We start from the raw sequence: 72,089 nt of genomic DNA, 5'->3' as shown, positions 1-72,089 counted from the left end.
TTATCAGACGGTGTAAACAAATGAGACTGTAATAATTCAAAATGTGTTATACATGCAATATTAGCCTTCTAATTTCACTTTCTTTGTCGTCAAAATCTAGTCACTAAACGAAAAATGTAGTTTTAATAGGTTATATGAAAACTTTATAAATGTACAATGTATTACTTTTTTTGTTAAACTAACTACATGTATTACTACTGTCTGAATATGGTACTGTACAAACATCATGTATAATTAAAATAAATCTTATATGAATGTAAAATTATTTCACTTTACTTACGTGTATATGTGTTGTTGCTCTTAATAATGTATAATAAAGTTTTAAAATGCATAATGAATTGGTTTACACTGTAACTTAAATTGATTTCAGCAATATTATTTGAACACTGTGCATTTCTACCTGCTGTTACAAAGGTATTTTGTTTAAGTAAAACATATATTTGTTTAGCATTTTGTAAGAAATTATTCTGGAATTTCATTACAGAAATTAGAAAAAGTTTGATTGATTTCAGTACTCATCTGGCAAACCTAAGGGCACCCAATATTATGAACGACAAATAAATGAATTTTCCAAAGCTTTATATAAATGGAAAGTATTCTTTGCTGATATTTCTTCCATAACAATATTTTACCATTGCCTTCTATTATGAAATTATAGAGCAAAACTTTGTCATCTAAAACCTCTTAGGTAGCATTTTATTGACACAAGTTGGGTTAAGAATTTTGAAACACAGGGCCGGGACTGTCCATCTGATTACTTCCAAAACACCAATGAACTAATAGTACTAAACATGCAGACTCTTTCTGGTAAATATAGAAATAATGTCATACCTTTGTATGCTTAGACAAAACTACTGAGAAATGACTTTAGTGCATGCGACGCAGAGGTTTTAGTAAATTGTTGAGAAATAACTGGCAATACAAAAAGCCACAAAGACGGTAGGATAATTAGCAACAGAGATAATGTCATTTCTTTATATGTTCAGACAAAATTATTAAGAAGCCATTGCAGTGCATGCGACGCAGAGGTCACAGAAAATTGTTCAGAAATAACTGGCAACACAGAAAGCCACAAAGAAGGCATGATTATTATCAACACAGAAGTCTTTGAAGCAGTGTGGAACATATTAGCATTATAGATATTCGCTTATAAATGATCAAGGAATCAAACAAAGAAAGCCGCTATTCTACAAAGTAAATCGTCGAGAAATCATTTGCTTAATTAATAATCGACAAAGTATAAAATGCATACAAACGCAAAGCCGTAAGGAGTTAATGCAAACTAGCTCTACTTTCAACCTAAATATTTGTAATATTGCCAACTTCTGTGTATTCAATTCTTATTGAATGATGTCTTTTTTTGACATCATCATACAATGTCAGTCATATTTGTGTACGCAATGCCTCCATCAATATCCAGCAATAAACATTATACATTAAATTTAACAACATCAAGTGGACGTGCATATATTGTTCAGAATTGTTTTTATGTCGTGCCCTGTCTTCACATTTTACAAACATTATTCTGTCTAACGGAGACCTAAAGCATGCATGATAGGTTCGATGTTTGCCTTAAAGGATATCTATGAGCCGCTCATGTCACCAGTGATTAAAGTCTTCTTAATTGTCCTAGATTAGGAAACAGCAAATGACCTGTGTTTTGCCGCATTTATTTCCATTGGTATGGAAGCTATGGAAGATATTTGCCAATTTTAAGGTTTTTTTTTGTGCTATCAGAGCGTCATATTGTTGTAATACTAGATTTCAGATAGCATGTAAATATGCTAACAACTAATTATAACTGAATTACTTAATGTGTCTGCCATTTGATATATAACATGATAATTATGTAGGCACATTAATATTCTCCAACGATCAAGTTTATGGAATATATGGAAATGTCAGACTTGGTGTTAATGTTAAAGTCATTAGCCTTATTACTCGGGACTGACATTTTATAATTGAAAATTTAGACAGAATTATTATTTTAGTATCAGAAATGAGTTAGCTTAGGACTTTGTCAAAAGTCAGACATGACAGAACTGATATTTCAGATTTTGTATCAAAAGGGTAATATATTTCATAGAAGAACATTTCATGACTGGCCTTCACACAAGTTACTCTTCACAAGTATATTTCGTTCACAAAAATAAATACTGCAAAAGCTCGTTTTGTCTTCTTGAATAAATTTCTTACTACTTGAAGGATAATGGCTTGTCTGTCTTCTACAATTGATGTAAAAAGACTAACAGGACCAGTTATTACGTTTACAATAACGAGTGAAATATCGGGCATTATTTTAAGAACATAGCCCAAACAAACATTACGTGAGTTTTTAAGTACGTGAAACCATGTACAAATTTTCAACACTTGTTCATGCTTCCCGAAGGAAGTGGAAAGCATATAATCGCCGCTTCGTCCGTACATATATTCGTGCTCTCGTCAGTCCGGCAGTTCTTTTCTGTTTTTTTACAGCAACCACAGGTGGATTTTAGCTAAACTTCGAGGAAGCTAAATTTTAAAACGAAATGCGTATATTGTCTTTATGTTCCTGTCGAATGTTTTTTTTTCACTGAGATGCTGCCCTTTGATTACTCAATATTTGTACACTATAGCTCCATTTCTTGCTTTGAGTATTTCTCAGCAACTATCCCGTTCAGTAGGATTTCATAAGAAGCCTCATTCCTAGAGGAAATACGCATATTGTCTTCATGATCCAGATAAGTTTTCAACGGGTATTGCCGTTAGATTATTAAGTAATAATATACTATAGCGCATTTTTGTTCGGAGTATTCCTCAGCAACCACTGGCTGGAAATCAGCAAACCTCCATAGGAAACTTCGGTCTCAAGGAGAAATGCGTCTGTTTGTTTCATGTTTGGTCTAGTCAGATGATATTTTTTCAATGTGTTATTACCCTTTACATTTGCAAAGTATAGTGCTATACTTCTCTTGAGTATCCCGCTACCAAAACTTCATAGGAAGTAAATGGAGGCGCGCATATGTCTTCATATGTTTGTTGGGTGATTTGTTACTAAATTTTTCCTTTTGATGATATTCCATTTGTATATTATATCATCACTTCTTGTCCGGAGTGTTCTTCAGCAACAGCTGGCTTGAATTCAGTGAAACTTCATAGAAAGCATCATTTCATTCCTTGTACGGAGTATTCCTTTGCACCACTAGTTAGTATTCAGCGATACTTCGTAGGTAACTTCAACCTTAAGACAAAACATTATAAAAAATTTTCACTGAGTTTTTACCCTTTGATCATTCAATATTGGTACACAATAGCAGTCTCCTTTTCCAGAGAATCCCTCAGCAAACCTTTGCTGATCTGATAATCAAATAACTTCATAAAAATTGTAAGTCCTAAGAGAAAATGGGAATATCTTAAGACAAGGTATTTGTGCTTTCGATGAATCCCGCTTTTAATAAAGCATCTTAAGTATAAGTTTTGACTTAAGTTGAAGATTTTACTTAATAAGTTTGTGGTGATTTCAGCTTAAGTCTAAGTAAAAAACTTAAGTCCTATTCATAAAACAGCTTAAACTTAAGATACGTAAGAAATGAATTAAGTCAGAAAACAAAAGTGTTTTCGTGAGTACGATTAAAGCGTTGTTTCTCAGATAAAAGCACTTTAAACATAATTGTGCATGTTGTATCTGTCTGAAATTAATGGTTTTTTTTGTTTTTTTTTTTAATGTTTTCGTCCACAATAAAAGCCAAAAATTACTAATTAAGTTGTTTTATGAATAACAAATATACGTAAGTAAAAAAAAATTCTTACCTAAGTAATACTTAAGTAAAAAATCAATTTCTTATACTTAAACTTAAGATGCTCTATAAATACGGCCCCAGTTCTACTGATATTTTCTTGGTTTTGGCCAATATCTTAACTTTGCTAAATTTAAGAATTTTACTCGCATCAGTCAAATATTAGCATATTATAAACATTTGCAAGAACAGAGGGGATATATCAGCATTTTACACGAGACAATAATACATATTTTCTTCGACATGGCCTAACAACGCGTCATTTTATTTTTGTTAACATATCCCTTCTCCTCCTGTTGTTTCCACTGGTAAATAAATCTACACGTTTATTTTTACTTTTATGACATTTTTTTTTAAAAAGTGTCAGTTAAAGGTATATTATATCCAAATTTCATGTTTAAAAAATGAGCAAGTTTTTCAAATAGTTTAACAACTTTGTTAACAACTTTACGTGTATTAACAGTATCATACATTATGATTAAGATAGAACATACTGTATGCATGTTCTATATATAAACACAGTATTAAAGCGATCTACGACTTAAAATAACTTTTTACTGAACAATCAACTACTACTGTATACATGTCGTATATATAAACACAGTATTAAAGTGAACTACCACTTAAAATAACTTTTCTTGAACAATCAACTACTACTGTTTACATGTCGTATATATAAACACAGTATTAAAGTGAACTACCACTTAAAATAACTTTTCTTGAACAATCAACGACTACTGTATACATGTCGTATAATATAAACACAGTATTAAAGTGAACTATCACTTAAAATAACTTTTTCTTGAACAACCAACTACTACTGTATACATGTCGTATATATAAACACAGTATTAAAGTGAATTACCACTTCAAATAATTTTTCTTGAACAATCAACTACTACTGTATACATGCTGTATATATAAACACAGTATTAAAGTGAACTAACCACTTAAAAGTAACTTTTCTTTAACAAAAAACTACTGCATGATATTTAATTATGAATGTAGCACTATACGAAAACATAATTGATATACAGCACAACCTCGACAGAGTGCCTTCTCTTAAGCAAAATCCTCTCTATAACATAATAATCGAAAATTCCCTAAGCTGATATATACTCACATTTACCTCTCCGGAACAACAACGCCTACATAACAGTCAATATTTGTATCTACCAAAGGGTGTTGCTCTACACAGGTTGCAATTTATTTTGTGAAGTTTTATATATTTGAGATAAAATAATTTAATGAAAGATTGCCATTGGATGTCTTTAAAAAGAAGAAAATCTTGTAAGACTATAGCTTGTTTTTCTGACTTTATTCTGCAAATACCACCACACAAAAATAAAAAGTACGTTTAGCACTTTTTAAAGATATTAACATAATTACAAGCATTGCTGTGGAGCATTTATGAAGTTAATTCCGTATCAGACATGTATTGTCACTTTAAATGCCACAACCTTTCTATTTCACACAGTTCAGAGTAAATGTCATGAAGCATAATTTCAAATATCAAATACTGTCTTCCCGAAATGATACGTTAACTTCAAGTAATCAGTTGCATACCTCAGAACTAAAGTTATCATGGGAACAATGTTACACAAACGCTTAGGTATTGAGAAATGTAGCTGGCATTTAATTGTATTATATTTCTCTTTATTGCTCAATAAATAAAAATACTTACAGATTGAGGAATGTAGACATTGAGAATTATATTTAACCTTTATCTCACATTACTTTAATGTGCTTTCAATAAATAAAAATGCTCATAGGTGTTTTAGTTTATTCATCGAAAATTGTAACTAGCTTTTACATACACGTAAACTGAGGCTTATCTAATCTACGCATTTACATGTTTCTTAATATGAAAATAAAGATGTATTATTCCGAGTTTTCAGAAAGCAAGAACCAGGCTATATTTATGTTTTAATAGTATGGTCATTAGTTTGTTTGAATCTGTCATTCCAGTAGATGAAATGCAAGGGACATTATCTTTCCTAATACACTAACACCTCTTTAGAGCTACTAGCGGTGTCAATAAAATCTATAGGTGATCTTTTGGAAGCGTTAAACGCAGACATATTTTGATTGAGGTTGTGAAACTTGCAACACCCCTGATACCCCCTCCCCCGCTACACACACATATTGGCACTGTCAGTGAATTCGATTACAAAATGTATTACATCTCTTCGAGGATCCTTCACGACAAGACAAAATAAGAAGAAGTTACCAACCAGGTATTATTTAACATGTATAGTTGACAAATTGCAAGATGGAAATAATACTTATAGTTTACATTATGTAAAACAGATAAAATGTATTACTATATTTTTTACAGAAAATAATTAACACACAGAGGATATTGCTACATTTTGCGGACAAATATCACGATTTGCGGCAGTTCCTACTAAGTAAGAGCTAACTACCGGCTAATGACCCATACTGACATGAAGCGTTATCGAGATCTACATGTACATCTCATTTTTGAAACCTTGATATAGAAAGTTGCCCCGACTTGTAAAGCCGTGAAAGTTAACAAGAACATTACTATTAGAATTGTAAAAATAATTCGGATATTTTGAGAGTATGATAACTCCTGTGGAGAATTACAAGAACAATACTTTATAGAGATAATGTATAATATTAAGCACTTTCAGTGAAATGTCTCAGTGTTTAAGAGGTATCCAAGTAAGAAGCCAAGAGCGAATACGAGGGTAATCAATAATTCTTCTGATGCACAAACTAGAATTAAAGGTCCAATACTAAGGAAAGTGAACATTTTAATTTCTTTTAAAAAGCATAGAAACTATTTCATTATATTGGAAAATGAAAGCTGGTATGTAGAAATTCGAAATAAATCGCAGTATATGTACAATTATTTTTCTATGAAGTATGAAGAAAGTTAAAAAGACCTGGGGGTCATTCTGTCGATTCATTAAAATTTCAACATAATACACATACATTTCTTTGAGTTCCAAAGACCTTCTGTAAATTTTGACCTGCCAATCTTCATTATTTAGTGTCTTGCAGAAGTCTATGCACTGGCTATGAAAAAAATTGCCAACTCACTTTCCCTTAGTAATGGACCTTTAAAATCCAAATACTCACCTATTGCAAGCCTTGTTAGAAAACTAGAAACACGGTAATTCGTTTAAGGAAATTTCGTGTGTTTCATTGACTGAGTCTTTCATATGTAGATACCACTCAGAGTAGCTGTTGATCGTAAACTTCCAGTTGTTACTAATCCCTGAATGTTTCCATGTCTATATCTCAAAACAGTTTGCCTTAGTTCCAACAGCTTTCTCCTGTGTGAAGCGAGGAACATCTTTGAAGAATGACGAACTTCACAAACAGATGTATATCCAGACGGAGAACAAGCATTAAAAAAGCAGCTGTGACATCTACTTTCGTACTTTTAACATATTTTATATGTTTACTGCCTATGTTATGGCTTCTTGTACCGATTCTTGTCTCTATAGGTTCTCATACGCATTCACTTGAAAGGTTAGTGACTTCTTTATATATTGTAAATACTATCCTATCATATACACACTTAGAATACCCGAAATAAGAACAAAATACTGGACAATGTACAGAAAAATGTGCCAAAGGGGTCACAGTGGAACTGCTGTATTTAACCTTGCTGAATAGACTTAAAAATTATTGAAGGTGAGGCAAAAATCAATTCATGACTGGCTCAAAATTATTTGTGAATGATTCTTTTGTATCTGTAGCATAAAGACGTAAACTGGATAAATTACGGGAGAAAAGTGCAATCGGAAAAGACTAGTATATAACTATAATTGCTAAATATTTACAAGTGCTGTCGGTGTATGTTATAAAGTGTTTTACCATAATCAATATGATTGTAATATTTCTAAAACGAGTCACAGTTTCATACAATATAAGCCTTCTCATTTTAGCAAATTTTATTATATTACTTGAAATTTTTCTTATGTTTTTTTAACACTTACCAGAGCTTTTTATGCAAACGTATGTTTGAATTATAGTGAGTAATTAGTACTTATTTAAAGAAGGCGGTGTCATAAAAACAGGGACGGCTTGGTTACCGTGCATCTTAGTTTTTAAACGACTAAATCTCAGAACATTTGATTCCTAAATGTTTTTACAAAAATATCTTTTTAGTGCAAGTTTATGTTAATGAGCAATGTTCAGGAATCGCAAAAAATATTTCAAGGGTATCTGATTAATTTCTGTGTAGTGAAATCTATGGTCACTGAGTATCAGGGACCACAGTTGAATTCATACGCAATAACTTTACATAATAGGACAGTGACAACGGTTTATCAGCATTAATCATCACGAAAATAACGTCGGGAAAACATTTTAATTACCCCTAAACCACAAATGTTGCTTAATAAGTACAAATTTTCTCAGAATAATTCTGCCACTGTAAATGTTATTTCATTCCAAGGAGATTTCATTTAATATATATATCGGACAAATTAAAACAATAAGGCGCTAATTGCAGCACTAGGAGGCAATCTTGATAAATAACAAAACAATAATGTCATACCTTTGTGGGGTCACACTAAATTGTTTAGCAACATATTTGTATTACAGACATCTCTGATAAATGATCGCAAACTCATTACTCGATGAGCAAGGACAGGCGCATATTGTTGTGCGTTTTATGATTATTTGGTTTTAAAGGACTAACCGGCGCATTTTTTTTCTCATACATCCAGTAAAAGCAAGTAATCTGATAATGGCCAGTAGTACAAACTTATAGACATAACATTTTTACAAGATATTCTTATAAATAATCCAGATTATTGTGCAGATTGTAGTACACCGTTGCAACGTTTTTGGAAAACACATATGCAGAAAATTAACATCCTTCTAGCATTTTTTTCCAGATGAAATATTTAACTTTTATTTTGTTTTTCAGTTTCATAAACACATTTTGGCCAGACCTGGTGGAAATGAACAAGTTGCAAAATTGCACCCACACTCTTGGCGAGAAGCTTTAAGTGGTGCCCCGTCTTCACATTTTATAATATAATTCTGTCAAGTAGAGGCAATCAGAATCTTTTTGCACGTCTTAACGGATATTTATTAGTCCTTCGTATCAACTATTATGAATAGCATATTGATTGTCCAAAGTTAATTTAGAAATCATACATGTATTACACTTTCATGAGTCTCAAATTTCTTTGAAAATGAAACATCACAATATAGAATCTTTATTGGTTAAAACTTCGTTCGGCCTACAGAATGTAACGGTAAATATGCGACAGATAAAACACGTATATGCATTGGGGAAATGTATTTTTTAAACACTTAGAATATGTGTGCCTTCAATTTGTTTTCTTTTTTTGTTGGGCTTAACGTTGCACCGACACAAGTGGAGGCCCTATGGCTACTTTCCAGCTTTAATGGTGGAGGAAGAACCTGGTGCCCCTCCGTGCATTATGTCATCATAGTGAGGTTCGAACCCACATCGGTGAGAGGCAAATGATTCTCACATGTAGTCAGCGACCTTAACCACACGGCCATGGATACCCCCTTTCATTTATTTACAATTAAGTATATGAACTGACATATTTTTGCAATGATTTAATAAATATTCTGGATGAATACTAATTCATGCATATCTAAGATCGATGTCAATTAATGATGTATTCTTTAATATCTCCAACTGATTTTGAACGTTTTTGGAGTGGCTTGTACCAGTTCTCAGTAATATCATCAGCATTATATATTGTCTAAAGATATGAATGACAAATAAGCGTTCAGCTGCATGGTCTATGGCTTTGCAAGTAAATTTGGTTATACTTCTGATTTTGATGAAGGTCAGTATGCAATTTTATAGCTCTTCATGTTGAAAATAAAGTGTTTTACGTTAAACTATCAGTGATAGATGAATGCATGCGTTAAAATTGTTGTTTTAGGTGGTATTTTCAGATCAAGTGCAAATGAATTAGTTTTTGATGAATTAGAATGCTCGTAGGTACGTAGCATAATCTGTGCTTAGACCGTGTATTTTTATTCACAGGAGATAACTCCTCAGGCTATTAGAATTTTGTTCTAAAAACACAGATTTTGTTATAAACTATCATGTTTATGAAATGCTGACCTTCTTGTGGTTGTTTATATTTATGTTCCACGTGATATGTATCAGTCAACAGTTAGCCAGAAACAGTTTGTTCTATGGCGAAACGATTTCATGGTTTTAATTGTTGAAAGAGAATTATTTGAGAGTCTGGAGGAATCAATATTGTAAGTGCTTTTAAACAGTTATATTTGATTTTGTTTCTGTACTGTATCGTTTTTGTTATGAATGTCAAAATACTACGGAGTATCTTGTAATGTTTTCAGTTGAAATGATAACATTTTTTTTTTGCCATCACTGGGGATAAAAAGAACAAAAGCCCGTTTAATATTATTTTTCAAATTTGTCTACCATGTAGTAGCCATATATAAGGAGAAGAATTTATAAATACTAGCTGATTCAAGAACATGGCATGGACATGGTTACATACACAGCTTCAGGCACATTGGCACCTCCAAAGATTCTTATTAACATTTATTTTCCCTAGAACAGCGGGTCAGTGGAACTTATTGCCTGCTATCACACATACAGCAGGCACAATTTACTCTTTCAAGCTTTTGTCACTGTGCACGTGCCTACTCTAACATGTCCTCAGTCTTTAAACAGCCACGGGTGTATACAATTTTATTGATATTAAATCTGAAACGTTTTATTGTTTTGGCACATGAAAAAACATGATATATGTAAAACCAACATTTGTTTTTTATTCAACGCCTACACATAGTCTTCAGAGTTATGAAGGAGTGAGGTAATTAGAAGAAGAAGAAAATTTATGATGAAGCTGCATCCCAGGATTTGTACATTAGTACCAGTTGTGGTATGGAGTGGTATTTTTGTTTGGTCATCAATGTAATGGTTTATGTTTATTGGATGAAGACTTTTATTGTTTCTGCTCAAGGGAAGGAACACGTCAAACTTGACTGAGCATGTAATGGATACCAGGATATCGTCAAAGGAATCCGATTTCCTGTAGGGCGCCGCCTCTATACATTTAGCCTTTAGCGCAATATGTGTTTACGCATAATCAATCTTTTTTCAGTCTTTAGTGCAATACAACTACGTAACATATCAGAACAATGAGACACAATAATAAAGTTTAAGTCATGTAACTCCTCAATTGAATATATCATAGTAAAAATCGAGATTAATGAAATGAATATCCATCATTTAAAAAAGACTCCCGCCAAAACAATTTTACCTAATGAAATTGTCCCTAGTCAAGTGATTTTTAAGCTTCTAACATTTCAAATTTGCAAGTGCTTTCTTTGGCGTACTTTTTTACTCTTTCTGGTGTTTTTTTTTTCGAATCGTTAATGGAAAGAATAAAATTTCATTGTGTTAAGTGTGCAGGTACTCGCTGGTGTAGTAGCGTGATGATAATATCCAGAAGTGAAATACAGACTGCAAGACAAATGCTTCCAAATAGCATAATATGTACTGCAGTTGCTTATAGTAAAAACAAATAAATAAAAAAAAATAATAAAAAATAAAAAACAACTTCGGGTTATGATAAAACTGTAAATACTTAGATTAGTTCTTAAATAGTAATGTTTGCACCTAAAATGTCGGAACATATTTTTTCATTGCATTATTAAGCATTTGTAATATTATGCTTAAACAATTTCCCTTAAAAAAAATATTTTTTTTATGCGCTAGAAGGTACCTTATGGTAAGCTAAATCTTGTACGATTTAGTTAACGTGATACTAAAACTGTGTGAGGCTCTTTCAGTTGCTGTTTAAAATTGGAAAGAAATGCAACGAAAGTACGCAGTTAAATTGACACGTGACCTGGATTGAGTACGGTGAATTGTAAATGTAGAGATCTGTGAATTCATTACATTTGTGGTTTATATGCTAGAAGAAGTAGTTGTCGTTTAAGCATAAGAAAAAAAGGTCTATTATTGTTTAGGCTCCGTATGCTGTGTTTTAAGGGCAACATTGTATTTGACCTATTAATGCTGGTACCCGGTAGTGACGATAATATCTGGACGAAAAGGCGTTTATGCATATTAGTGAACGATATAGATTAATGATATGTTTCAACATATGTGTTTTATTTCACACCTATATATTTTTAACGAATTGCAAGCTTTTCTTTCTATCATGTGACAATACAATAGAAACCAGTATTGTACTGTGTGTCACATTTTCTTAAGTATGTATAGAAACATTCGAAATCTACATTCCACAAATTCCATATTTTTTTCATATCTGACTCTAGTCCCAAAAGATCCATATTTTTTTCATAATGGACAGGATAACTCTTCCGATTCTTTAGAAGGAAATTTGGAATTACTTCCCTTGTATATCGCGGATATAAAAATGCGATAACTTTCTTATTCTTGGACGAAACATGTTAGTGTAAGGACTCAATTTCTTAGTTAGAGTGGAACCAGCGTTCATTTATGTAACTGCGTCTGTTTTTCGCTTCAAAAGGAAAAGTGTAATCCCCGGAAAACCCGACAATTTACGACTAATGACCGGAAATCACTTAAGAGGTCATAAAGCAGTCATTTCAATAGTATCTTGACTTGCCCAGCAAACTGTGCTATTGGTACACCAGAAACCTATGCCAGGAACTGCGTGAGGGAAATTTGTAAACTTGTCTTCTTCAAGAAATATCTGTCTCCGGTAATAAAATTGACCGTTTCCGGTTCAGCTTTTATGACTAAGATAATAATAAGTTTATACCATTGTAATGGTATCTTGACTAGTTTGCAAACACTTATGTTTTCAATGGAATGAAGTAAATTCTTTGACCCTTATCAAAAGGAAGGAAGGATTATAACTTTATAGCCTTATAAGAACAATAATCAACGTTAATAATAAAATATACATGAAGGTTATTCATCATGTTACTTTTGGTTTCAGACCGTAGATTAATGAAATGTGTAAGTAGTTTCAACTGCATAACAGTATTAATATGTAAAACAACATCCACTGTTATAGGTTACAAATAACTTGTTCTTATAAATCTTGTATTAGGTCAATTACCACTGTTACACTAAAAACACTGTTACATGGCGATTCCTCAATTCCAAGCGAACTTAATAACTCCATATTTCTCCATGTACATAAATATATACAAAAGACAAAGTGATTCGATATGTAATACCTTTATCAATTTATTTCCTTAACACTAATAGCTGTAATAATAATTTTGTATTCCAGGTTATATGTCAGTTTAGCCCTTCTTCATAGCTTAAACGAAAGTTCTAAAACTCCATGTGTCTTAGGCTGCATTTCTGACTTATCAACCCCATTTCCTCTATTTTTCCTTCCTTCCTATCCCTATCTTCTTAGATATAATTGCAGGATAAATTATTTACAATTTAGATTTAATTTCATATAAACATTTCTATTTTCTTATCCAAAAATCTTTTTTTGTCAATCTATTTTGAAATTACATTCAACGCATTTTGTCAGATACCATAGATAAACGAAGAAATACAGGCAGAACATTTATGTTGGATTGTTTATATTGTTACCATTGAAGTTGTATTATGTATACGGAGAGAGTTTCTGAAAAAGTTTATAGCTTTCTACTCAATTCTCTGTTTTACATTTAACAATTTATGCAACAATTGTAATTATGTCAATAGATACTGTTTAAACAAAATCTTGTAAACTAAGGTCTCATTTGAAAAACAGATATCAATAAAGTGCAAGGATTTATCAATGTGTTCGAAGAGTTGGTTTTTTGAAGGTATACTAAATAAATATTGTGCAGACACTGTATGGCATACAAAACAGTAAATAAAAAACTGAAAAAACAGAATGACAGAACACTAAAAATGTTTCTATATATAGGCATTCTTTATTTACTCTTTTTGATATCTGTTGGCATATACAAGCACTTAGTTTGTTATTGTACACACGTTTTTGAAATGCTAATATTCATACTTCCGTAATGGATTTATCAGTGAGACTTTTTCACCACAGCTTCAAGAAAGAATGCATGCATATATCTAGCTACGCTTCTCCCGTCCTAGCAATGCTTTCTCTAATCCCATCATCGGTGATTCAAACGCCAAGGAAATTACAAAAGCAACAGCATAGGTAAGACAAATGTTTCCAAGGAAGAGATAAGACTACAAAAATCAAAAAAGATGAAATGTAAGTTTAATTCATTAATAAACAATAGTAATGCGTTTAAAGAAGAGTGTGTTACAATTTTGTTCGCAAATATTTAAAACTCACAGACACAAAAGTTACAGGTGTAATCTTTACTATGTATGCTATAAAATAAATAAAATCATTCACTAAAGATGAACAAAGGTAAGTAATGAAATCTACTTGGAGAGCCGAACACCATTTGTTACGAATATAACACAGCATCTATTTGTTGTTCCGTTAAATTTGTCGACCCAAATTTAGATTTTTCTGCAGTAGATTTTAGAGCGTTTCGTTCTTATGAGAAGCTTCACATACCATCATATCAAGTAGATTCCATCATTTTACGTATGCGAACAATTTAATAATCAGTTATATTTCACCTATAGTAAATGTTTCCGTAAATTTCTGTTTTAACAAAGAATGAATTCAAAGTAGCACTAGAAATAAATATCAAACTTACGATCTCAAGGTCGTACCACCTCATCAAAGTACGCCGACTGAAGTAGTACAAGTACATTATCACAGGATGTACCAGATAGGCGCAATAAGTAAGTCGGCTTAGTGGAATTATTGCACGCCACGAAAGTAGTGCGTTCACAGGGCCTGTATCAAATAGAATTGAAAGAAATACAATCAAGACAAGTCGAAAGATTTCCTGCGGCCAGAAGTTATACAGACCAGATATTGTTAACAGTAACCTATGGGCGAATAACGTACTCGAGTTTTTTTATTATACCATTACACTTTAATGTATGAAATATTACTCCATTCAACATGATTTACAAGTAGATCTATGAACTACGTATTTCTTAAATTGAAAGTTATTGTTTTGAGCTAAAATAACTATATTTCCCTTTCATGTATAACATAACTTTTAGCTTAACTGGTCACATTCCTTGGCTATTGAAATGCTTACTAGAGCTTTCACAAGTGCAATTCATTCACCTGGACTTATTTGACAACACAGGACCATAATCCCGGAAATTGAAGAGCAATTCATACAAAAAACCTTATGCACAATAAGGTATTAATATTGATCATTGCTGAATGTTTGAATAAAATATATGAAATAATGAATGAGGAATTCAGGTCACAAACATTTCTCTATATATCATATAGAGTGCCAGCTATTTGCTAAAACGGAGTTCCATAAATGCGATAAGCCAATCGCATAGCGATAAAAAGTCACGTGAAATCATCCATTCCCCATGTGCTACACTACTTGTTGTATTCCAATATACTTCAGGCCGCAGGTAATAACGTTTTTCTTCGTGATAGATTGAATTTAAAAACTAACCAAGTTGCTTTTACATATTTAGACTTTTAAAAGAAGGTAGAAAATCAAGCATAACAATTTCAAATACAATTCATCAATGTATTTTTCTTTATCATTACTGCAAATTGTAACGACTGTTAATAATTTAAAGATATTCTAATACTTAAATAGAATGGTATTCTAAATGATTTAACAGTTCAGTTTAGTTTTGAAAAAAAAAACGGAAGCACGTTTTACCAATATCAGCTAGTATAGGAATCAATGACCTCAAATTTGCTTTGGTTTAAACAGGTTAAAAGTAACAACAAACAGAAAACACAAATGACTAAATATATCTTACGCACTAAATGTAACATAATATCAAACGCCTTAATATGAATGCATGTTTAAAGATTATCTAAGATTGAAACATTATACATGTATTATCTGCTTAAATTCCGCATTATATATTACAATGATAATTGGGTGGATCTGGTCACACTTTCATATAAATAATCACATTTGCACTACTTTTCACACCATGTCTCTGATATTGGTATTGTCAGTCTAAAATGGAAAATGATATCATGTTAACATTTGTACATGAGTTAATTGTTGCTTTAAAGATAATAAAATAACAAGGAACGAAAATTTGTTAAAATAGTTACCGCCATATCCGGTAGCACAAGCAAATATGACCCAAGCGACCGCCATACCCCAGGCTGTTCTTCCAGTGGCATTGTAAAGAGCAGCAGCGTCTACACCAAGCTTCTCCGTTCCCTCTGAGTCGTAGAGACCGTACAAAACCAAGAGAGCGAACGCTGTTGCAATGGCCCAGCCTAGCATGTTAACAAACTGAAGTTAAAGATCATCGTTAGTTAAAAATTTACAAAATATTACTTAATCAATTGGGTTTCTTTTTGTGCATTTATCAGAGGAAAAATGTACTAATGAGTATTATTTCACTGGATAAATATCATTGGTTGACTCAATTCTATATCAACTTATTTTTGCAGATTCTGAGGACATTTGTATTATTTTGCGTGTAAAGAGGACTGGTTTCAAACGTACCGGAATCAACGACGCCTCAAACGGGTTAGAAACTAACGATTTCCGTTTTTGAAATATATGGCTTTCTCTTTCTTTATGTAATTTGAAAACAATGCATACCTATACAATTCCAAATATATTGGTATTTCAAGCAGACGTTTGAGCTAGTGCAAAAAAAAGATTATAGGTAAATCCGACCCGTTGATTATGATATATGTTCTCATGTTTTTACCTTGGACATCTTCACTTTACAATCTGTTTTGTACAGAATATAGCCGGTGAATAAACCAACAACGTATGGTGCAATCCGACACCATGGTTTAACATAGATTAATGTAAATGCCTCATTTGACGAATCCCTGGAATGATAGCAAATATAACAAAATACAAAGGGAATAACTGATGAAGTGTGAGAAAGTGACGTGTTTTTGTAGAAGTTCCATTAAAATACAAAACACATTTGTTATAATTCTCAATTCATGATAATTTTGTATTTGTCAACAGAGTCTATAGGGTAATTTCGTTCATCCTTGCATTCCGAAATCTTTATAACACCTGACGGTGGATCGTAATATATAAAAACTGTAGCTTTACTCATTCGTATTGCAATTTATTTTTATACTTACCCTAAAATCATGTTAGAACCAAGCTTATGTTGTTTTGAAATAACTCCCGTTGCAATGAAATTACTAAGAACGAATGCTAGACATGTTATAGTTCCCCATAGCGGTGAGCTGCAAGTAGGATATAATGTATGTGTCAAAATACAATTTGAAGTAAGGTAACAGCCATATTGATTTTTAGTCTAATTCTGATGACATTAAATGAACGAACCTGTGGCAAATAGTTTCGATTATTGATAGCAAAGCCATAACGTATGTGTGTTATTTACTTAATATAGCTTGGAAAGTGTTCAGAGATAAATATTCAGTGTTTCCAAGTCTTTACAATAGCCTAAGGTACATGTGATCAATATAAATCGGTCACACAATTTTGAGAACGACGAAATGTTATAAGTAGTTAGGTAATGTTAAAATATATTTAGTATATAAGATGAACAGATCAGATCAAGGGTAATAAAAGAACTCGGTATATTTACTAGTAAAGAGGTATAAGCATCAATGGACTGATAACATAGAACTGCATGTCATTTGATAAATACCAACTCCATGCCATACACTGAAACAAATATATGATAATGTTATATATTTCTCCGTTACAGCAACATTAGAAGCATCATTACAATGTTTTAGCTCCTAACATCTAGAGGAACAAAGGTTCTACAGAACTAACTAATCAAAGCAATTAGTTGCATGCCTTTGTGACATAACAGAATGTTGCCCGGTAGGATGTACAGATGTAGTGGTCTTAGGAACATGCAAGGGAAGAGATTAATTGTTGTTCAGTATATCGTGTAACACAAAACGTTTATACTAAAAGTATGAAGCACACCATGTACATAGGCAAGGGATAACGAGAGTGTCAGAGAGAAGTTGGGACACAAGTGACAGAAGCGATTTTGGAGATGGCTACGTTTACACCTTCAAATGTTATCATTTTATGGCTGATCTGGCTAAGCGTGGTTTAATTGAAAGTCCCGAATGAAATTAGCTTCCTTAACCCTAAAAAAGAAAAATAATTATAGGTGATATCGATGATATTGGAATATTTACCATTTTTTCAGGTTCGATGATATTATTAACGTATAAGATATTTTTCCACCACGTGTCTTTGCATTCATCCTGTTCAAACCCAGTCGACTGAGGCCAAAGAGGTCCAGTTGTCCAGTATTTCATCGTAGGCACATAGAACATGAGGAAGAGCATATAAGGAGGAGTCAGTCTGGAACAAATCTTTTATATTTCACTGTCTTTAAGGTAAGTTATTGGATTGAACACTGTCTACTAGTTCCCTTTGCGTCTTCGACTTTTTATATTTGTATTGCTCAACAATAGCATAAATAATAAAAGATATTTCATCAAGATTTTAGTATTTTTAATTGTTTAAAGGTGGTCACATGTCGACCACCTATATTTATTAGGAGGGTCAGAAAATTATCCTATCGAATTTAATTATATATAATTTATTATATAATCGACTTATCATAGTGATGCCGTATGTTTCTGTAGAAGTTAATTAACTGATAGAATAACTTATAGTATTAGGTTACGACTTAAAATGCTAAATTGTTGCTAGAAATAGATGAACCACTGCATGACCAGCAATAAAGATAGAAACTTGCTATATATGTAATACTACAAGGTATCCTAGCGAGATTCCTTGAATATTTAAAGAAATGCATCCCGTGAGACCAAACTCACTTAAACACATGTGCATACTCTTAATACATGCACCTCTGTATAGTTATACGTTATGACTAGTATTGGGACACAATGTAAATAGAATAGTGTAAAAATAATACCTCCAAAATCTGTGAAAGTAAAACATTCCCCAGCTGAATCTTTTAGCACCATTTTTCTTCTTCATTTCACGTAGAGATAGGTATGCTACCAATAATCCGCTGAACACAGAAAAAGTATATTTAAATTCATTTGCTATATCTTTCTTCTTTTGCATTAGTTTCGTGTAATTAGCTTTCTTCATCTATTTTGTTATTAAAAAGGTCATTGTAATCGGCTGCATTTAAAGTTAGATTTTAATTTCAATCTTCCTTTATCTAAATTGTACACAACACATCACTTTGCTAATATATATATATATATATATATATATATATATATATATATATATATATATATATTAGGATTTGCTAGACTAAATTTGTTATATTTATTTATTACACGCACATTCTATTTGCTTTTATGTTACTGTGTTTTAAAAATCAAGAAAAAAAAATCAAGACTTAATACATATAAAAAAATCAAGACATATTACATAGACAATTCAGACTCTTGGGCCCCTCTATGCCTCACTGTGTTTTTAAGGTATGTCGACGAGAATGCACGCATACATAAAATAAAATTACGAGCATCCGAGGCATCCTTTTCGCCTACTGGCACTATGATTTCGACAGCTTCTAATTAATTGATGAAAGTTGTTACTAACTTGTGGTGAACACGTAGATTAAGGTACAGAATCTAAATGTATTTTACTGTGATACGCATAAGCTGAAATACTGTTAAGAACGTGTGAAGTTAATTTACATATAATATAGCAATACCTTAAAACAAAGAATGTATCCACAGCAACTGTCGCATTTGATATTACTTGAAAGGAAAACCTCTTTAGAATTTGAGGCAGAAATGTTGAAATATTGTCTGCAAATTGAGATAAAAAAGGCACGAAATTTTAACCGTAACATGTATCCATTATGCTATATAACTACATAACTTTTATGTAGAACAAAATATGTAGGACTGCTTCGAGAAGCAATCATGACTAATCCAATTTATGAGATTGTCTTAAAACCCAAATTTGATAATGATGTTTAATCAAGCTTGTGAATAATATCAGCTTACATTCTAATAAGGTTGTACTTAAGCCCAGATGAAAAATGTGAGATAATACAAATGGTCATCTGTCATTAAATATTTTCTTTAGACATTTACTTCAAATGTTTAAACTCCTGAACAAATGTATCTAACTATAATTTTATGTTTGTGTTTTACTCATGCCATATCTTAAAAATGCATGTCTGTTAACCGCCCTCGAATTAAATTTTTAAAGTTTCTATGCATTTGATCTGCAGAATAATAAACTGATGTCTTCAAATTATGTCACCGAAGGGCTAAATAATTTCTGTATTACACATCTATCATTTTTGCGGTTAAAGGAAGTTCTGCACGTTTGATAAACCGGAAGTAATGGTGTAACGTTTTGTAAAATAAATCCAAGACTAAAAAGAATAGTTTTACTATTTTAATGACAACCCGTGAATGAATCTGTTAAACGGAAACGTTTCTATTTTTCTAAAGATGGAATATATTAAAACATTTGACATTCTATTCATTAATTAATAATTCTAGAAAATGTCTTAATATCAGCGATTGATGTACGAATGTCTTTAATCATGGTTAGATACCTCAAAAACAAGCACAATCACCTATATATTTCATTTCACCATTTTATAGGCTACACGTTCATTTACGAATGTGAGAAGTTTCATTTAAATCTACATTAAAGAAAAATTACTATGCGTGAAAATATTATCAAAATTATATCTAGGCGTCCATTATAAAGACTTGTGTGCAATCAATTTTTTTTAGATATTTTAGCAAAACAATCAAGCACAATATCCTGTATTCGAATTTTCAAGTATTTTCCACAGAGTAACGAAAAGTAAGGGTTTAATCAAATTTTACATTGCATAAAATATTTGATCCCAACGTGCAGAACTAACTTAAGCATATCGCAGAAAATCTTTAGGTACAAATGCTGTTTTCAACACACTGTAAATCACTTGAGAGTTTTCTGAATTTAAAGTTTGTAAGTAAATTGTAAATTGTTAATGTAGACGTTAGTAAATAGGTTGAAAAGTTAAAGGTACCAGTGGCATTTAATCCAAAGGCGTAAGTATGTCCCAAGACTACCCATGTCATACTGATGAATCTTATTCCATTAACGCTCGTGAGAATCCCTGACGCTTGGTTTGTGTTGAAAATCTTCGAGGCGTTAGTATATGCCGAAAATGAGAGAAGCAATCTTCCTGGTAAACCTGTAAGCACCACACAAATATATCAGTCAGTGTCATAAGTATATTTATTGCAAAGTGTAAGAAAAATGCGAGATATTTTATATATTTTCCATGAAAATGAAAATATCAGCTGAACATTTATTTTATTGAACAATGAAATATTTATATACAGTTACTAATCATTTTAAAGGTAATTTTTGATTTTTGCTAGAGTAGAACATATTTTTTAATTTTGAAAATAAGTTTAATTTTGAAAACGTTGAGTGTAAAAGCACATTAAAAATATTATATAGAAGAAGTAATACCAGGTTTGTATGTCATGTCAGGTTCCCGTTCGTCATGAATTTTCGTTTCAACAGCGTGGTCGTACGAATCGCGGTTTAGTGGACTTTTTTCTGATATAATACCACTGTTTGAAATGTGGCCATTAGATTGATGAACGTGGCCATTTTCTTGTTTGGAAGAAAACGTTCCATACATATGATTACTTGGCTGTGGAAATAAAGAAACAAAAACGTTGTTGGTTACATTTAACACAGGTATATAAGACTTTGTAACTTTAAGTTTCAATTTCAAACTAATGAATATAAGTTTTAGAGCGTAGACTTAAAGCTGAATGTAGATTTCAAGCTGAATTGTGTTTTACTTGAAAGTTATAAAATGTTTTTTGTTTTGTTTTTTGTTTTGTTCAGTCAAATTACGACCAAAGCAGTATAGGATTTAAAGGTGTGGGTGTCATTTGAAATTTATCTTTTCACATAATATTATTATAATGACAAGAATAAAATGTTCTTGCCAAAAAGATTCATCGATACGATGAATTAGTGAATCGTTGTTGTTGACAGGGAAAAATAGTTTTGCGCCAACGGACGTTCTTAAAACTATTTATAGATGATTCATCGACACGGTGAATTAGTGAATCATTGTTGTTGACAGGAAAAAATATTCTAGCTTAAAAGCACGTTATTAAAACTAGTTATAGATGATTCATCGACGTGATGAATTAGTGAATCATTGTTGTTGACAGGGGTACGATATTCTTGCCAAAAAGCACGTTCTAAGAAATATTTATAGATGATTCATCGTCGTGATAAATTAGAGAATCGTTTCTGTTGACAGGGAAAAATATTTTTTTTTCTTAAAAGGACGTTCTTAAAACTATTTATAGATGATTCATCGAAGTGATGAATTAGTGAATCATTGTTGTTGACAGGAAAAAATATTCTTGCTTAAAAGCACGTTCTAAGAACTATTTATAGATGATTCATCGACGACGTGATGAATTAGTGAATCATTGTTGTTGACAGGGGTACAATATTCTTGCCAAAAAGCACGTTCTAAGAAATATTTATAGATGATTCATCGACGTGATAAATTAGAGAATCACTGTTTTACTTATTTTGTGTAAAATGCGTTACCTCCACTTTGTTCATCTGTGACACGTATGGTAACAAGACTTGAATAGTGACGTCATAGGCTGTCGCAATGACTATTATTACAAGAAATATTGAACACACTACACTGAAAATATATAAAATATAGTCTAATCTAATGAACTTATTTAGCTGCAAGAGATATTAAACTGCAAGTAATATTTTATCATCTCAAGTGATTAGAATGCGTTATGCAAGACAATTCAATGTAACAACATTTGTTGTTTGCATTATTCATTTAAATAATTTGACTAAAGATGCAATAGCTCTGGGCAATTAACGGTCATAACCTGTTTACTGTAAAAGTAGAAATTTTCGCGAGGATTTAATGTTCGCTATATTCTCGGGGCCTTACATCTCGCGAAAATTAATTCTCGCGTGCACTTTCACCATTAGTATAATTCTTATTCAAGTATGTTACCATTTTTACAATTTTGCGAAAATTAAACCTCGCGAACATACTCATAATTTCTGATTTGCAAAATTTTGATCCAGCGAAAATACAGTATTAGAAAGCGTTTCGATAAATAATATAAATTTCATTCGGGGTCTGCTTTCTGGATTGTTGGCCAGTACTTCGGTTCCAAAACGCATGATGGTTGTATGGACCAGTTTCTTTCCTAATTTAAAGATAAGTAGTTTGGACAATTGATATTACGTGTACACTTGAATAATGACTTGCATAATAACATGTTTACGAATCGGATAGAAATATCCGTCCCGAGGGCACCTGCGCATTTGACGGTAATAAGGCTGATATTTTTTCTTGCATATTGTATACATGTTAGCATTTTATTCTGGCATATTATTTTTCTTGCATACCTTATTTTACAAATAACGGTAAAAATACTTTCTTTGTAGCACTCTTTCTTATAGTAGAGCGCGGGAAATTAACTTCCGTAAGCAGAAGTGACGTCATAATGTTTTGCGTTACGCACAATAACAAAATTCCACTTTATTAGTTTTATCATCTGTAGCGTAACGTTATGTTCCTACGGTAAACTAACGTATTTTGAATCGAGAAATATACTATAAGGAACGGAGAGAAACTATCAAGGTACCTGCTTTTTTCGTATTTTACATAAACAATATATTATCAGTGCATGAACCATTAGTTGTCATTAACAGCACGAGAGTCATCTGGAATGGGGGTGCCAGATGGGTTTTGCCGGCATGGGTAAAATCACCGGAAATGCCAGTCCGGTGTGCAAGAATGTTTTCTCCTTCCCGGACTTCAACTCTCCTAACATTTGAACATTGTTTAGAATGATAAAATTTCTGAATTACATGACTGCAATAGCCTTGTCACTGTATTCCAAGTCCTTTTCCTGACACACTGCATACGCATATGGAACGAAGCTGGTATTAAGCGGAAGGGAGCGTACCACTGAAATTTAATTTAGATAAGCTACATATCTATGGACAAAAATTTACAAAGTCACAGCGTTAAAAATGCTTGAACATCAACATCATAAAATATATATGGTAGATACTATGTCATGTAAGGGGCATGCTTCTAGATCCAAATCAAACGCCAAAAGTTTTTAATAAAGATAGCAATTAATTAAAGATATAGAAAATGAAAACCAAGTGTTTCTAAATTGTTTACTTAATGTGTTCGGTACAAAGCAGAAGTTTTCTGCATTTATTTCTGGAAACGTGTACATCAGACAAGTATGCCCACGGACAGAATGTTGAGCCCGCCAGCTGTCAAATGTGGCCTTGACTTTAGACCTAGGGACCTGGTTCTTGCGCCTGACACTCCGTCTCATTATAGTGAAACTTCATGCCAAGTCACATCAAAATCCCACCATGCATGAAGGAGAAATGCTCTGGACAAACTTCAATTTGACTTTTGACCTCCACCTTTGACTTTGACCATTGAGATAGGAACATGGGGTTTGCGCATGACACTCCTTCTCATTAAGGTAAACATTCTTGCAAAATATGAACAAGATTGGTTTATGCATATCAAAGTTATGGTCCGTAAATAATCGGACGGACGCACACACGCTCGGACCGGACGCATGCATGGACAAAACACAAACACCGACCCATCAAAAGTGACGACTAGGTGGAGCTCACCGCAAGCGGGCTCGACAATAAAATATTCACGTTATCATTTAAAAACTCATTGCAGTTATTTACTAAAAAAATGCCCTTTTTTTCAAATTACGAAGCATTTCCCATAAATTCGGAGGCATGCAGGTGTATTGTTATGTAATGTAACCTTTGTAAATGCTTAGCTATCCTTTCGACAAGGTGACATATGCAGTTTGGTTCCATTTTAGGTATTTTACTTAATTACTAGAACACATGTAAAATTTACTAAAGCAATAAATTAATTATGTTAACGTAAGTTATTTTGCATTATTTTATATCAAATTGTTTCTACCCATATCAGTAAAACTTTTACATGTTAGAGCTAATGCTCCGGCCTCCAGCGAAGAACAAGTATCAGGAAAACACATTCCTATTGCAAGAGCCAATCCTGTTGGTTGCAGTAACGTTGGTTGCTGTAAAACAATTCAGTACGTGAAAACATGCTATATGCACATAAAAACAGTCTTGCTAAATTGAACGATAAGTTTACTAAACACATTGTGCAATCATGTTAATGGTATTTCGTTTACATAAAACATAATTAGTGAAATGGGATTTTTGCTTTTTAAACCCACAACACAAAGAATATTGGTGCTTTGTACAAGTTAAGAATGCTATAGAATATTCTGAGCGGAACTGGTTTTCTGGAACGAGTCCTTGAAATAAAGCTTTAAAAAAAGCTTTCCACATAAACAGGTTTAAGAAAATAGACAAGAAATATCACGTGCACTGTACCTGTAATGTAGACAAATGTACATTCTGCATTATGTTAACTTAAATGATACCTGATCCCCTCCAATAGGGAAGTATGTGAGACAGTATTTTCCATTATATGGGTTACTAGGACCAGTTTTATTGACAGGATCGTCGTAGACAATGGCCTCTACTGCAGTGCATTCTTCGTAGTTACCTATCCATCTAATGTGGAAGTCAAGTAAATCACTCGAGGGTTTACCAATAGAGTCAACCACTGTATAAAACATAAACATAAATATCCTGATAAAAATAGTCAAAATGGCACAATACAGACTGAATTATTACTTATAATGCTTGTTTCAGTGATTATACTAGTGCGTTGTATGTTTTCAAAAGATGTGCAACAATCCACATTACTCTCATACACATACGTTTCCCCATCCAAATCACCCCCTCCCCAACCTCGCCCAAACAAATCACTATAATATTCTTATGCCTTAGTATTCAAGTGCATATATATATATTTAAAGAATCGGCTACTGCATCTTGAACTGGGAAATACAATTTGTAGGAAGATCCTTTGGAAGAATAAAATGCAACAAAGCAAAACAATAGCAAATACCCTATGATCGAGTAAGTTCATTGGAGGTCATGAAATGCGCCTCAAAGCTCACGTCTCTAAACAGAATTCTAAATAAATTAGAATTAATTCCAAATGAACAAATAATGTTAGAAAAAGTTAATCCAAGTACGGACTTTTTATAACCGCCATAGGGAACTTACAGGCTGCGGTTGTGATAGTAAATGAAAACTGCCCAGGTAATACACGCTTGATATAAAAGAATATAATATAGTTTGCAGATGAAAACTTTTAAAACAGTGTTTTGTTTGATCAAACGATTGTACATGTTTCTATAGATTACTGAGGTAAATGGTATGGATTAAGCATAGAATGGTCATTGTACCATCATTTAAAGATAAGTTGTTATCTGTTGTTGACTAAAATCTTAAACTTATCGTTAAAGTACCTTTATACATGCATGTGCACTTACATTTGTCTGTATTTAGATAAATTATAAACAATTCTCTATCTAAATCAGCTTAAAGTTAAGTTAAACAATCTGTACTGTTTCTTTTGCTTAACGTCTATTTCAGCAGTTCAATAGTATTTATTTATGCTCGTAAACAATTTATTAAGTGGTCAAATCACTCAGGCTGGATATCCCAGTGGGAGCTGGCTACATGTGATAAATGGAAACTTTTATAAGCAGGTTCATGTATGTGTCTTATCAGCAGCTCAAATCTTATGCAAGCAACACGCTATTGGTATATTATTCCAGACATATTAGAATTACCATGGATTTTTAAAGATGTACATTTGTACTATGGTCAACTTTTACTAAAATATCTATCTTAAGATATGATTTAAATCCAGGAAATCCCCATCAGATATATTTAACTTGGCTAGATATATCAAGCTGATTGTGTATACGATGTAGATCACGATAATAACAACTGTTTGTTAAAATCCAGTTGGCAGTTCTTGTACGTTTATTAGTGTGTAATATTTTAGACCTAACACCCATAGTACTGTAAATATACATAATCAAGCGTTTCAATATTTCTCACCATTAAATATTTCATACACCTTCCTACGAATGAATAAAACCTGCTCATTTAATAAAACTGTAATATTAAAGAAATTGGACATTGATCTATGAAACACCGATCCATAAAAAGGAGCTAACGTGACTTAACGTTATTGTCTTCTGACCGTTAAACTGCGAGTCGTCAGCTATTATACTCTTTTTATCCTGTCATACTACTTTCCTAAGGGTATTGTCCCTTTATTCTTTTTACATAAACCTGCTCATTTAATAAAACTGTAATATTAAAGAAATTGGACACTGTTCTATGATACACCGATCCATAAAAAGGAGCTAACGTGACTTAACGTTATTGTCTTCTGACCGTTAAACAGCGAGTCGTCAGCTATTATACTCTTTTTATCCTCCCATACTACTTTCCTAAGGGTATTGTCCCTTTATTCTTTTTACATAACATTGGCCTTTCTCCTTGGGTGTATTTATCACAAACACAAAATATTATCACTTATAGTTAATGCTGGTTTTCAGCCTACCACCAAAACAATATGCCTGCTGAACATTTAGATGTAACAATTTATTATAATTTGACATTATTGGCGTAACACTTACATTTCACGTTAACATTGTTTCGTTTTAAGAATATGTAATTTGAAAAGTAAGTAAGTAAGTGCCAAGTATTCTTTTATCAAATGCAAACTAGGACACAAGAAACAAATGGGTAGGATGATGTCACATGATGTTGCCATAGGGACTAGCATTTACTTATTATATTTCAAATGAAACTGCAATTTTCACATACTAACTTAAGATTCCTTCATCTACATTATATATAAGTTTCATCTATTTGTGATGATATGTGAAGAAATGAAAATACTTTGCCTGGTACCTATAGAACAACCCAATATAATAAGACTTTAATGTTAGTATTTACAATTAACCCTTACCCTGCTAAATTTCTATAATGGACTGGTCCATCTTCTAATTTGGGCAGTACCATTTATCATTTGAAGGGGTATTTACTGAAAATTTACTGACTGGATAGCGAACAGTGCAGACCATGATCAGACTGCACGGATGTGCAGGCTGATCTTGGTCTGCACTGGTCGCAAAGGCAGAATCACTTGCCACCAGCAGGCTAAGGGTTAAGAAGTATGGGCATAAAATATATCTTTAAAAACAGGCTCATACTTACTGCGAAGCGCCCAATTCTCTTGATCTTTTATTCCTTGGAGGAGATACTTTGTATGATTCAGACACAAGCTTCCAACTTCGTATGGATTGTATTGTTCAAATTCATTGTCAAGAAGCTTTTCCGCGCTGTCAGTAAGACTTTCTTCTTTGAATATTTGCTTTAATTTAGTTACTATACCAGTAGTTTCTTCAAGTTTCTCTGTCTCTCTGTCTCTTACTTTAGCTTGCCTAATCTCTGTCATGAAGTCTCCAAAATTTTGACATGAGCATGCGTAAACAAAACAGGCAAGCAAACATAACGTTAACTTCATTTTTATATGTATTTGAAAAGTTGGCACCAATATGTTGTAAGAATGTTTGTGTAGTTTCCAATAAATGCCAATAATCCGTTTATGTTTTGGAATAGGTTTTTACTTTTCCAGATTCACAAATAACTATTTTGAAATATACGTATTAGTGACCAGATCCGATGTTACTTTTGTCACGCTGCTACTAACGTAAGTATGATGATATATTAGTTGATAAAGTGGTGTGATATCCGATATGAATGTAAGATAATAAAGTTTAATAATAATGTCACGTTAAAATCTATTCTGTTTCACGAATTACAGAGCTGCGATAAATCAAATACTTAAATTGAAAGAAAAAAAGATATACTTCATTTGAGTCATGCGTTTAACCCGTATAGGTACGGAAGCAGTTCAAACACCCACTTTCCGACGCGCTTATAGGGAGAGCGCAGTACTATAGATCGCGGGGCCGTGATTTCGATCTCCGGGCTGGCCGTATTTTCTCCGTGACGAATTGATAAAACACATTGTGTCTGAAATCATTCGTCCTCCACCTCTGATTCATATGGGGAAGTTGGCAGTAACTTGCGGAGAACAGGTTTGTACTGGTACAGAAGCAAGAAACAATGGTAATATGTTAACTGCCTGCCATTACATAACAGAAATACTGTTGTAAAACGCTGTTAAAACCAAAACAAAAAAAAATCACTTTTCGATAAACAACTAAAACGTTGCATAAGTAGCGCTACTTCGTTGTATTTGTGTTCTCACCAGAAACTTTCTTTGTGAATATTCAAAACAATTCCGCATGAATTGTTTAATTATATTTGAAATGTTGGTCTAAGGCTATTTTACATTGTTTACTTGAGGTATAATAAAACTGAATATCAACCGACAGGGTGTTATAATTTATAAACAAAATATCATTGTATTAAAAAAATAACCCCTCTATGGAAAACTTTAAAAAAAAATAAAATGTACATGTATTTACATGTAGTTAACAGTTTTTTGAGAAAATGTTGTTTAATCCGCCCTTATATATATTTTAAGCTACGAAACATATAAGCTTTAAATAATAAAACAATTCACTCTTGTTTAAATGTTGCTAATATCAAAGCTTATCGGTAAATTACAAAAGTAGTCATTAGGTCTGTAATACAGTTGTTTGTTTTCGCTAACCCAACCGACCGTATTTAATACCATCAACACTAAAGCTTTTTTTGAAAAGAAAATGGATTTTTGGTTATCTAAATAAGATTGTAAGAAAGTAAATCCAAAGCAAAAATTTCGTCTTATCTTACTAATAGTCAGATAATCTAAGAGATCCCCTTAAATCAGTGCTTGATTTGGTTTAGAAAGGAATCTTTTACTCGCCCATTTATTTTAAGGTATTTACAACAGACGTGAATTCTCCTGAAAACCTATATTTAAGCCGCACCATGAGAAAACCAACATAGTGCATTTGCGACCAGCATGGATCTAGACCAGCCTACGCATCCGCGCAGTCTGGTCAGGATCCATGCTGTTCGCTTTCAAAGCCTATTGCAATTAGAGAAACCGTTAGCGAACAGCAGATGCGCAGGCTGGTCTAGATCCATGCTGGTCGCAAATGCATTATGTTGGTTTTCTCATTGTGCGGCTCATTTGCTGTTTTGGTGACGTAAATCTGTCTTGCTTTATCCCATTTGTTGTGACTTTTCTAATTTACAGTTTACACATTTTTCTATAAGTTATATTTCTACCTGCAGTTTAGGTGTAAACATAAATTTGAAAATTTGGCTTAAACAGTTTTGCACCCTTCTTGTTTTAAAAGGCGATGCTTAATTAAAAGTGAATTATCTTGACAAAAACATATCAAATATATACATTCCAAAAGTAAAATTTAATTAAGTTATACTGGATGAAAGGTTAAACACCAGATCTGTGTATTTCACTATCTAATTTTTCTAGATACTGTGGTTAAATTAACTTTTATGATAACGTTCTTTTATATAACCTTTCGGCACTTTTAAGTACAACTTTCACGCTGATACCATGAATTTATTTCGTGCTATATTTTGACATTCACATTGTTATTGAATGGTATTTTGTAAAACTGCGATTTTGAGGATGGCTGTGAACCAGTTTCGTCCAAAGTAAAGTGAGATAGGAAAATATCGACATAGATTTACGATCACTATGATTAAATGATTATACTGTATACAAAAGTTCACAAAGTGATAAATATGTCAGATTTTAAAATCTTAAATGTGCTACATTTTACACTATGTAATCATTGATAACCTTTGCTAACGCATTTAAATGACTCACCGTACATGATTACTAACTCCAACACTTCAATCAGAACAAATTTATTATCGTATAATAAAATGAAACGAGTTCTTCATACAAACATGCTAAGTACACCAGTTTGAATATTGGAAAAGTAATTAAAAACAAAAATGATAAAACAAGACACTGAATATGCAGTCTTAAAACAAAATAAAAAGTCTTATACATAACTTTGTTAGAATAACTTCTGTTTTATAAATAGCATTTTTATGTGTGTGTGATGGGAGGGGGTATGTATGAAGTTTGGACTCGATCTATCCGAAGGCAAATTTACAAAATACTAATCAGAAAACTGTCACGAACAATGATCAAAGATATCTTAAATCATCTTCAGTTTTTGACTTCATTAATTTTTACAGCCACTTGAATTTTAAACAATCACGATTTCATCACACACTTTCTGCGTCTAAAAAGATAACCATATCAAGTTGGTTACCATATATGGTTAAATATTTAACTGTATATAGCAGTGTGCATATCTACGGTGTTAACTACAAATTCACTTTGAGCTAGATCTTGCTCCAACCTAACTGTGACAAAAACAAGGTAACAAAAATAGATATGATCTGATAAGTATACTCAATAACCATATTCGGGATTCACTTGTAGCCCTTTTAACATTTAACTAAGATTTGAACATGACTGTTTTAGAGATGAGTCAATGTTTACTGTTTTACTTTTTAACCTCTTTTATCTAATAACCCAACACAAAATTTGACGTTGCGATGCTTACGGATTTTGTTTAACTTCTTTCTATCATTTACTTCATAAACTATTACTCAACAATTTCCGTGGCATCCCAATTTTTCAAAAGGCCGGTGTTGTGCATACCTACTTAAACACAGTTCAAAACAGTTTCCTTTGATGAAACTATATACAGTTTTCCATTCAGGCTTCACTAAAATCTATTAACCAAAGAATTTGGAATATTTCTGAGATCGTAACGCTCAATTAGCCACGTTTGCGTACATTCATGAATTTCAATGAAAGGCATCCATTGTGGTGCGTGGTTAGACGGTTTGTGGTGTCAAGAACATGCATTTTTTTAAAGTCTCCGGATGCCCGCTAACGAGCTAAACAGGCCATATGAAAATGGTACATTATACACATTCTGACAATGTAATTCTATTACGTTTTAAATTTACGGGCTATTTTAATCCCTCTCTTAAATCATATCAGTTGTTTGCTTATCTTTCACTGAGAACATTTTCAATATTCACCACAAAAAAGAAACACTATTCTCCGCATAACCATGTCTTTAATGTGGTTAACTAAGGGCAACTAACTGTGGTCGTATGTCCATTATATCTATGATTTTCTTCAAAGAAGTTTTCTGTCTGAATAATGGTAGATGTATTTTAAATATTATATTAAAGTTTCAAATTTGCTCATCAGTTCACTGAATGGTTAACAGCATTCAATTCAACACATAGTTGCACTCAAAATGGAGCGAAAACCTAAACGCGGACATTTCAGAATACAAGAACACAAAGTTCTACAACTTTTTCGTTTAACGATAATTTGATTCGAAATAAAAAGAAAAATATTTCTATCTGTATTAAGAGCTACTGGAAATCTATTCCATTTTTATGTTCATTATTGGCACCATTATAAAACGTTTAGCTCATACGAAAAGCTAAAACATTTATTTACGCTGTTTCGTATAACATCACCGACCTTTCAAGCATGTCCCCTTTATCTTCACAAAAACAAAAACTGTAGCTGTCAATATAAGGAAATATCAAAATGCACAAAACGACCAGCTGTCTTTTTAGACGTCGCTGATTTGTTGTCAATGCTTCAAAAATAGCGATTTAAATGGGCCCTCGGCTGCCGAGTGGTTACGGTCGCTGACTTTGATTCACTTGTTTCTCACTAATGTGTGTTTGAGCCTCACTCGGGGCGATGGATTATTGATGTGAGGAAGCCATCTAGTTTCCTTACGGAATGTCGGTGGTTTTACCCAGATGCCGCCCGTGATGACATAATGCACGGAGGCCATCGTACTTCCTCTCAACCACTGAAGCTGAAAAGTCACTCTATGATCCACAACTGTTTCGGTACAACGATAAACCCGACACAAACAAAATATTCATTAAAAAATCACTTTCAATATTATGAGCATAAAAAAACAAATCAAAGCTGTGATCAGAAGCTACCGCTCAAAGTTAAATATTTTTGTATAAGTTATTTCATGCCCTTAATTCTAACATTTTGAAGTTTGTGTAAATACCTGAAGCTAATTCGTGACCATTAATAGTTTACAGGTGGTCTAGCAAAGATTATGACTGGTTTAATTGTGAAATCTTTGAACTGATAATGTAATTTGTTTACTGAAGATTTACACAAAATGCTGATTTTAATTAAGGTCAAAGAGATACCGAAGTATGTTCTATTTTTTTATCAAGACATAATTTCAAAATACATCGATTCATGTTTAGATTCAAATATATACCGTTTTAGGTCTTCTTATTAGCTGATTTTAATTCTTTTTCATTTGATAACTGGGTATTTATGAGTCTACATTAAATTTGCAAAAACAAATCGATTGACATGTTCTGTTTTAAATAAAGTTTAACAATGAGCAAATTCTTGTTGCCTAAATTCAAATTTTGCATTGGTGAAATATTGTTTACTGAGTACAACGACTTATAATTCGGTCATCTCAGTCTTATTTTAGTTATTACGAGACCCCAATAAAGTTCAATATCGATAAACGAAATATCCATAGCAGCACTGGAATGATGCATACATCAAGCTGTACTATTACCTGAGGGTTGATAATGAAGTTCTTCGATTTGCGATACTTGTAGGCAATTTATAGTATGCATGTCCCCTTTATCTTCACAGTAAAACAGGATTTGCTTTAAACTCTTACCCTGCTAAATTTCTATAATGGACTTGTCCATCTTTCAATTTGGACAGTACCATCAACTGTTAAAAGGGGTGCTTACCAAAAAGGTATTGGCGGAAGGGCGAACGGTGCAAATCAAACTGCAAGGATGTGCAGACTGACCTTGGTCTACACTGGTCGCAAAGGCAGAATCACTTAAGGGTTAATTATAAATCTTCAAATGATTCTTATAAGTATTCTTTACAGCACTTTCAAGGATACGTTCGAATGAAATGAACTTGTTAATAAAACTACGTTTTCTCAGATATTGGACTGTCCAATTATACAATGCAAATTATAAAGTTATTCTCACGTACGCTTGAATGCACAGTACATGATCTTTACAGCTGGTTTTCTTTATTATTTTCTTGCAATCAGTCTATTAGTTTACTTTTCTACAATTATAATTATGTAACATTTACAGTTTACAACAATCTACTAATATCATTAAAACAAAACAAATAAAATAAATAAAAGAAAAAACGCATACAGCGCTGACAAAAGCCTGTACCTGGTGCCAGCAGAGATATTTGTAATCAGTTTACGTGCAGCCTACTAAATCCCACCTACATGTACTAATTTCTAACTCCTTCCTACCCCAAAGTATGAAATTTTAGCCCCTACATATACCTTTCCGTCTCCTTCGTACGTAGGATATAGCTTACCGAAAAGATATTTTTATCAGCCCTCATTTGTCCTGATTAGTTAAAATGGGGTAGGTTGACAACTAGTATATATATAAATAAAGTGTCATTGCGAAATTTAGTTTTGAACCGTAAGAACCACCGATGATAAAAAGTAAATTAAGTTTAAATTGTCATTAGATTGTTTTTAAAAAATGTACGTCGCAAGATGGATAATCCTATTGACAATTTTACAAGTTTGCTTGTGTCAAGACGCGGATGGAACGTATTTGCAGACTTTACTAAAGGGTCTTGCAACTTCTAACAACGTGCAGCAAGCTGGTTTACCTAGTGGAGCTATTTTGTCACTCCTGGGGCCCGTTTTACAAAACAACCAAGACAAGTTCATAAATTATGTGGTGGATACACTGACAACGACACTGGATGAGGCGGCCAAAAACTACACCAATAACCTTTGCCTTAACCATACAGAACTGTTTATCAAGGCACTGGTTCGCCGAGAAAATTGGGCGCTAAGAAGTAAGCAATAAACATGTATTTTAATTTGCAATTTTATCATTTTAACTTCTTTTAATCTCAGCTGTCATCATAACCATGTGAAGACTGTCTTAATGCGTTCTATATACAATCTACATCTAAGTCATATCTGACCCAACATATAAAAATAGGTGATTATTCTCCTACAAAAACTCCATGAAAATAAACATGACATTTCTGAACTAACTCATGGTCTATTTATGGATTTAGGAAAGAAAAAAACATTTGTTCTTTTATTCTTAAATGTTTCAATTTGTCTTCTTTATATCCAAATAAACAAACACACTGTCAAACTCGATATCCTTGATACATAAATTGCAGATTTAATAGAAAAAATGTAAAGACTTTACGTAGATTTAGTTAGATTTGTTTAGGCAATAGAAGCGAAAACGAAGTTTGTTTTGCAATATGGGGCCATTTGGAGTAGAAAAAAATCAGATATAATCAGATTATGTTGAATATAAAATTCTAATTATTTCAAAATCAAAACCAAAATAGTTTGTTTCCGGTATCCCAACCTACCCTAACTTTTTGGTCCGACTCTACCTAGCATGTTACCGGAAACAAACAAACTTTTATTAAGCCTAAGTTGGGTAGACATTATTGTAACATTGCTTACAATTAATTTACGAATTATTAGAATCAGCGTCTAGTGTGACAATCAGACGAGCTTGGAAGAGTGTTCAAAGGTAACTAAAAGGGCTTTAAGTACCATGAGTACAGTCTAATCAACTTTCTACTATTCAAGTTATACATGTTTTCCTCATCAGTAGACTGAGATGAAATGCATTGTCATTATGGGCGTTATAAGTTTTGTTAACTTCCGAAAACCTTGACTATAATAATACAGTCAGAAGTTATGCCTTCGTGAATTGAGTCACTTACACGAACAACGTTGTAAATGACGTATTGACTTCAGCAAGATGCTTTTATCAAGGTTCCATTAACTTAAGTTTGTTAACTTTCTTTGATTCATTTTGATAAACAGTACCTAAATCATATTTGAGAAATATATGAGAAAACCAACATAGTGGCTTTGCGACCAGCATGGATCCAGACCAGCCTACGCATCCGCGCAGTCTGGTCAGGATCCATGCTGTTCGCTAATGGTTTCTGTAATTGTAATAGGCTTTGAAAGCTAACAGCATAGATCATGACCAGACTGTGCGGATGCGCAGGCTGGTCTGGATCCATGCTGGTCGCAAAGCCACTATGTTGGTTTCTCATGGCGCGGGTCAATTATGTGTTTAATTAGAATACTGAAAACAGTATGAACACTAATGCCAAACTGCGCACCGTGAGTAGTTGAATCACGGATTTTTTGTGTTTTATTTCTCTATCTCAATCTCTCTCTTTCTCTCTCTCACGCCCGCCAGTCCTCGATTTTCATTTATTTCCATCAAGTCTGTGCCATGTCCGAATAGTGTTTACCCCTTTATGACCGAGTGGATGGAGAAAATACAAGCGTTATAATTAGAAATATTCACTTAGTTAAAATGTTGTTTACTAATGTCTACCACGTTCATATGACGTCATAGTTCAGTGCATATCGCAATTACCCATCTCTCCACTTATGGCAACCGTTTTAGTAAACAAGTGGACTATCAGTGCGAACATAAACGGTCGAATTTAAATAATGACGGATAAAAAGCGATTGTGTCGTTTATGCGAATGCGAAAACATGGTAATTAAAATGTTCTACGCGCTTCAATTATTAGCATAAAACGTTGAAATATATGACCAATTTACACAAAGTTTGCGAATCACAATTTCACTTAACAAAATAGTGTGCATTTTACAGCAAAAGTTGACGTTATATTTAAACAGCCCTCGTATAAAGCACTTATTGTCTGGCGTGTTGGTCGATAGTTTATACTATTAACAGGGTTTTAGAATATCACGAGTATATAACATTTCTGTCCATTTACAGGCAAACAATTCTAAAAGTGTACCATATATCACAATTTTGAAAGTTATTCACATAATAGTGACCGTTTTGTGATCAAAGTTTGCAATCAACGGCTCAGTTTTTACCAGCTGCAAGTAAACTCTTAAATTAAACAAAGTTCGACAGACCGTTTGGCTGAAATTGTTACATAACGTCAATACCTTGAATGTACAATTACTAGCAAAGGTTATTTTGTTGATATATTCAGTGGTTGACGCTATGGGAAAACCTGGAACGGGTCTCATGGACTATAGTTTGAACTGGGCTGGAAATTTTGACGAATGTGTCGCTATTAAAGCTGACAGATACACAGATCCAGTTGCAAAGGAAGGGTTAGAACACCCTTATACTGGAAAATATTGCACGGCAACAGTTCAGTTAACGAAAGAGGTACGTATGTATAAAAGTATGAAAATTATTCTCATCCAGTCATACAAACTGATTGTAAAACTGTGACAACATAGACGTACATGTGTACAAAAATAACTGACATGTACATCCGTGAAAGCTTGTCATTTGAAATTTACGTTCAAACATAACATGAAAAACTTAAAGTTCAAACGAATTAAGAGTCAAGTTCACTTTTAAACATACTACCATTTCAAATCCTTTGTGGTTTTTCTTTGAAATTGTTTAATAATATAGACTTGAATTGAACAGTTATCATGTGATGAGGTGCCTTTGTGCTTACTGTAGGATTTGTTTCGTAAATTACAAATTTCTAATGCAGCTATTATATTTCCGATTGTAATTTTTGGCTTAACAGTCTGTAGGATTTACTGGTCCGTTGGGATTGCATATTGGCATGTGTCTTCCTGATACGTGTTCAAATGAAGACGCTTCAGCACTGATGAATATAGGTAAGAAGCTTAAAATTCATCAAAAGATAATAAAAGTCTTAAACATAAATTAAGCTGAAATCAATACTTTAGGGTTTTTCGTAAAATTCTCGTAATATTTATGGATATTTTTTGAAGCTGACACTTTTATGTTTAGAATTAAAAATGTGTTCTCAAATCTTTATTTAAGAAAAGATATTTTAAGTAATATGTGATAAATAAAAATGAATTCGTTTGTACAAATTGATTTTAGCTCGATTGTGATGAACACGCTTAAAGCTTTTTTACATCACTCCGCTTTCTGAAAAAAATCAGTACTGTGTCATATTACAAGTCATGGTCGTGACACAGTTTGGCTGGAACCCACGACCTCGAGTTTAGTGGCAGACGTCTTCACCACTAGACCATCGATGGAAATGTACTGCTCTATAACTTTAGATATAAAACCTTCCTTTGATTGCAGTGACAGGCCTATTTCACCTTAACATGACAACTCCAACGATGTACATGAGCTGTCAAGAGAAATCACTCGAGTTTACTGATAAAGCTCTAGCAGTCACGTAAGTACTGTACCGTAAGTGATAAACGGACCACAGTGGAAAAACTATTACTATTATGCATGCTGGTGCTTGGGCACTGCATAAAGGAAATGCTAGATTATTTTGATTTTTTTCTAGACCTTCAAACGTTTTATAATAATGGTGATATAATCTATCCCTGTTTGTATTAAATCATACTAACTTATGAAGGAATTTTTCATGTTTGTTACTGTATATGGTAACGAAAATAGTACTGTTTTAAATGAACTATGAGCCACGCCCAGCAAATAATTATAAATTTTGTGCTGGCGGGTGTTTGATATTCTTGAAAGATGTTAAGCTTTTTAACGTTACGTTAGAAGCAACGTGACCATGTAAAGTTACAATGGAATCAATGTTGAATATTAGTATTTGTTTTATCATTTTTTAATAGATAAAACATTCATTAATAGTAAAAGAGTTTCATACTTTAATTCATTCGCTCTATCTTGTCCATTAACTTGATTTCAATTCAGTATTTCAAGTAAATTCTGCGAGCAGAAACGTTGATAAAATGTTTAATGAATTGATTTCCAAACTCACATGGAAAACGTGTTTTAATTACTATATTCACACTAGAAATGTATTTCATGATGACATGGATTTGTTTGTTCTTTTGTTTTTGTCAAACACTGATTCCATGTATATCCAATCTAATAAAATACAGCCAGTTTCCGCTAGCTGCTGATAAATTAAGACATAGGTATAAGTGTTTTTAATGCTTGACTACCTTAAAAGCCAATGATGACGTTTGAACCTACGGCCCTCGGGTGATTATGCACTTCTTCGGGCAATTATCACGTAATGATACAAGACAATGAAATATAATGTACATAATATATGAGCCGTGCCATGGGAAAACCAACATAGTCGGTGTGCGACCAGCATGGATCCAGACCAGCCTGCGCATCCGCGCAGTCTGGTCAGGATCCATGCTATTCCCTAACAGTTTCTCCAATTCCAATAGGCTTTAAAAGCGAACAGCATGGAGCCTGACCAGACTGCGCGGATGCGCAGGCTGGTCTGGATCCATGCTGGTCGCAAACCCACTATGTTGGTTTTCTCATGGCACGGCTCATATCATCTTTCCGTATTCAACTTCTTTGAATTTTCATGTTTTCTATTTTTTTCAGAATCGTAGGTTCCGTATTTGCAGCTGTGATTCTAATAGCAACAACTTATGACGTCATAATTCAACATTTTCCCCAGAAGGGAACCAAAAAGAATAAAACGGTAAATGATGTTTACAATTACATGTAACTGTATGATCGGATATTTGTTGTAATTAATGATCGGTTAAGATATTTTTGGCGGTATATTGACATTTTTCTACGAAGAACATTTGTTAGAAAAATGGCCAACTGATAAGTGGAAAAATGCCTTATTGATAGATGAAAAATACTCAGTATAATTAAAAACTTGTAAAAAGTCTCCCCGTACTTGGATTCAGTGTTGTAATAGTTTCTGGCCCTTCAGGATCAATATCTATCTAATAGAATTCCACTTTTAAATTAGCTGGTGCTAGTGGGTAATTGCTATCGCGTGGATCACTACTAAATATAGATTATTGTAATCAAATCAATCTAATATACATATTGAAGCATATTACCCTGTGGCTAAGGCTTGTGTTTGTTCAATGCAAAATAACAGGAAACTATAAGTAAATTTACTCAAACATATTTTCAAACACTTGCTAAATTTTTAAGATTTTACTAACATCACATGTTCTATTTAATACAACATTATGCATTTAAGCAGAAAATTGAGCTTAAAGCTGCGAATGGGGTCGAAAACGGTGCATATAAGCACTCGAAAGAAGATTTATCAAACGGTGACATGAAAATCCATAAGAATGGCGAACTGTCAAATGGATTCACTGACTTGGAAAAGGCAAAAGGTGGCGAAATGGTTCCAGATAAAACAGCTTATAAACCAGGTATGATACGAATGAACAAAATGGATATCATGTCGATAACACAATTTTCTGTTAAGTTTGTTTTATTTATGCGTAAGAGCCGTTCTGGCCTTCCGTCGCATAGTATATCCTTGTTTAACACGTTTTCTCTCCTGTTAAAACACCTCTTGAAAACAGTTATTACAACAGTTTTATACTAGAATACTAACAGATGAGGCAATCTTCCGCCGCCAGGGTTTTGTAAATTTGTTGTATTATTGTGTATAATTGGTGTTACTACACATGGTCATATTTTAAAACCCGTGGCTCAACAATACCTTTCCTATTATGTCAATATCGCTATCAAGGACACTGTATTAGTCTCTATTTTCGTCGTGAACACAACCCAGATGATGGTAATATTAGATTTTGATAATTTTTCAAAATATTTTGAATACTTTTGACTTATGTACTTACTTTGATAGGTAATTTCCTATCGTAGATATTAGTCTTTTTTGACCAAATGCTTTTATTTTAGATGGCAATTATTATGAGTTTATGTTGCTGAATATTACAATATATCTAAATATCTTAATAGCAACATATGAAGGAGAAAAATGTAACAGAACTTAAGACAAAAATACATTTAAGTCATTAAGATAACATTTACCTTAATTATTGTTTTTCTTCAACGGTGTCAATTAAAAGTTTTAGTTTTATTGCCAAATTCTTTTTGTGTTAATCCATATTGCCAGCAAACCATGCAATGATTCTAATGACTCGATATATACAAATCGCCTGTCCAAACAACCTAATAAACGAAATCCTACTTTTAATAATGTAGACATAGAACTAGAAATCTATCACTAACACAAATAATAATTCTATCTGGCCTTTATCTATATACCTGTATGACACCGGTTTAAGGTATTAGGCCCCTAATAGTAATGTTTAAAAAATGGCATTTGCTTGGTATATTCTTACAGCTGACCGTGCTTCGCACTTTGTTACAAATTTTTAAAAACTTTTACCGTGCCGTTTTTTATAAATTTTGTGTAATTTATGGTATTTCCTCAAGCCCAAGAATAGACAAATTTCAAAGTGGCGACCTTTATCCAAAACGTTTGCAGAGAACTCATTATACCATTATTTTTTATGAAAGAATCATCAAACTATTGGTAAACAATTATAAAACTAAAAAATAAAAGTGCCAGTATCATTTTTTCTAGGGTGCCTCAAGTAAACGGATTTAATGAGACAGAACTCTATCTCCAACATTGAAAAATTAAGGTCGAATCCTGCGGGTCTGTTTTGAATTTTGCTCACTTCATTCAAAAATAACTACGGGGCAGAAGTAAAACCTACCTACATTTCTTCCACAATATGTAATCTAAAGAATGCTGGCAAAATAGAGAACTTTTACCGCACGTAACTCAGTATTTTTAAAGATGTCTAACTCTACCCCTTCTATTTCAGAGGTAAATTCACTTGGAACAGCAAGAAATCGCTTATCAAATGAATATTTTCCACTTCTGCACAATAAATCAATAACAAGTCTTGAAAGAAGTAAAAACTTACTAGAAAAAAAGAAAAAATAAGGAAAAAAAAATTTTGGTCCCAGTGGGGCTTGAACTTATGCCCCCTTGAAAATTGCAGTCAAAGTAGGTTTATGGTAGAAATTGAATACTCTTCAAAAAGGAGATACTCTATTATGGGCCTAATACATTAAAGGAACAATTAACTAACTGTATGGTTAAATACTTAGTGATAATTCATTTTATTGTAATGCCAATTTTCAAGTTAAACAGATTTTTCTTGTTCTTATATGATGTGTGATATTTTACATGCTAAATCATATCTCAATTTAAGCTTAGTTGCTTACTGTTATTCGTAATTTAAAATTTTAGTTGCTATGCCTAAACAATATTATTCTTTTTTACTAATATGGCAAGCATATTCATTGGGCATACGTTCTCTTTAGATCAGGCGTCGTAGGTAAACGAGGCATTCTGTCAAAAATCAATGTACTTTAAAAACTAAAATTACAGGTATACTTGGGAAACTCCTACTCTCCTTCTCGGTGTACTCAAATGCCCCGAAAATCCTGAACACTAATCAACCGAAGGGAACGCTGACCAGTGTGAACGGCATTCGTTTTCTCAGTATGACCTGGGTTATTCTAGGACATGTATATGGTTTTGGAACGAATTTAACAGGTATGAGTAATATAGCTTTATCGCATACGTTTGTTTATTTTTTTATTTTTTTGTTCAAAATAATAAATCCTCTGGTACATTGGTGACAGAGGAAGTACAGACCTGGCATCATTTCAGGCGGCACGTACGAGAACCAGGACAGTTACCAACGCAAGGCGACTGGATAAAAGAGTTCTAGATCTCAAACAAAGTTTCAGTACCGGTGATGGGCAAGTGTTGTGAAGTCGGTCATTTAGTCAACCGCTTATTTATTTATTTATTTCAGGTTTATTATGAAACAAATTCTACATTCATATTAACGATATTTATTCAACCTATTCAAATTCTACTTCTCGCAATTATATAATTATTATTTTCTAATAATTCTTGTGATCGACACGGGATAAAACTAGTGCAAAGTTATGAAGCCCAATATTTAGGTTCAAAACTTCTCCATTTATAGCTTAGTGTTAATGCATTATTTTACATGTCTATATTAAGGCACAGGATATTTATTGCCTTTATTAAATCTATATATAGTCCTATCACTTTGGTTGTATATGAACTTATGATTGGTAAGGGAAAACAATTCTTCTAGGAAATGTTTGTAGCGAGAATCTTTTTATCTCGAATGTATTATTTATTTTAAGAAACAGATTTTTACATACATTAAATGAATGATTTAGTTGTTGCATAACATAGTTACCGATGCGTGATTATGGATGTCCTTAATCGCTCCCGACGCATTATTCCTAATGGAATCCATCGCCACGACAGAATTAAAACCCAGTTTCCCTTTTAATGTTGAGTGTCAAGCAAGGAACTACGAGTATCATTTTCTACGACATTGGTATGACGTGGTCGGGAATCGAACCCGTGACCTCCCACACCCGCCATAGTCATAGGGAAGGCTGTTGAGTTTTGTTGATCTCATAAGTATGCAGAATAAGATAAGGACATTTCATAGCTGATATACACTGACTTTTCTTTAGTTTATTACGTTCATTTCTGGCAACTCAGACACAAAATATGTCACTACCGTTTTGCAAGTGATCTGAGTCATCGTAGTTGTTAAAAGATTACTAAAGTTTGATAATATTGTTAGAAATACAAACACATTTTCAGAACGTTCTTACATAATGATATTTCTCTCATTTTACAGACAATTTGGCAACGTATTTTCCGCAGATGGCCAAACGATTCACATTTCAGGCGATTTTGAATGCAACAGTATCTGTAGATACGTTTTTCGTCCTCAGGTTATCACAACTTTAATATTCTAAGAACATTTATCTAGGCTCATGAACGTTTTAAAACAATGCAGACAGGTCATAGATATTCAAAAAGCAACCAGAAATAAAATGATAAAGCAACGCTTAATAAATGAACTCTTTGTGGTATTTATTCATACACCCATTTGCCATAAAACATTTCTGTCAAAGATGCAATTACTATGATAGCAGTCTTCAATATCAATTCAATCACAATCAATCGAAAGTATAATTTTAAAAAAAATTACCTTCTTTAGCTGGATCAGTGTATGGTTTTACGATTTTATAATTTCAGTGGTCTGTTAGTGTCATACCTTTCCTTACGTGAGATGAAAAAGAGAGGAGGCCCGTTAAAATTCAACTGGCTGTTGTTTTACTTTCATAGATACTGGAGGTATGATGACATCATTAAATAGTGCATATAATACTTTTAACAACTAACATTTTGTTGGAAAATGGCTCTTCCAAAGCTTGAGCCTTAAATAGTGCAAAAAGCAACTGTATTTTATGTTATATAATTGAGCTTGCAAATCATTCTTAAAACTAGATTCAAACTTTGTTTTCTCTGAATCCAGTGTCTTTTCTATATCACACTTTATCCTTTTCAATGCAGGACACGACTGATTCTGTCTTTGTGACAAGTGTAGGTCATCATTAGCAATCTGATCATGATCTGCACTGTTAGCCATTTGATCAATATTTTTTGGGTACACCTCCTTTAACAGTTGATGGTACTGTCCAAATTGAAAGATGCTTAAATAAATTTAGCAGGGTAAGGATTAAGGTATTGGAACCGTAATGGCAATCGACTCTGTATGCTATTCGGGTATTTACCAGTTTTTTGGAGCGTCTTTTGTGCTTTGTGTATATTTAAGTCTGAATGCCAAATTGTCTAACGAGAATACTTAAACATACCGAAATTGACAAATGCCTTTACAGGCTACGACCTTAATATCGAAATGTGTCCTGAAAAGCGTGGCGGCTGTAAAAAGTCTCCCTGTACTTGGATTTAGCGTTGCTATATTTTCTGGTCCTTTGGAATCATGGAGTCCATTCAACATATGTGTAATAGAGTTCCGCTTAAGCTGGTGCTAGGGGACGTGAGAGGTGTTGCACATTCATTACCTCTCATGAACAGACTCATTCAAACCAAGTCTGCTATTATTCTTCTTGGTTGCATTCTTTGCTTCCAGAGGATCATTTTTACAGATTTTATTAAACAATTAAATTATTTTGTTTGGAAGGCAATGGTATGCGTTTTCGTTGAAAACGATGCCTATATTTGGATGCTTTTCCCACAACTCGTTTCGTATTCTTTGGCAGAAGTAGGAGCACTATTGACACCGTTTCGCATGGTCGCGTATGAAAGGGTACAATAGCATATTTGCTAAACCCGTGATAATGTTCCTTAGCATTTAGTCTTGTGATATTGTTTCATTTTATGGAATGAACCTATAACTGTCTTCCAAAAACTCTGAACTTATGAAACAAGTTTTTAAACAAAACGTTAGTATTAAGTTATTTTATATTTACTATTAGACATGTTGTAAATTTCCATATCAAGATTTCTTTAGGCTAAACACCACTAAATGCGACTGTTCTTTATTTCATAAAAAAGTCCTCTTACTTTCTAACGGTTGTTCAACATTTTCTAGCATATCGCATCTTGAAAGACTTGTGTTCCAAAAAAGAACTATATTGCTACTTTTGAAAAACAAAAAGAAAAGCGCATGCCGATTTCGATAGAATACTAAGTGATACATATTGAAACGCGGCAGGATAAAAATGTTAGCACTATTTACATATTGGAACTACTTGTGACCATACCAACGGAGTGGTAGTGATTTGCCTTTGTCTAAAAACCTATTTCTTTGTCATACATTTCATGGCGGTTTAAGAAAATATGAAGTTTTCACGAGAACAGAAATGAACAAATCATTCTGGAGTCTGATATTTCCACCACAAATTCTACAAGATACTCTACCCTGAACGAAACAGCCAAAACGATTTAAGATAATGATTTAGCGCCATTTACATCTCAGTTTCTGACCAAATCGATTGCTCCTAAACTCCGTATTATTACAAAGCTGTTACCTGAAGTTACATAGCATTAAAAGTATTGGAATGATGTGTTGCTTACAGATAGACCCATTTATACATGCAATATATTTTACTGAAATGTTACTGCCATGTAGGTTAATCCCCCCTCCCCCTTCTCATAGAAATATTGCTTCTATTCAGCCTGACCCTTGAAGTGTTACTTATAGACAGACCCCTTCGTATATGCTATATTTTTGTTTACAGACTCTCCTGTCTATACCTGTTACTGTTTTGCATTGAAAATTTACTTCCAGATTGACCCCACCATACATGCTACTGCTCATGTTGTATGTACCAACGATGAAGTACTGGGGAGATGGACCATTTTGGCCGCAGAAAGGCGTGGACGTCGATGAATGCAAAGACACTTGGTGGACTAATTTGTTATACATTAATAACGTATACAAATCAGATAAACAAGTAAGAACGTTTGATGTATACCTGAGCGAAAAATGTTGATATATTGAAAGGGCATGTTTTCTGATTTGTGTTAAATTTTCGAAATTAAGATACATAATTACAGGGACGAAAAAAATTGACTGGGTGATCTCTTAGCAAATTTAGTTACAAGACATGCAGACAAGAATGCTTATTGTCCTCTTTTCATTTTTGTTTTAATCTAAAATATGAAAATTTCATTATTGTTAAGTAATAATGATGATTATGATGAAAATATTTTTTTTTCAAATTGTTTCGTTTTAATACAAAATTATTGCTTGGCCAAATGAAAACTGCCATCACTGTCTTTAGATGTGTTTCAATGTGTTTCATGGTATCTTCGCATAAAGTACTGCTCTGTTTCAGTGCATGGGATGGAGCTGGTACCTCGCCAACGACATGCAGTTCTATGTGATAAGTCCTTTGATGTTGGTTCCTCTTTACTAGTAAGTATTTAGGTTCCATTACAGGTTATAGTTGCTGGTTCCACTTTTGCAACAAGTACGCTGGTTCTGTTTTTTTCAGGTAAGTATACAAGTTTCATTTTTCTGTGTGCGTACTGGTTCCACTCTTACAATAAGTACACCGATTCTGTTTTTCAGGTACTTAGTAAACAGGTTCCATTTCTCAGTGTGCGTACTGGTTTCACTCTTACAATAGGTACACTGGTTCCGTTTTACAGATAAGTATACAGTTTCCATTCGTCAGTGTGCGTACTGGTTCCACTTCTACAATAGGATTACAGGTTATTGTTGCTGAGTCCACTTTTAAAATAAGTACGCCGGTTCTGTTTAAGGTAAGTATACAGTCACGTTCCATTTTTCAGTGTGCGTGCTGGCTCCAGTCTTACAATAAGTACATCAGTTCTGCTTTTAAGGTAAGTATACAAATTCCATTCCTCAGTGTGCGTACGTTCCACTTTGCCAGTAAGCATTCTGGTGTACTTTAGTTGTGTGTATTATAATTTTAAAATAAAAAGTACAGCGCAACAATATGAAATATGTGAAATTATATTATCACAAATTAATTTCTTGTCTGTCATGTCGAAATTTATTCTTAATAAAACATACCGGGTATGCATTTAAATTGCATTTTGAGCCTTAAAGTGGAAAAACTATATCAAATTGTTTGAGTGTGGTTGGGTTTCTTTTTTACATAAAAGAATTGATACGAGATCAGCTAGATTTGTCATTCGGTTCACAAGTAATATCACTGCATGCCATTTGTAGTATTCAAGTACGATGGGTGTTCAATAAATGCCCGGAAATGTTCCTTTATTTCTTCATATACATTACAAACTGGTGAAACTGATAATATAAATAAGGAAATGGTTAGTTTTTATTTTGTTTAGAGTTAATTTAGTTAACAACTTCACGTGATGTTATCCTGTCCAGTTGATTCTACATTTGCTATAACACATCATTTGTAACATTAACCACAAAGACGAACTTTCCTTGTATGGGTGAATAGAACGAATGTGTGTGTAATGTAAGATGTAGCAAAGAAATAATATACACTTTTATTTAATAAATCTTTGAATTTTGCAATAACTGTTTATTTGTCATATATTACTGTATTGCGCGTTTTGTAAAGAAAACCTAACAACGTATTTAACATACTCGTATTATTTTAGCTCACCGGTAGCCGGGGCAGTTGCATGTCTTGCACTAATACTTGGAAACTTCATTAGCGCAGGCATAATATCCAGTCATAACGAATTTAAACCGAACATAATGTTCAAGTGAGTATACCTACACCTGATATACTTTACAATTATTTTCTGTTCAGTGAGATCCATATGAGAATTTATAGATCTGTGAAAAGTGACATTGAGTAACAATGACACTTCTTCAAGGTCGATTTCTCCAGATGTCGAACTAAAATTTGAATAATTATTTTATTTTTAAATCGATTATTTTATTTCTTGTCATTTGACTTCTCAGTGTTATTATACTTTCTGGTCCTTCGGGATCACTGATGTCAATTCATTTAGATTTGAAGATTGAAGATTGCTTAAGCCGGTGCTAGGGGGCGTGGGCAGTGTTGCATTTTCCATTACTGCTCATGAACAGACTCAATCAAACCGAGTCTGCAATTTTCACTGTTTGCATTGTTCTCGGTGCTTCCGAGGGATCTACTTTCCACATTTTATTTTTAATTTGTGTTTGACGACCTATGAATATGACGTCATATTTTCTCATGGGCTTTTCTATTGAGGCGTTTCATATTTAGCCATTTTGCTGGTGAGGAATTTGCCCAGATACATAATGTGATATGGCTCCGGTCTAGAGTCAGTATGACCTTTTACCACTTATCAAGCGACTTTGTTCATAGAAAAGAAATATTAATAAAAAAATAGTCATGAACAATTCTGTGTCAGTAGCTGCGCTTGAATATATCACGCTTTTGAGAAAATATTGCATCATTTATTTTGAAGAATTTGTTTTAGACTCATCTCATAGATGGAATTAAAAAAACACAAGTTCAATGTGAAAAAAAATCGCTTGACTCTTATATATGCACACATGTCTGAGATAAGTGATTGACGCAGTTTCACTAAACTCATCTTTATTTAGTACATAAACGCAATGGACATCGAACTGCGTATTTGTAATTTGCTTCTTATTTCTAGTCAAGACGTATTTGATGGTATGGACAAGCTGTATTTTAAACCATGGACTCGTATTGGACCATACGTTGTCGGGTTCTTCTTGGGGTATATTTTATACAAGACAGAATGCAAAGTGAAGATGTCAAAGGTTTCAGTTGCTTGTTGATATAATGTTCAAATGAATGTCACTATGTGGATTGGATTATTTTCATATTGTGTTTATTTGATAGACATCAGTCTTATTGATTCACTTCGTATTGTTCTTCTTTATATTCACGAGAGTTTTCACATCGATCTGTTCACAAATACTATCAAGAAAAAATAAACCATCGTGATAATTACTCAATCTTTAGTATACTACCAATGTTATAGGATTAAGGTCATTTTCCTTTTCTCAAAAAATCTAACTCATTTTTTCGGTTCATTTACATTTACATATTTAATTACTCAGTAACTTTTGTACTATATGTCGGCTGTTTGTAAGCCGTCAGTCGTGTTGATAGTTTTCTTGGGTTTAATGCCTATCAGCTTTGTAGAAATAGCAATATTATGGAACTGACTGAAAATGTTTTCGTGTTCGTAACATTTATTTTCATTTCTGCAATTATACCTGCCTCTTTGAGTGTGCTTGAATATTCCATATTCTGTTCTTGAATTATGTTTGCCAACTTTGATGTCTGCACAGCAATGGCAGTAGCTGTTATAATGGCTTATCATCTGACGGGATCTCTCTGCTTTTCAAATGTGTTCTGCCTTAATAACGCCACGTCTAATGCTGGATTGTGTGTCCCTGGGTGTATTTGCCTGTGCTAGTATGGGTATGTTCAACTGTTTGGGTATTGAAGTGTTTTGAATTTTTTTGGTATTTTAGTGTTTCCTGTAACGCATACATTGAACTATCGGGTATGTTGTCTTGATATAATTGCTGAGGTAGTGCGCCTCCTTAATACCCCACATGCATAATGTGTAAAACATCATTTGCTATAATATTTAACAGGTCTTGCGGATATTATCTATTTCGGCCCATTACTTGTATCAGAATCATAACGAGCATTCAATAACTCAAAATTCCTCTCTAATTTCGAAATTCACGTTAATTTATTTCTGCCCATCGTTTTCTTTTCTAGGGAAAACCGGACCATATTCCGCTCTTCATAAAATTGCACTCTGTTCAAATGGCATGTCCATTTACACTACTAAATGAATAGATGTTTCTCTCAATTATAGTTTGGTACTTGTAGCATGACTGTGTAACTGTTGAGTTCTGTTGAATCCGAGGCCAGAGGTCTCGGACAGTGAAATTTTCATTTATGTCTTGTTTTGCGACCGGCGAATTTCCTTTTGACTGTTTTACATTATCGATGAGGCCCTAAATGCTTTACAGTCATGGTCTGGTATATATTGCCTTAATCGTCTTAAATACTGCATATTCATTGTGCACATACCGTATGCACAAAAGACAAGGCTATGATATTTTTCAAGAACTGTAAATACATCGCGTTGTGGCATTGTATTATACCTCTTACTGGACTTATATACTTCCTACGTGTGCATTCCTTGTGTAAAAAAAGAATCAAATAGTTACAAATTTATTACCGGTACTGTAACTACATTTCTATCATGGCATTATGATATACATATTAGTCACTTTGTATACAGTGCATACCAGATGCGCATTTTTTGTGTATTTATGCGGAAAATTACTTTGACCCGACTTACATAATCGGCATACCTGGTGTGCACACCTGGTGCGCATTCCTTGTGTAAAAAAATATACAAACATTTTGAATTTATTACAGGACCTGTAAATGCATTTCTGTCATGGCGTGGTAATCCTGTAATGAATTGATGTAAAGGTGTGTTATAAAACCTCTTAGACGAATTAAATTTTGTGCATACATGGGGCGCATACCTAGTGAGCATTTCTTGTGCAAAAAAGTGAAACGGTTATAAACCTATTGCAGGGCCTGTGAATGCATTGCTGTCATGGCGAGGTATAATACCTCTTAGTCGACTTACATACTGCGCATATCTTGTACACCCACTCGTGATTTATGTTTACATCTTCAGTAGGAGAACGCTGATGCATTGGTATGATCTTCAAATGGTACGTGTGCCTATGTTCGTTTTATTATTTATGGATAATAGTTTTGGTTTTTGTTGGTTTTAACGTCGAACCGACACAACAATAGGTCATATGGCGACTTTCCAGCTTTGACAGTGGAGAAAACCTAGTATGCCCCTCCGTGCATTATTTCATTACGAGCGGGCACTATGGTAGAACCACCAGTCCTCCGTAAACAAGCTGAATGGCTTCCTCACATGAGCGACCTTAACCACTCGGCCACGGAGGTCCCATATAGATAGAAGTCTGCTATTATATATAAATAATAATAATATTGATAACAATGATGATAACAATAATACAGATAATGATGATGATGATGATGGTCATGAATATAATGTTGATGATAAAATAATAATAATAATAACAATACTCCTAGTCCTACTACTACCACTACTACTACTACTACTAATAATAATAAGGGGCCTCCGTGGCCGAGTGGTTAAGGTCGCTGACTTCAAATCACTTGCCCCTCATCGATGTGGGTTCGAGCCTCACTCGGGGCGTTGAATTCTTCATGTGAGGAAGCCATCCAGCTGGCTTACGGAAGGTCGGTTGTTCTACCCAGGTGCCCGCTCGTGATGAAACAATGCACGGAGGAGCGCCTGGGGTCTTCCTCCACCACTAAAGCTAAAAAGTCGCCATATGACCTATCATGTGTCGGTGCGACGTTAAATCCAACAAAATAATAATAATAATAATATTAATAATAATGATAGTGGTAAAAATAATAATGATAATGTTGATGATGATGATGATTATAATAATAGTTAAACTAGTAAGACTAGAGGAGAATGATAATGATACAATTTGTTTCATTTTATTTATTCGGATTTCAAAAGATTAACATAGGAAACAATCTAGCAAATACTTCTATACTGGTATGAAGATGAACAACATGTATGGACGTGTTTCTCTTCTATTTAAATTATTTAAAACACTTTATACACGCCAATAAAAATTGAAGCATATGACACTTTAATTTCAGATTTACCTTTTCTTGGGACATCTTTGTGTATCTTATGCGGCTGCCTTTGTTCTTTCCCTGGCGTTTGAATCCCCAATGATGGGACTGGAAAAAGTGTTGCTAGGCAGAAAGAAAAACAGCTAGACTGCCCCATGTTTATGCTTGCTGAAGTAACAATGTGATGCCTGACTTGTTAGTTGTACGGAAACAACGTTAAGCGAGAACGAAATGTTTGAAAATAATGAACTACACTAAATTCATTAAAAACACTGCCTTTTAATATTCAATACTTTTTGCAAATGTGTATATATAGTATTCATTTTTAGATGTAGGTAGAAATGTATGGCATGCCTATTTGCAAACAGTACGTCGTCTAAAAGGGAACCTTGGAGGCATCTGTTACTATATATCATTCCGGTTCTACGTGGTTTCTGCACGGAAATATCTTTAGGGCCTGCACAAATTTGGTGTAATTAAGAATAAATAATCTATGATAAACTAAAGCTTGTAAAAATGAATATAACTCTGATAGCGGATAATATCGCTCCCTGAAAACCAGAAATTACGTATGAGCAATTTTGATATATCAGAAGCGCTGCATTGAGTTGCTCTTAATTAAAATAGAGTTAAATAGAGTTTTTGTACGTGAGTTTTATGCGCTGCTGTGGTTTACGTCGTAGGGTAACTGTGATTAAGGAACGTAGCATTCACTTTTGAATATTCATCCTTGTTCCACTTTCCCCTACAGCCCGCCCCACCCCCGAGAACATTTCTGCTGTAAGACGTCTGATTTATGAAAACGCCGTAATAGCGTCAGTTTCTTGGGTTAATGGGGGAGAACCAATGAGATTCTTCTCACCAAGCACAAAGGTCTGTGCCCGATGGGTGCATCACGTGTTAACCGAAGTGCAAAAGGCCAATAGGGTCAAATTTGCTAAAAAGTCTCAAATTAAGATGATCGCAAAATGTCACATCTCATAACAGAAGATGAGTCCTGGATATACTTTTTTGAGCTACAGCGTTGTGTTGACAACAGAGAGTGGCTGCGAAACTCCTATTAAGTCAGTCACCGGAAAGTTTATTGAGCCAAGTTAAACGAAAATATAAAAAAGTGCGTTCAAGTACTGGGTGATACATGACAATGCCGCGGCTCAAAAAAAGTGTCATCGTTTGAAAGTATCTGAGAGATGAAAAATTGGTACAAATCAATAATCCCGCTTCTTCACAAGATCTAAGTCTTTGGAACTTTTTACCCTTTTCCAAGACTTAACAAGAAGCTGGCTGGGTGCAGATGCTTATCGAATAACACTCTTGTGAGTTGTATTTTTCAATTATTAAAGAATATATCAAGGTGTGTGTGTGTGGGGGGGGGGGGGGGGGGGGGGGGGGGGGGGGGGGGGGGGGTTACCCTGCAGTGTTCATCTATTGGATTTCTCTACTGCTGAAGTGTGTTGGATGCAAGGGCGAATACTTCAAAGGGATAAACTACATTTTAAGTCTGTTCACAGATGGGTTTTCATATTCAAGCACAAAAGTCATTATTGTTTGAATGTCATCGCACAGCTTGATACAATTCTGGGTTAGATGCAGTATTTGGTGCTTTTCGCCCCGGAGATCAATAACACTATTAACATCATTTTAGCTAAACATGAAAAAACGCATAGAGATATCATATGAGACAAAACATGCATCTATATCTGCATTTTAATTACCGGTGCAATAGTGCTGTGTAGTGTGAAAAATAATTTATCCTATGGTGTTTTCCTAAGATAAAAAAATTACACACTGATTGAATAGCTTCCCGGTCAGTAGTAAAAATATTAACTCTCGGTCTTTAGAACACAACACCAAAAATAAATGTCAAAGTTTTCTCCAAAATATTTGACTTTAGCCCTACATATTTATCTTGAACTTAGACCAGTTAACACCCTTAGCGATTAATATAAGGATTCAACAGTACATGTAGTAACCAATGCCAGTAGCTTGCAGTACTGTTTGCAGATCTTGCCCCATTAGATAAATTTTTAACTTTACCTCACATAAGCGGCGATGCTGAAGCTATATTTGGTCCTCGTCTATACAGGTAACTCTGTCCTTTCAGTAAGCCCCTTTCCGATACGAAGTAAAATTAATTTATGCAACAAGTCGGTATGTATACAGTCACGTAATAAACTAGTTTACGTTAGCCACATGACAGAGAATTTTACAAGAAAAAGGTTGAAACGGGTGTTAAACCGAAAAAGTAAAAGATACACTTAGTCTAATCGTCATTTAAATTTGAAAAGAATCTTGCCACAAAATAGTACGTTAAGCATGCACACTACATTAAGGTCGCGTGGATGTGAAAAATAACGTAAGCCGCTAATACATTATAGGCAATGTCCTGCTTAAATTCCAGTGCCTTTTGCTCAAACTGTTCTTTTAAATAATGTATCTCGCATATAGCTTTCACATTACAGAACGCGACCGACTCACGGTGGAGATGTTGGAGTCGATCATTTTAAATCACTGTAACCTATCACTGATTGTAGGTCGTAAGTTCGATTTTCGGAACCGACCATGTCTCTTTAGTTGTAAAAGTCGGTAATTTCTAGTGAGTCTAGAAATAGTTCTTTCCAAGAAAGATGACAAGGCTTATCAACTGCTTGTCTGTCAATACTGAAACAGTATTTAAGCGACGGGCATTAAATCCTTCAAATGAATAGTAGATAAATTCACAACTCACATACAAGTAAGAATTAGACTGAAGACCTTCCTATATTAAATAAAAAAACGAAAAAGAAACAATAGTTTAGGCCTAAACTAAAAGAAAGTATTAGTAATAATGGAGTTACGGAAGATTTAATTATGCAATAATTTTGAATTACAAAATCAGATAAGACAATCACAAGTGTTGTGTAACTTGAAGGTTCAATAATAACTTTTAATAATACCTAATATACCTTGCGTGGCCGGACATTACTATAGACACAAACGACTGTCTATTTTTCCCTCGTCGATAATAAATGTCAAAACAAACAGAAAACACTATTCCATTTTGAACGTAAATGAAATATGATTATTTTACTTTTAAAACAATGGGGGCCTCCGTGGCCGAGTGGTTAAGGTCGCTGACTTCAAATCACTTGCCCCTCATCGATGTGGGTTCGAGCCTCACTCGGGGCGTTGAATTCTTCATGTGAGGAAGCCATCCGGCTGGCTTACGGAAGGTCGGTGGTTCTACCCGGGTACCCGCTCGTGATGAAATAATGCACGGAGGGGCACCTGGGGTCTTCCTCCACCATTAAAGCTGGAAAGTCGCCATATGACCTATCATGTGTCGGTGCGACGTTAAATCCAACAAAATAAATAAATAAATTTTAAACAATGGATATATTATATTCCTCTCATTGTACCTTGTCATGACTCTTCGAATCGATAAACTTACAACGTATTATATATACAAGGACGGCATTGTTAGGCCTATTTTTTGACATAATATCTATGTTTTAAAGTCAAAGCGCGCTTTGTGTGTGTGATATTGTTGGGCGGATCAATCAATTTTTAACGCGAGGTAATGTCAAGATAAAGAAAAAAAGAAGCATTCAGCTCTTTCAAGCGATGTGATTTCAAAAAAAAAACAAAAGACCTCACTCATTTATTTAGGTGAAATTGCATATAAAAGGATTATGTTAGAGTTTCCGGTTATCAGCACATGAAATGATAACATGTGTGCCGAATGAGCACGATACGAAGCTATTTTGTGAAATTCCATAAGACTTGTTGAATCAGTGTTGCATACAGTCTCATTAGAATGATTTTAATCAAGCATTTTTATCATAAAATAAGATTAAACAAAGATTTCTATAAAAGGTCACCTCCAGTTGTTCTTGCCCTCCTGACGCAACTGCTGTAACATTAGTGCCAGGTGAACATCCTCCTCTACATAGACAATAATTATTATCTCGCAAGTTTGTTGTGGTCAATATTAATTTTGTTAGGCAATACATGCTTTCATCATAAGCCTGATGAGCCAAGAACGATGCAATAAGATTATATTCAGTTGTTTTTTTTTTCTTTTTTTAAATTATGCATTAACTTAAAAAACATGCTTCTACACAATTACAGAAAAAAAGAAAAAAAAACACACACACACACGCACATACACACACACACACACACACACACACACACACACGTTTACACGTATTTGTGGGGTCCTTCATGATCGAATGGTCTTTGATATAGAATAAAATTCAAATTTCGTAAACGTTGCGAAGGCACGCATGAGAATACAAATGCTCTTGCAAGTATCTAAAGGGCAATAACATTTAAGGATTTAAGTAAATATATGTGTTTTATGACACACGTTGGTTGATTCTATGCATTTTTTGACCAACTGTTGATTCTTTTGTTTATTTCAACCACGTAAAAATGTTTTTGCTTTTTTAATTAGACAATTGCTTTGTCATATAAAAATGTCCACCGAAACAAAATGACTCGAATGATGATCAAATGTTGATACACAAGGTACACTACTTTGAAAATGCTAGTTACTTACTAAGCTCAATATGTAGTTTTAAAGACTACACGAAAAAGGAAATATAATCAGGGACGATCATATCTTAAATATGTCAATGTCTATTTTCTCCGATAGGAACTCGGAAATGCGAAACACAACAGAATGTTTAATAACTTGTCTATGCACACGTTTCGATAAACTATTTAAAATAGTTGAAAGCAAACCTGATGCCATATGACACATTTTAGCTAAAACAAAAGATTTCCAATGATTTATATAAAACAGTATATGTGTTTCAACTCAATTTGTGTCTTTAATAAACGTACGTTTGATAAGTATGTATGCTAAAAGCATATATTGGAGGTTATTAGACTGCAATTTATCTGATACATTACTATCATCTATAGCGAAACATTTTAGATGTAGAACCCATCTTTACCTGCCCTTTATAAGGTAAATTATGATAGTCAGAGTTATGGCTCTTGAAATGATTTAATAAAGGCATTGGTATACAAAACCCACCACTTATTTATGTAATGAAATGGTCCCACCATTTTATACGAAATGTATGCCGGAGGACATTATTTATCAGCCTTTGTGCTCAGAAATGAAAAACATGAGCTTATATGAGAGTTATGGCCCTTGAATTTGTGAAATAGTCAAGCAAAATAGCCGAAATTTGGGCCATTGTAACCACTTTATAAACGTATTTGGATGTAACAATACATTCCATTTTGGTAAGACAGATACACCGCACCAAAAACCGGAATCGGAATCGGCTGGAGCATTTACATTTACACCATTTTATTTCAGAATCCCATAGCCTACATTATCAACAGCTTGAGTGAAACAAAATTTATTTCTGTTTTAGTCAAGGTGATAAATGAATGAAGTCTTGCGATATTTCTAAATTGTTTAATACTGCCGTCCTGTATTTTACATAGTTGATCTTTCTCATAAAAATTCCTAGTATTAATATAAGGTCTTCAACTAAAGTATTACCTAAAAACCTTGACTATGCTTCGCCATAGTACAAAAGCACCTTTATTGCTGTATTGTCGCTACAGTAATCGAAACCGACATATTCACTTAGCATAATGGATACACAATTTATAACCTCCGTTATCATCAATACTCTATCTATACCAATGTATTGTCACTTCAGAAGTCAATATATTTGTCTCCTCTGAATATTCTTTAAAACAAACGTCCGTTTGTAACAGAAACACGAGAAGAAGTTTAAGGCACAAGTCTTTTAGTTATGATGTAATGTAATATTATAGCTTTTCTTAATTTCATATATCGTTATTAACAGTAAATGTAGTTCAAATTAAGACATCGATGACGTTTAAACGATAATTTAAGACATTGTATATCCAGCACAATACAATATGGTACTGAGAGCTTAGTGAATCGATACAAAATAATGTGACACATTTGAACAAAAGGGCCCGCTGCTCAAACAAGAGACCCTTTCATATGCTGAGAGTTACGATAATTTCCGAGAAGCGAGAGAGGGACTGACTCGCACAAGACGGAGACATTTTTTTGTCATTGCGACAAACTATTTCTTATTAATTAAATATATTAAATTGTTGTTTGAAGAGCTGTTTCTGAACATGTTTCTTTAAATCTGACTGAGCAAAGTAACGTAAAATAATAACCGTTATACCACCGATAAAAATAAAGATTCCTAGCCAACAAATATTTCATTGCAGCATGATTTAATACCACCCCGGTGTTATTAATACGATAAACGGAACCTTGTTGTGTTCCCAATTTTGAAGCTCCCAATCAGTGGCTTCAGCCTAGCAATGCTCGTAAGATATTTCATTACAATTCGCTAATGTTTAAGAAGATTGAAACCATTTTGTACCGCAACACTTAAAGACGCCTTTCTTATCTATAAATACTTTTAACATTTATTATCGTATAGACTTTCAATGTTATCAGCTGGTTATTTCAATATGTATTCTAAGTAAGTACGTTCAATTTGTGTTTTCAAAAAGTAATTTCAGTATATTAATAGTAAGTACAGTTTCAATATATGTAATCAGTTAGTACTTTTAATATATGCTATCAATTAGTACTTTCAATATGTATTATCGGCCAGTACTTTCGTTCAAGATGAATACTCAGTTCGACCTTCGTATAGGTGTTATCAGTAAATACGTTCAATATATTTTGTTTGTAATTCCTTTAAATATGTTTTATCACTGGGCACCTAATATCAGTTAGGTTTTCTAATATGTAATCAGTAAGTACTTCCTTTGTAACATCAGTTAGTACTTGTTTTTTCATAAAATATATTCATATATTAAAATTCAAACATAAAGGCATTTAGTAAGTGTAAACGATGAGAGTCATTATAACCTGCATTTATACAAGTTTTGTTAAACATACAAATATGTCTTCGTTTGTTCGATCTAAACAACATACTGTTGATTCCAGACACCAATGTTTTTGAAACGTTAACTATTTTGAAATGCACAATCGCTACCATAATGATCAGCATCCACGTTGACATCAAATGAGTTCTTTTATTAGTTTGATTAATTTTTAAACTATCCTTATTTTATCCTATTTATCTTTTTTGACAGACTAAAAAAGCGTTTTTAAAGTTATCTATATATATGCTAAACTGGTTAAAATATTCATGCTTATACAGACGCTGAACTACAAATAACAACGTGACCAAAACAATCGTTTGATGCAATAGTATTCAGTCTGTCAATGCCTTCAAAATTATAATATTTAATTTTTGCCGATCAAATTTAGCCTTTTTTATGTAAATGTACCATTTGCATAAGCTAGTTCAAGGTATAAACTAAACGCACGACAAACACTCAAGTTAGTTATTACAACAGAAGACAGCTCCATTTCAAAGAAATCGTTGTCCCATTCAAATGCGATTCTATTTTAGGAGACAGAATAATTTGTGCTGATCTAATTTTTATCTGTAATTATTGTTCGTTTGTAAAGCCAACTATTTAGAAAAAATCCCAATGGGAATAGTTATTAAATAAAATTCCAGTTCGGTTGTGCAGTGAAAAAAAATTGTGCGCTAATATATGGAAATGTCAAATAAATAATGCAATAGCATATGGTCTCATTTGAAAAACACAGGATTCGTGAATCTAATTTTACATTTTACTTCTATTACCGGTGAAACAGCTCTTTTATTATTATGACATTCTGTGAACGGTTGATTTAAAACGCTTTTAGAATTTAAATGTTGGCATCATTTTTTATTTAAGTTATGTCTGCCATAAAATTTCAACAGCCATACATTTTTGTAACTGAAACAGAGGATATTCTTCCTCGAATGACAAATGTTGTTCCGACTAATAAAAAGTTATTTTTTGTATGCGTAATTGAAATAACTATAACCCCTAACGTTCTCTTTTACTATTGTTTGTGTGACATCAATTATTCATGAATTATATTTTGCGTTTACTTAAAAGCTATTCTACAATTTACAGTTCGAAATATTTTCAAAAGAATTAGTGCACGTAAAGCGGTTTCATGTAGTGTTTCTTTGTTGAACAATATTCGAGAACAAAGTGAAAAAGATATAGACCATATGCGGGTTGCGATAATTAGTTTATTAATGTACTGTTATGTTCTATACTCGTATACAAGATCTAGAAAAAGTTAAATCGTAAACTAGTAAAATAAATCATATCTTATGTGTCCTTCAACATGTTCAAAGATATCCACGAACTTGCACACGGATACTTGAGTAGTTCTGAAAACAGATGATTACAAAAAAGTAAATTCCGGTGCTGAGAAGTTGAAATAGAAAGAAAATTGCTTGAAATGATATTTCTCAATATTTCATTTAACAATTATCATAATTTTCCTACATTTGAAATAAACTATTTATGTCAAGTTTGTCTAACATTTTCGCAAAACTATACACTTTCTGCCGTCGTAACGTCGCGCGCAGTGCTTAAAATAACAGCGTATATTTGAGAAAACTGATCTATTTCTATGAATTATATGTGTGACATTACGATTGTAGTGCACGTAAATCTATTTTGTCCTTTAGTTTTATACGTGTTTGATTTTATCTATTTGGATTCATTTCCTGTTTGTTCGAGGTTTGTCGTGCACGAACGTCTAATCCCATGTAAAATTTAACTCATTTGCAACATCTAACGCTGGTTATGAGGTTAGTCATTCCAGTAAGTACAAGACTGTGTCGAAGTTTAGTCATTCCAGAACGTCTAATGCTGCTTGAGGATTAGTCATCCCGAAATGTACAACACTATGTCAGACTTGAGCCATTTTTTATGTTAAACTCTCTAAATAATGATTGTTTCAACTGGAAACGTGTGAGCCATTAGAAGTGAACCCTTCATCGACACAGATAGTTATGTATTGCCAGTAGAGCCCATGACAGGTGTCATATTTTCTCCCCAGCATCAAGTCAGGGCCGATACTGCTGAACAGCGTACCAATTTAAACAAATTATGCAAGCACCGAACACTAGTCGGGATATCTGCTGTCAGGCTATAGAACCCACATCGCTGGCATTGTAATCCAGCCTGCCAATACAAATGGGCTACCTACATGTAAGAACGCTAAGAGCTATTTTCATTGTATGATTTGTATGCATTTCAGAGCTGTTATACTTCAGTCTCTTCAGAATTTCAGCATGACATTTATGTTGTGTTAGTTAGTGTATTGTCTAATATTTTAGCGTGGATGTTACGGCTTGGGTGGTTCCAATTAGTGCCTGCTTTTAAATTTTGTCTTTTTGGAAGTTTTGTTTGATATGCAGGCCCCATAACCTCAGATTCCCATAATAAATTCAAATTTTGGTTAGTTCTGTTCATTGTTGCTTTGTTTAGGGCAAAGACTTTATTTTAGACGAGAAACATACGCCGCTTTTCATGGAATTACACTATGTGTATCACTGAAGGTTCCATGTTCACCGCCGTATGAATATATTGAAGATGATTCTAAGTAATATTCTTGTACTTATAGCTTGTGTAAATTTTGAGTTCTGCTCAACCCGGGGCTAAAAGACGTGAACGGTAGCTTGCATTTCCACTACCCTCTATGAACAGGCTTAAACATTTTCGTTTACATCGAGATAGATCTGTGGTTTTCAACTTTTTCTATTCTATATGAAATGCATATTATACTTGGCATAAATTCTAAAACACCTAATTTTTACTGCTCAGTCCAGATTCAGATGAAAGCATGTGGTAAGTGGATTTCTTGAAGTACCAGTTGTTACATGTAACTACCATTTACAGTTTAGATAAGAAACGTCGTTAAAATATATTTGAATATTTTCCAGATGTTTGACGGAATAGTATAGTAATGTAAGTTATCACCGTTACGGTATTGAAATGTGTTAAATGTTATTGAAAACGCCAAAGGATGACATTGCAGTATATGTTTAACCTAGCTCATAGGGGATATAAGCATTACCATTATTGCCCACAATGAAACACAATATGCCGTCTATTTAATCTGAAGGTCTAAACTGATTTGAAAAGTAAAGACGCATGTCATAAGGTTTAATATTCATTTTGATATTGACTGTGCATGTTTGAGTATAAAAATACATTATATTGGTACGAGTTAGGTTTGAAAAAACTAGTAAGTGTCAAGCCAGATTGAGGCTATAACATGAAATGTTCCATGACGAGTATGGCGCAATGAGCAGATAGTTTTGACAACTTTTAACCACGTTCTTGATCAGTTTCGACAAAGTCATGAGGCAAGTATCACAATTCATTTCACAAACATATATTCATTAAAAATAAAAAGGTTGCTCATTTAATGAAACTGAAGGAAAATTGATCTCCCTTTCTTCCGGGTACATAATATCAAAACAAAAGCCAAAACAAGTTCTCAAAGAACATATTTTTTTTTAAATAGTTTACAATGAAGGAAAAACTGTACTTCTTCAGTACTTTTGGGACCCATGAAAAACAATGGGTATCAAAAATATTTTTCATCTATATCTATTGCTTCTTCCAGTTAGGTGGTTACGAGGACGGAACTTTTTTTGAAAAAAAAGTAGAACACTTCAATTATATTAAGCAGGGTTCTTTTTTAGAAATGCAAATTTTGAAAAGGGGTTTGTAATAAATAAATTTTGAAAAAAACTTTACAGTCGAAACACATTGAAACACTTTTTTTCTCCATCGCTGGTTTGAACGTTGGTGCCGTTTTCTCACGCATTGTATCGCCCTGAAAAACCCCTATTTTTTTTTTTTTGAAGAAAAAGGTAAATAAAAAACCTTTTATTTTTTAAGGCTATTACACCACGGAAAAAGTGCTTCACAAAATTCAGCAGTTTTCTTTCAAAACAATATTGTACCAAGAAGAAATATGCAGTAATATATACTAGACAGTGGGGAGGACATTCTTGACTAAGGTACCAATTGCTCAATTCTTAGTTCTCGGTTAGAACACGTCTGGATTTGACACTTCGTATTCTTTTAGTACTGGTTATTTTAAAGAGCGCACTTGAGAGTGAAATTTACAAGTTGAAACATTTTTAATGAGAATATATATCATGTAATATGATAATTTCAGCAAGTCTGAACTTTAAAAACATGCTTTGCTACATCAAAACAAGAAAAATACCAAAATGGTTTTCTTTTTCCCATTTCTTGAATGAATATTAAAAATTTTAACCCCTTTTTCCAAATGCCCGGGCCATCTTTTTCAATGATTCCCAAAAGGATCCCCAAAAACACCCTTTGTGTACGGATAATAAAGCCCCCCGTTGATTTTCCCCGGTTTTCCATCACCCCAACCATCAAATGATATTTCTGTGCCGTCAGTCCAGCGAAATTCACCGGCTGTTTCATTATAGCGTAATCCGATGAAGAAGTATCGTGCCGTGCTATCGTTGTTATCTTTAAAGAAAACATTTATGTAATATTAACATACTTAAGACCAAAGACAGACACCAACAAAACGTGACAAACCATCTAAATATGGTTGACGTTTGTGTCAAAGTATTTCAAATCCCTTCCTAAAGGGCAGAGTTAGGGATAGAAAAAAACCCCTTTTGATTTCAAAGTGTGACTTGACCTCAGAGCTAGGGGTCTGGGTCTTGCGCAGACACGTCATCTAAATATGGGGAAATTTTTTTTGCCAAGAAATTTTAAAAATCCTTTATAAATTATGGCGGGTTTAGGACCGGAAAAAAAAAACAAAGCATTTTAAACCCTTAAACCTCTGTGACATTTATTTTGAGTGGGGTTTGGGTTAAAACGCTGCAGTCGCTCATTATGCAAACATTTTGCCAAGTTATTTTAATTTTAGGGAGGCAGATTTTAAAACAAATAAACTTACACAACGCAGCACGAACGCCAAACGGACGACAGTGCGAGTTTTTTTTGACCCCTTTCTGGGGATAAATAAAAAAAAGGGCCCTTTTTAATGATATTCTAATATGTTAATAATTAATATGCATTCGATTCGTGAGCATTCGAAATTTATAATAATATAAAATACAATAGATATGAAAATATTTATCTTTCGTATGAATGTTTGCAGGTAACTCGACAAAGCCGCGTTACTCAACATACCTTGTTTTACATACTAAAGAATAAATAAAGCTGAAAGAAATGCTTTTTTGTGGCACATTTACTTGAAGTAACGTATTTAAACAATTTTCTTTAATTTTACATAGATGATATAAAATCACAGCGCAAGTCATTAGTTGTCATTTATGGTTTTCATCCCAAACATTTGAAAAAAAGGAAAACCCAATACTATAGTCATAGCATGGGGCCTGTGAAAAGAAACAAACAGTAAATTTTTTGACCTATTTTAAAACCGCAGTATGGTATTTCAAGATCAAAACGGTACAATAATAGACTTTTTAAAAAACCTTTATTTACCCAAGGGCGATACTTACAAACCTTTAAGTTATGGAATAAATTGGTGTTTCGTCGTTTTTTCAACTTTGAAAAGGGCCCCGCTCTAGGGTTCCGGGCCTGTGAAAAAATATAAAAAAAAGACAGTTTTTTCAAATGTTTTAGTTTTTAAATGGCAAGGGAAAATTTTGTGATAAAAAAAAAAAATGAAAAAATTTTAGGTTTTTCAGAAAAGCCTCAGATTTTGGCTAAAATTGTTTTTTTTAAAATTGAATTTTGATCATATTATAAACTCAGAAAAATGTTTATGTTTTCCTGAACTATTTAAAGGCGGCTAAAAAAAAACGTCCAAATTGGGAAATCAAAAAAGGCGCCTCGGTTATAAAAATTCTTGCCTTCTTGACAGTAAACACGGGGGAAATTTTTTTATTAATACCTTTAAAAAAAGAATTTTAAAATGAAGACAAGTTCCCCCCAAAACCCCTTTACCCCCGCTTTTAAAAAATTGAACGGAAAATTAGAAATCCAAAATTTTTTATCATTTTTTCCCGTAACAATCTACCAGTCGCTAAGTTTCAAAGCCATCAAATGAATTAAAGAAATAATTTTCTGATATTTGAAAATTTCCTATTCTTGTATGATCTAGAGGTCAATGCCTTGTAAGTGTACATAAAAAATTGTCTTACTGGGGTCTAGACATTTAATATCAGTTAATGGGAATTTTAAAATTAATTGAAAGAAAAAAAATAGAAAAAAATTAAAAAGGGTTTTATGAAAAATAAAAGCTTTGAATAGAAAAGAAGATGACAGTTTAGTATGATAGCAGTCAAAAACTTAAATGCTTAAACTTTAAAAGGGGGGGGGATTTTTTTTTCAGAGATTGATTAATTTAGTAGTAAACAAAGTTGCCTGTTAGGTTTGATCTCTTTTTCCCGAACAAACCCAAACCCTTAGAAGTCCCCAATTGCCCTTTGTCAACGGAATAAATAGACGGGGTTTATGAATTTTTCCAAACCCTTCTCCTTCTGAATTATGACCGTTTTTTAAAGAATTATTTTTGTAATATAAAGCATTATCTACTTTTTAAATCGAAAATACATTCATTTGTAATGTTCAAAAATATATTAATTTTTCCCAAACGATTTTATAAAAACAAGTGTATTCTGAAACTTATAAACGAATTCGAAATCAAATATAGACGGCAGAAAACGAAATATATCCCGAAAACTATATTTTTTAAACTGGCCTTTAGATATGAAGTGATTTAATGTATACAGATAAAGCACGGAAGCACAATAGTTCAAATGTAGTCAAAAGTCTGTAAAATGTAACAAAAACAAATTAGATTAACTTTTAAAAACAATTTTTTTTTTGTAAAGAAAATAAAAAAAAAATATAACCTTCAAATGATTAAAGTACTCCATGACTTGCACACTTCCAGGGGAGCCATTTACGGTCATTACGTTTAAATTTGAGTCCCGTTGCATTATTATAACTAAAGGAAACGCATTCAGTATGTCTTTGAAAACCGAGCCCAAAAGAAAATACAGATGGAACAGAAATTTTTTTGATGAGGACAACATTTCTAAATTGACACTGCGATGTTATTACACTTGAAATTAGAACAAATCGCATATAAAAAACTTTGTCTGAATGTAAAACACGTAGACTTTCTGGGCGCCCCGTCATGATTTATTTCATCTACAAGTTTTGTTTTTTTTTTTTGTGTAAATCGAAAATACTTATAAGATTTTAATTTTCACTAAATTGTCGAATTATTAGTGAAAACATTTCCATTTTTCAGTGATTCTATTCGTTTTTAATTGATTAAAATTTCAATATTTTTTCTAAACGGGCATTAATTAAAAGTAAAAGTTGTCTATAGGCATCGAATTGCAACAATTTCCACAAACACTGTTAGAAATTAAATTCTTTCTTGTCCTTTTAATGTATTACAATTTGCGTGCTAAATAAAAAGTCACAGATATTTGCACGATTTAACTTTAAAAAATTTCAAACGTGACAACGGGTTCCCAAATTCTTTTGAAAATACCTGCGCAATTGTTTTTCTCCTTTGACATTTAAAACATTTACAGACCCAAATTTTAAAATTTACACTTTAAAAATTAAAAAATCCTGTATTTATCGACACACTGCAATGACCCACAAATGATTTGCTTTTACAACGTTTGGGGTTTTAAACTTTCCCAAAGTCCTTTAAAATACCTTCACAAGCAATCTGTGTTCTCAGCTCGTTTGGGGTTTTATTAAATTGGTTTTGGATCAAAAAATAAGAATGGGTAGGAAATACTCACACGCACCGTGTGCGGATCGGTTTTCTCAATTTTACGCCGTTTTGAATCTTGTCAGTCGTTGTGTGTGTTATTTTAACAATAATTATTATTTACATTGTTTACAGGGTTAGCGCTGTCGCTAGAGCTTTTATAAACTTTTCGTTTAACAATACCAAGCTGAAATTATTTATGTTTTATAGACAATGAATGGAAGTTTAAATAATGTTTTCTAGCGGGAGACGTAGTTAGGTTCTCCAAATGAAAACCGTTTGGACTATAATTTTTAAAAAAAAAATAGACGATTTATTGTTTTTCTCACAAACGTTTGGGCCAAATTTACTAATCAGTCCCAAGGGAAAATTCAAAGCCGCCGGGTTATAATGAATAATGCACAGCCCGTTAATGACTCCGGTCTTCCAGGGATCCAACCATTGTGTGACATTTCTGTGCCGTCAGTCCAGCGATGTTCAGCGTTTTTAAAAGCTGCCCGATCCGGCAAATCACACCTTTTTTTTGGGGCCAATTTAGGGTTTTTGGATTTACATTCCCGGGAAAGACGGAAAAACCAACCGTAATCTTAAAAGAAAAAAAGGGGACGTTTCTGTTGTATTTCAAACTTGATGGCCTATATGAAATTTAAAACATCCAAATTTTCAATTTTAAAAGAATTTTCCTGAAGGATAAATCCTTTAATGATTTCTCAATGTTGATATTATCATGTTAACGATTGTGAGCCTTCAAATTATAATAATCTGAACTTTTGAAAAAGAGATGAAAAAATCGGCTTTCGTTTGAAAGTTTAAAGTCCCAGAAAAACCCACGTCCCGCCAAAACGTTACCTCGGCCTGATAGTTTCACATTCACCTTCGTTACCGCAGATGTAAATGTTGTGTTAAGTTGCTACGTGTTTTTAGATTCGAAGAATAATTAAAAGCCAAAAGAAATTTACTTTTTGTAGCACTATTTCTTATAGTCTCGTATTTCAACAATTTTCTTTAATTGTACACAGATGATATTCATTCAAAGCGCAAGTAGTTCTTATATATGTGTTTCATTCCAGCATTTAGCAGAAAAGGATAAGCCAATACTATAGTCATAGCATGAGGGTCTGTGCAAGTCAATAATTGACCTATAAATACAACCGCAGGGGGGCATTTCGAAGCCCAAACTGCGTAAAAAATAGATTAAGTTACGTTTTATCACCCAAAGGCATGATTTTTTAAAAAACGACTGCATTTTTTGAAATAAATGTGTTCTTCGTCATTTTAAAATTTTGAAAAGGGTTGCATCAGGGTTTCGCAGTACGCTGAAACGACCAAAAAAAAAAGGGGAAAAGAGGACATAAGTTAAATGTTTTAGATTTAAGTTGAATGAAAGGCAGAGCAAATGTTTTTGAAAAAAGTTAAAACGAGTTTTGGTTTTTTAAAGGGACTGGACGCCGTTTAAACTAAAAATGACCTTTTTTTAAAAAATTGTTTTGATCTATGGCAAAACATGAACTGAGTGTTATTTCAAAAAATTTTTTTTAAAAAAGTGCGAAAAACTCCCAAAAAATGAAAAATGGGGGGAAACGTCACTGCCTGTCTGGTTATAAATTTTTTTTACTTTCTTACCGAAAAACGGGGGAAATTTTCGAATTAAACTGTTAGAATAAACTTTAAATCAAGAAAATTTAACCACGTACCTCATTACAAACGTTTTCTTTTTTCAAAAAATGAATGGAAAATATAGCAATCACATAATTAAAATTGTGTTTCCGAACTGTGTCTGTCACAAAATTTTCAAAGCCCCCCAAATGAAATTTAATAAAAAAATGAAATTTCCGGAATTTGATTTTTTTTTGTCGAATGGCTAGAAGTCGTTTATGAAGATGTATTACGGTGCGTCATAGAAATTTAGCATCAGGTAGTCGGAGATTGCCGAATTATTATTAGACGAAAATAAATAAACAGTTAAAATAAAAATAGTATGAAAAAAAAAAACCTCGTGGCTTAAATGAAAGAAGAGTACACTATGTGATAGCAAAAAAAGTTGAATGTTTAAATTTTAAAAAAGGAAAGAATTTTTTTTTTTTCAGAGATTGATTACATTTGGGTAGGTAAAAAAATTTGCCGATTTCAATTTTCAGTTCTTTAAAAAAACCAAAATCTTAGAAGATACCCCGCCCCCTTGCAACGATAATAAATGCAGGAATGTTTAAAACTTTCCAACCTTCTTCGCATTCTGAAATATGCACCAGAATAAATGTTTTATTTTAGCAGTTTTAAACATTTGTGTACGTTTTAAAAAGAAAATATAACAAAAGCATAGCAATCCCTTTTTGACCCCAATGTGAACTGGAGCTTTAGATAGCCAATGAACATAATCTGCAATCGTCTCGTGGGTGAAATTTGGATAATTTCCCTTCAAAATCCTTCAAATGGTTCAAGGTTAGGCGATTTTTTTGATTCTAATTTACCTTGACCTTGAAGCGGACCCCGGACATGCAATATGAAAGTCTTTTTTTAATTCCCGAACATTTGGCCAATTTCTTACAACCCTTTAAAAGAAAGCCCTGAGTTACACAACGGAAACAGAAAACACTCATAGACTTTTGGGGACCCCTAAGTATGCATGATTTTAAAAAAACTTTGTGTCAATTTTCTTTGAAGTTTTTTAAGGGGGATAAATAGTTACAAGCGGCACAAAAACACACTAAAATTTGACTTTTGACCTAAGGGTCCTTTGCCCTTGAAGCAACCCATAAAAACCGGCCTGCCCCTCGCCCCGTTTGGAAAAAATTTGTGCCCTATTCTTTAAAACCCTTTAAAGGGGGGTTCAAGAGTTAAAGACGGACACGAAATTGCTTACGGACGGACGGACAGGGTGGTATAACAAAAAAACCCTTATGGCGTAAAAAAATAAAAAGAGTTAGTATTTAAAAGGGGTTTTTATAACGGCCCCAAAACAGAAAGAAATGCCCTTCCAGTTTTCCAAACCCCCCTAGGATTCATTAAACCGTGGTCGCGGGGGGGAAAATATACAACCCCGTTTAAAACCCGCTATTTTTCCCTAAAACACGTTTTTGGTAAATTTTTTATTTGGATTTAAACAAGTTGAAATTTATCTTCAATTGAATGGCCCAAATTTTTTTAAAAACTTATTTAGAAAAACAACGCGAGTTTATTTTTTTTTCAACGTTACCAAAAAAAAAGCTTGCTTGAACTCCCTGGTGAATCCGTTCTAATTACAAACATTCTGATTGGCTGTTGTGAAAATGTTGAAAATCGTTTTTTTACTACAGTGTTCGCTAAAATGTGAAATGCGCAAAAAATGTGCAAAGAATAAATGAACATAACGATGCAGCCCATGTACGATTTAAAATTTAAAAGATATATACAAGATAAATTTCTTTCATCTTTCGAGTTTAGGAAAAATTGGTTTTGTTTTTAATTGTTTTTGTCTGTTTAAAATTTCGCCAAACATGTGCACATGCCGTGCCTTAAACCGGATGTTCATTGGGGAAGTTAAAGCAATTTTTTTTTTGCTGAACGTTGACGAAAGCTTTAAAAATTTGATATCCGCAATGGTTTTGAGACAATTCACTGGTACACGATGAAAGATAATTTTCGCTTGTTTAATATAAGGTACCATTCACCGAACGCGCGTTTAGTTGGAAAGTTCGATTGAAATGGGGAAGTATATTTCCCCCTTCATGACCCCTGGTTCTTATGAATACCCGGGGTGGGTATAAAATTACAGAGGCATTTTCTTTCTGTCGGCGCCCTGGGGGGGTTTTTCTTTTTTTATTTAATTTTGTAAATTTCATTTTTTTTTGTTCAAATAATTTTTATTTCCAGAAATTTGATACAAAAAAGTATTCCAAAAATTGTAAGAATTTACAAGAAAAAGGCAGCAGATACTCATGTATCACGGGAAACCCCAAAAACATTTTAAAGTGGCCTTTTGATCACCTTACTTAAAAATTTAAAATGGGTTTAAGTAAAAACATATTTTAGTAACAAGCGTAGTTCGAATGTAGTCAAACCTGGGGAACTGTAATAACATAAAAATTTGATATAACTTTTAAAAACAAAATTTTACTTCTTTTTCCCAAAACAAAGTTATTACCCCTTTAAAATGTACGGATTCCATTTCTTGGGTTCAAGTCCAGTGGTTTCCAAAATGGACTTATCGTTTTAAATTTTCATGATTCAGTTTTCAAATTTTTTTAAATGAGGAAACGCATTCGTTATTTCTTTTGAACGCGAGTCAAAAAAATTTGATGGAACCCATTTTTTGACTGATGACCCCATTTTTAACCCGACACTGTGGTATTTAATATTGCATAGTTTGAATTTTGCTTAAAAACAAAAGCAATAAAATTTTAAAAAACGCGTATAGCCTCCAGGCAGACCCCCATGACTTATTTATTTTACAACTGTTTTTTTGTTAGACTTCGACTACCAATTTAAATTTTTAGTAAATTTTTTAGTCATCACTGACGTCTTTTGTAGATTGTTTTGTTTTTAATTGGTTAAATATTTTTTTTTAAAATTTACATTTTTCAAAGCTGGCATTTAATCTAAGAAAAGTTGTCTGTTAAATCTGGCTTGTAGAAATTTTGTGTCTTTTTAAAGTGTTACAATTTGAGTTTAAATTGCAAAAAAAAAAAAACATCGCACATTGAATTTTCATTTTTAAAGACTTTAACTTGACATCTAGATGCTAAATCAAAACATAGAAACAAAATTTTTTTTCTCCCTTTCAGTTTAACTTTCAACAAATCCAAACTATTTAATTTACAGTTATCAATAACAATTCCTGTAGTTATCGGCACATTGAACCCACAAAAGACTACATTTTAGTTTCACTGTCGCTTTTTATCTCAGCTTGGTATTTTTTAGTTCGAATATTGCTGTTTGAAACATTGACAATAAGGCTATTTCGCCCCCACGCACCGCTGGGGACTGTTTAACGCCGTTTGGGAACCCTGGTTTGTTTTTTTTGGTTTTTTTTTTGTATTCTTGTTTAAAAACGCGGATGACACAGATTTTTTTATTATTTTCAATTTTGGGCAATACCTCAGCTGTTAATTATTAAAATGTTTTATAGACAATAAAATAGTTTGAGAATATTTTGCAATTATCTTTCTTCTACTTTAACAATTTTATTAGCGTTAACTTTCCTTCCATGCCGCAAACAAAGGCATTATATTAGTGGTTGTTTTGTTTTATTTATTTTCCCCTTTCTGGACTTTTTCCCAAAAATCCTTTCTAAACGATTTTAAATCATTGCAGAGTTGGGCCCCTCTTCTGCGAGCCCGAAAGTGATTATCAATTGTAGCGCCGACAAAAATATGCTATTTTTGCATGTCGCACTTTTGAGATGTTTCGATTTTAAAAAAATTTTGCGAATTAAAAAAGTTGTCGCACGGAATTCGTTATTTGTAAAATTTTCAATAAAACGCAGATATTTTGTTTAAACTTTTTTATTATTGAAAACCTTTTAAATGAAGAATGAAAAATGCTCCGTCTATTTATTCGTTTTTTCCCGATATTGTTAACAAAATGACAAATTGTGAACATCCCCCTTATGCAATATCCCAAAACAGTCATTTCCCAAAAATAGTTAAAAATAAATTTTTTTTTAGAGTCTCTCCATTCAAAACAATAAATACTTTTTCATTAAAACGGTAAAAACTTTATTTTTTTTTTTAGTTTATATAAATAGCTACCGTTTCAATATATACATATCGAGTTGCGGTAGCCTAAGGCTTAAGTTCGAGATTTGTTAGAGGCAGGTTGCAGAAGAAAATTTAAAAACTGAAAGAATTTGAA

At 33.2% G+C, this 72,089-nt stretch overlaps 2 protein-coding genes across 2 annotated transcripts; one reads left to right on the top strand and one right to left on the bottom strand.

Moving 5' to 3' along the window:
• Positions 1-13,646: 13,646 nt before the first annotated feature.
• On the bottom strand, positions 13,647-28,469 carry LOC123565865 (nose resistant to fluoxetine protein 6-like). Its single transcript, XM_053525321.1, has 16 exons — positions 27,960-28,469; positions 25,250-25,434; positions 24,778-24,877; positions 23,649-23,748; positions 22,347-22,449; positions 21,234-21,420; positions 20,782-20,949; positions 19,456-19,552; positions 18,697-18,795; positions 17,948-18,116; positions 17,374-17,453; positions 16,901-17,008; positions 16,507-16,633; positions 15,893-16,079; positions 14,430-14,572; positions 13,647-13,944 (listed from the first exon to the last, which is right to left on the bottom strand). The coding sequence occupies exons 1-16, from the start codon at positions 28,267-28,269 to the stop codon at positions 13,822-13,824; spliced, it is 2,286 nt and encodes a 761-aa protein (XP_053381296.1). The 5' UTR covers positions 28,270-28,469; the 3' UTR covers positions 13,647-13,821.
• A 5,741-nt stretch (positions 28,470-34,210) lies between these two features.
• On the top strand, positions 34,211-52,254 carry LOC123561977 (nose resistant to fluoxetine protein 6-like). The gene is made up of 15 exons (XM_053524257.1): positions 34,211-34,635; positions 36,810-36,991; positions 37,368-37,461; positions 37,904-38,000; positions 39,152-39,251; positions 39,774-39,954; positions 41,961-42,128; positions 43,270-43,366; positions 43,674-43,772; positions 45,733-45,898; positions 46,283-46,362; positions 47,550-47,657; positions 48,549-48,688; positions 50,492-50,634; positions 51,641-52,254. Exons 1-15 carry the CDS (start codon positions 34,311-34,313, stop codon positions 51,761-51,763), a joined length of 2,103 nt encoding a protein of 700 aa, XP_053380232.1. The 5' UTR covers positions 34,211-34,310; the 3' UTR covers positions 51,764-52,254.
• The last annotated feature ends 19,835 nt before the right edge of the window (positions 52,255-72,089 follow it).

Source organism: Mercenaria mercenaria, chromosome 15 (genome assembly GCF_021730395.1).
Source record: "Mercenaria mercenaria strain notata chromosome 15, MADL_Memer_1, whole genome shotgun sequence".
Taxonomy (NCBI): Eukaryota; Metazoa; Mollusca; class Bivalvia; order Venerida; family Veneridae; genus Mercenaria; species Mercenaria mercenaria.
Note: the sequence above shows the minus strand (reverse complement) of the source record. Positions and strands in the feature narration are given on the sequence as shown.

Excerpts from the sequence above, each read along its gene's own strand:
- LOC123565865 (XM_053525321.1), bottom strand. The coding sequence starts at position 28,269 with ATGAAGTTAACGTTATGTTTGCTTGCCTGTTTTGTTTACGCATGCTCA. Across the intron at positions 16,634-16,900 it reads GGTTCTAACATGATTTTAGG|GGATTCGTCAAATGAGGCAT; the intron begins GTAAGTATAAAA and ends CTATCATTCCAG. Across the intron at positions 13,945-14,429 it reads GGTGGTACGACCTTGAGATC|TCTTATCTCTTCCTTGGAAA; the intron begins GTAAGTTTGATA and ends TGATTTTTGTAG.
- LOC123561977 (XM_053524257.1), top strand. The coding sequence starts at position 34,311 with ATGTACGTCGCAAGATGGATAATCCTATTGACAATTTTACAAGTTTGC. Across the intron at positions 37,462-37,903 it reads TTCAGCACTGATGAATATAG|TGACAGGCCTATTTCACCTT; the intron begins GTAAGAAGCTTA and ends CTTTGATTGCAG. Across the intron at positions 38,001-39,151 it reads GATAAAGCTCTAGCAGTCAC|AATCGTAGGTTCCGTATTTG; the intron begins GTAAGTACTGTA and ends TATTTTTTTCAG.